Source organism: Schistocerca cancellata, chromosome 1 (assembly GCF_023864275.1).
Source record: "Schistocerca cancellata isolate TAMUIC-IGC-003103 chromosome 1, iqSchCanc2.1, whole genome shotgun sequence".
In the NCBI taxonomy this organism is placed as follows: Eukaryota; Metazoa; Arthropoda; class Insecta; order Orthoptera; family Acrididae; genus Schistocerca; species Schistocerca cancellata.
This window is the reverse complement of record NC_064626.1, coordinates 1,262,974,864-1,263,046,952: the sequence shown is the minus strand read 5'-3', so window position 1 is coordinate 1,263,046,952 and position 72,089 is coordinate 1,262,974,864.

Below are 72,089 nucleotides of genomic sequence, written 5' to 3'. Positions count from 1 at the left end.
AACGGCCGAAACCCCTCACACCACAAATCACGAGGACGGCCGGAATTAAAAGACTTTGAACGCGGATTGGTAGTTGGAGCGAAACGCATGGGCCACTTCATTTCGGAAATCGTTAGGGAATTCCGTATCCACGATCGACAGCGTCATGACTGTGGCGAGACTACCACATTTCAGGCTTACCTCTCACCACGTTCAAAGCAGTGGCTGACGGTCTTAACGACCGAGGGCTTCGCAGTTCGTAGGGCTGAGAGTAGGGTTCGCGTGTGACGCTGACCAAAAGAAGCCACGGATCCAAGTGGTCAACAATGCGCTGTGTAAGCTGGTGGTGGTTCCATAATGCTGGTGTCAGTGCTAACAGACAAGCAACACGGCGTGAAGTAAGCGTAGAAATGAATGTGGGACGTACGACGAATGTATCCGTTAGGCCAGTGCGGCGAGATTTGGTGTTAATGGGCTGTGGCAGCAGACGGCCGTCCCGAGTGCCTTTCCTAACAGCACGACATCGCCTGCAGTGGCTCTGGTGTGCTCCACACAATAATTATCTGTTGGACCCTAGACGACTGGAAAACTGTGGCCTGTTCAGATGAATCTCAATTTCAGTAAGCAAGAACTGAGGGTGGGGTTCGAGTGTGACGCTGACCCCAAGAAGCCATGGATCCAAGGGGTCAACAAGACACTCTGCAAGCTGGTGGTGGTTCCATAATACTGTGGGCTACGTTCAATACGCAAAGAAGTGGGCTACGGAAGTACCAAGGAATGACGAGATACGTTTGAAGTTCTCTAACGCTATAGATACAGCAATAAGGAATAGCGCAGTAGGCAGTACAGTTGAAGAGGAATGGACATCTCTAAAAAGGGCCATCACAGAAGTTGGGAAAGAAAACATAGGTACAAAGAAGGTAACTCCGAAGAAACCATGGGTAACAGAATAAATACTTCAGTTGATTGATGAAAGGAGGAAGTACAAACATGTTCCGGGAAAATCAGGAACACAGAAATACAAGTCGCTGAGGAATGAAATAAATAGGAAGTGCAGGGAAGCTAAGACAAAATGGCTGCAGGAAACATGTGAAGACACCGAAAAAGATATGATTGTCGGAAGGGTAGACTCAGCATACAGTAAAGTCAAAACAACCTGTGGTGACATTAAAAGCAACGGTGGTAACATTAAGAGTGCAACGGGAATTCCACTGTTAAATGCAGAGCAGAGAGCAGATGGGTAGAAAGAATACATTGAAAGCCTCTATGAGGGTGAAGATTTGTCTGATGTGATAGAAGAAGAAACAGGAGTCGATTTAGAAGAGATAGGGGATCCAGTATTGGAATTTAAAAGAGCTTTGGAGGACCTACGGTCTAATAAGGCAGAAGGGATAGATAACATTCCATCTGAATTTCTAAAATCATTGGGGGAAGTGGCAGCAAAACGACTATTCACGTTGGTGTGTAGAATATATGAGTCTGGCGATAAATTCTCTGACTTTCGGAAAAGCATCATCCACACAATTCCGAAGACGGCAAGAGCTGACAAGTTCGAGAATTATCGCACAATCAGCTTAACAGCTCATGCATCGAAGCTGCTTACAAGAATGATATACAGAAGAATGGAAAAGAAAATTGAGAATGCGCTAGGTGACGATCAGTTTGGCTTTAGGAAAAGTAAAGGGACGAGAGAGGCAATTCTGACGTTACGGCTAATAATAGAAGCAAGGCTAAAGAAAAATCAAGACACTTTCATTGGATTTGTCGATCTGGAAAAAGCGTTCGACAATATAAAATGGTGCAAGCTGTTCGAGATTCAGAAAAAAGTAGGGGTAAGCTATAGGGAGAGACGGGTCATATACAATATGTACAACAACCAAGAGGGAATAATAAGAGTGGACGATCAAGAACGAAGTGCTCGCATTAAGAAGGGTGTAAGACAAGGCTGTAGCCTTTCGCCCCTACTCTTCAATCTGTACATCGAGGAAGCAATTATGGAAATAAAAGAAAGGTTCAGGAGTGGAATTAAAATACAAGGTGAAAGGATATCAATGATACGATTCGCTGATGACATTGCTATCCTGAGTGAAAGTGAAGAGGAATTAAATGATCTGCTGAACGTAATGAACACTCTAATGAGTACACTGTATGGTTTGAGAGTAAATCGGAGAAAGACGAAGGTAATGAGAAGTAGTAGAAATGAGAACAGCGAGAAACTTAACATCAGGATTGATGGTCACGAAGTCAAAGAAGTTAAGGAATTCTGCTACCTAGGCAGTAAAATAACCAATGACGGACGGAGCAAGGAGGACATCAAAAGCAGACTCGCTATGGCAAAAAAGGCATTTCGGGCCAAGAGAAGTCTACTAATATCAAATACCGGCTTTAATTTGAGGAAGAAATTTCTGAGGATGTACGTCTGGAGTACAGCATTGTATGGTAGTGAAACATGGACTGTGGGAAAACCGGAACAGAAGAGAATCGAAGCATTTGAGATGTGGTGCTATAGACGAATGGTGAAAATAAGGTGCACTGATCAGGTAAGGAATGAGGAGGTTCTACGCAGAATCGGAGAGGAAAGGAATATGTGGAAAACACTGATAAGGAGAAGGGACTGCATGATAGGATATCTGCTAAGACATGAGGGAATGACTTCCATGGTACTAGAGGGAACTGTAGAGGGCAAAAACTGTAGAGGAAGACAGAGATTGGAATACGTCAAGCAAATAATTGAGGACATAGGTTGCAAGTGCTACTCTGAGATGAAGAAGTTAGCACAGGAGAGGAATTCGTGGCAGGCCACATCAAAGCAGTCAGTAGACTGATGACCAAAAAAAAAAAAAAAAAAGTTCTGGACGCTCGGCTGTTTGGAGTCCATTATCAGCCATTCATCGACTTAATGTTCCCAGGCAACAGCCGACCGGGATGGCCGAGCGGATATAGGCGCTACAGTCTGGAACCGCGCGACCGCTACAGTCAGAGGTTCGAATCCTCCCTCGGGTATGGATGTGTGCGATGTCCTTAGATTAGTTAGGTTTAAGTAGTTCTAAGTTCTAGGGGACTGATGACCTCAGAAGTTAAGTCCCATAGTGCTCAGAGCCATTTGAACCATATTTGTAGCAGGCAACAATGGAATTCCTATGGACGACAATGCACCATTTTACAGGGCCACAATTGTTAGCGGTTGGTTCGAAGAACATTCTGGACTGTTCGAGCGGATCACTCGGGCACCTAGATCACCCGACATGAATCCCACCGAACATTTACGGGACATAATTTAGAGGTCCGTTCGTGCACAAAATACTGCAGTGACAGCACTTTCGCAGTTAGGGACGGCTATCGATGGAGGAAGATTCAATATTTCTAATTCCAACGATTTGTTGAGTCCATTCCATGTCGAGCTGCTGAACTACGAGGGGAAAATGGAGGTTCGACACGATATTACGAGGTAACCCTTGATTTTTGCAATGTGTCTCTTGAAAAAGACAGAAAACTAACCTGAAATACAGAATTTAAAAATGTGGAAATTTGACTGTCATCGTTAGAAAGACTAACAGACGAACAGGTAAGAAAACGTCATATTCAAATTGTGAGTTGTGGTCTTCAGTCCAGAGACTGGTTTGATGAAGCTCTCCATGCTACTCTAGCCTGTGCAAGCTTCTTCATCTCCCAGTACCTACTGCAATCTACATCTTTCTGAATCTGCTTAGTGTTCATCTCTTGGTCTTCCTCTACGATTTTTACCCTCCACGCTGCCCTCCAATACTAAATTTGTGATCCCTTGATGCCTCAGAACATGTCCTACCAACCGATCCCTTCTTCTAGTCAAGTTGTGCCACAAGCTCCTCTTCTCCCCAATTCTATTCAATACCTCCTCATTAGTTACGTGATCTACCCATCTAATATTCAGCATTCTTCTGTAGCACTACACTTCGAAAGCTTCTATTCTCTTTTTGTCTAAACTGTCTATCGTCCACATTTCAGTTCCATACATGGCTACACTCTATGCAAATACTTTCATAAAAGACTTGCTGACACTTACATCTACACTCGATGTTAATAAATTTATCTTCTTCAGAAACGCTTTCCTTGCCATTGCCAGTCTACATTTTGTATCCTCTCTACTTCGACCATCATCAGTTATTTTGCTGTCCAAATAGCAAAACTCCTGTACTACTTTAAGCGTCTCATTTCCTAACCTAATTCCCGCAGCATCACCCGATTTAATTGGACTACATTCCATTATTCTCGTTTTGCTTTTGTTGGTGTTCATCTTATATCGTCCTTTCAAGACTCTGTCCATTCCGTTCTGCTGCACTTCGACGATAAATAATCCAATGTAATCCATATACACGATGCAAAGAAAACCAATTCCCGCAGCATCACCCGATTTAATTGGACTACATTCCATTATCCTCGTTTTGCTTTTGTTGGTGTTCATCTTATATCGTCCTTTCAAGACACTGTCCATTCCGTTCAGCTGCCCTTCGACGACAAATAATCCAATGTAATCCATATACACGATGCAAAGGAAACCAGATAAACGCGAGATGCTCAGAATACAGACTGCGAGATATGAAACTAACACTCACATGTTCAAAACGCACACCCCGCATAAAACGAGTGCCAAAAAGCTACGATAAGAATACTAAGTTCTCTGCTTTTTAGCCCAAACTTTCTTTGGAAAGTAGAAAGGAAGCTTTTAGATAACGTAAGCGCCTTGGACACCTGAACACATGAGTGATATCTTACTCTTGACTACCAAAGACTGTGCTGGGAGTATCATTACGCTGCTACAGTCTGCGTCGATTGGTCAGTGAGTGAGAAACCCTGTCGGCGGACAGAGGATGATTTTTCTCTGAGGTACTCTCCGGTGTAACAGAAGAGAAAAAACAGCAACAGAAAAAAGCACAGAAAATATGCCGCGAACAGCGACAATAATTCTCCAAAAACATGCCATAACATACAATAAATAAGGTAGTATGAATGTATATAAATAAAATTATATTTCAAAAAACTAACAATGAAAATGTAATGATGTGTTATTGTGGTTGTATAACTACGCTATTTTCTCCATGTTTTAGATTTAAATAACCCACTGATGATGGTGATAGATGTCGTCCACAAACAAATATAAGTTGCTGTTTTCAAACACTGAACAATGAAGCGAACTGGTAAATACAGGGTTATTACAAATGATTGAAACGATTTCACAGCTCTACAATAACTTTATTATTTGAGATAATTTCACAATGCTTTGCACACACATACGAAAACTCAAAAAGTTTTTTTTAGGCATTCACAAATGTTCGATATGTGCCCCATTAGTGATTCGGCAGACATCAAGCCGATAATCAAATTCCTCCCACACTCGGCGCAGCATGTCCCCATCAATGAGTTCGAAAGCATCGTTGATGCGAGCTCACAGTTCTGACATGTTTCTTGGTAGAGGAGGTTTAAACACTGAATCTTTCACATAACCCCACAGAAAAAAATCGCATGGGGTTAAGTCGAGAGAGCGTGGAGTCCATGACATGAATTGCTGATCATGATCTCCACCACGACCGATCCATCGGTTTTCCAATCTCCTGTGTAAGAAATGCGGAACATCATGATGAAAGTGAGGTGGAGCACCATCCTGTTGAAAGATGAAGTCGGCGCTGTCGTTCACCAGTTGTGGCATGAGCCAATTTTCCAGCATGACCAGATACACGTGTTCAACAGTTTCTTCGCTCACTGCAGACCGACCCGTTGATTTCCCCTTACAGAGGCATCCAGAAGCTTTAAATTGCGCATACAATCGCCGAATGGAGTTAGCAGTTGGTGGATCTTTGTGGAACTTCGTCCTAAAGTGTCGTTGCACTGTTATGACTGACTGATGTGAGTGCATTTCAAGCACGACATACGCTTTCTCGTCTCGTGTCGCCATTTTGTCTCACTGCGCTCTCGAGCGCTCTGGCGGCAGAAACCAGAAGTGCGGTTTCAGCCGAACAAAACTTTATGAGTTTTTCTACGTATCTGTAGTGTGTCGTGACCATATGTCAATGAATGGAGCTACAGTGAATTTATGAAATCGCTTCAATCATTTGTAATAGCCCTGTATAACAGCTGCATTCCGTTCAATAAATAATCAACCGACATATTCCAGCTGACTCACACAAGCGCCCGCGTAGAGAAGACGCACATGCAGTTAAGGCTTGAGGTAAATAAGAACATTGTCCTTGTTGCCTCTTTCCAGATGTACAATCACTCTGTAAAAGCATCTGAAAACGCATCCTCTGTATTCTGTGCTAGAAGTGGATGACTTCAATGTCTCGCCAGAAGTGGGACGACTTTAAGTACATGAAGCTACGTAACAGAGAGAAAAGGTTTATATATCCAGTTTGTTGACACACACGGTAGATGATGGCATGTCTACATAGCATCGAGTTGCCTCACGTAGTTAATCGATGTTTCCTTGAAACCGTGAAATATTTTGACTCCGCACGTAGCTAAGAACAACGATTTCTCTTGTTAGTTAGTTAGTTACGTGTTCCATTGATCAACTGCACGGAAAACCGTTATGATGTGGAACGTATCGAATGCACAATAAATGCGCACAGGAAGCAAGGTCTTATACATTTTTTTTCGTTGTTGTTGTTGTTGTTGTGGTCTTCAGTCCTGAGACTGGTTTGATGCAGCTCTCCATGCTACTCTATCCTGTGCAAGCTTCTTCATCTCCCAGTACCTACTGCAACCTACATCCTTCTGAATCTGCTTAGTGTATTCATCTCTTGGTCTCCCCCTACGATTTTTACCCTCCACGCTGCCCTCCAACACTAAATTGGGGATCCCTAGATGTCTCAGAACATGTCCTACCAACCGATCCCTTCTTCTGGTCAAGTTGTGCCACAAACTTCTCTTCTCCCCAATCCTATTCAATACTTCCTCATTAGTTATGTGATCTACCCATCTAATCTTCAGCATTCTTCTGTAGCACCACATTTCAAAAGCTTCTATTCTCTTCTTGTCCAAACTATTTAACATCCATGTTTCACTTCCATACAAGGCTACACTCCATACAAATACTTTCAGAAATGACTTCCTGACACTAAAATCTATACTCGATGTTAACAAATTTCTCTTCTTCAGAAACGCTTTCCTTGCCATTGCCAGTCTACATTTTATATCCTCTCTACTTCGACCATCATCAGTTATTTTGCTCCCTAAATAGCAAAACTCCTTTACTACTTTAAGTGTCTCATTTCCTAATCTAATACCCTCAACATCACCCGACTTAATTCGACTACATTTCATTATCCTCGTTTTGATTTTGTTGATGTTCATCTTATATCCTCCCTTCAAGACACCATCCATTCCATTCAACTGTTCTTCCAAGTCCTTTGCCTGTCTGACAGAATAACAATGTCATCGGCGAACCTCAAAGTTTTTATTTCTTCTCCATGGATTTTAATACCTACTCCAAATTTTTCTTTTGTTTCCTTTACTGCTTGCTCAATATACAGATTGAATAACATCGGAGAGAGGCTACAACCTTGTCTTACTCCCTTCCCAACCACTGCATCCCTTTCATGTCCCTCGACTCTTATAACTGCCATCTGGTTTCTGTACAAATTGTAAATAGCCTTTCGCTCCCTGTATTTTACCCCTGCCACCTTTAGAATTTGAAAGAGAGTATTCCAGTCAACATTGTCAAAAGCTTTCTCTAAGTCTACAAATGCTAGAAACGTAGGTTTGCCTTTCCTTAATCTTTCTTCTAAGATAAGTCGTAAGGTCAGTATTGCCTCACGTGTTCCAGTATTTCTACGGAATCCAAACTGATCTTCCCCGAGGTCGGCTTCTACTAGTTTTTCCATTCGTCTGTAAAGAATTCGTGTTAGTATTTTGCAGCTGTGGCTTATTAAACTGATTGTTCGGTAATTTTCACATCTGTCAACACCTGCTTTCTTTGGGACTGGAATTATTATATTCTTCTTGATGTCTGAGGGTATTTCGCCTGTTTCATACATCTTGCTCACCAGATGGTAGAGTTTTGTCAGGACTGGGTCTCCCAAGGCCGTCAGTAGTTCCAATGGAATGTTGTCTACTCCGGGGGCCTTGTTTCGACTCAGGTCTTTCAGTGCTCTGTCAAACTCTTCACGCAGTATCGTATCTCCCATTTCATCTTCATCTACATCCTCTTCCATTTCCATAATATTGTCCTCAAGTACATCGCCCTTGTATAGACCCTCTATATACTCCTTCCACCTTTCTGCTTTCCCTTCTTTGCTTAGAACTGGGTTTCCATCTGAGCTCTTGATGTTCATACAAGTGGTTCTCTTATCTCCAAAGGTCTCTTTAATTTTCCTGTAGGCAGTATCGATCTTACCACTAGTGAGATAAGCCTCTACATCCTTACATTTGTCCTCTAGCCATCCCTGCTTAGCCATTTTGCACTTCCTGTCGATCTCATTTTTGAGACGTTTGTATTCCTTTTTGCCTGCTTCATTTACTGCATTTTTATATTTTCTCCTTTCATCAATTAAATTCAATATTTCTTCTGTTACCCAAGGATTTCTACTAGCCCTCGTCTTTTTACCTACTTGATCCTCTGCTGCCTTCACTACTCCATCCCTCAAAGCTACCCATTCTTCTTCTACTGTATTTCTTTCCCCCATTCCTGTCAATTGTTCCCTTATGCTCTCCATGAAACTCTGTACAACCTCTGGTTCTTTCAATTTATCGAGGTCCCATCTCCTTAAATTCCCACCTGCCACATCTGCCCCTGGAAATGTCTTACAATTTAAAACCTGGTTCCTAAATCTCTGTCTTACCATTATATAATCTATCTGATACCTTTTAGTATCTCCAGGGTTCTTCCATGTATACAACCTTCTATCATCTATCTTCAACCAAGTGTTAGCTATGATTAAGTTGTGCTCTGTGCAAAATTCTAACAGGCGGCTTCCTCTTTCAATTTCTTAGCCCCAATCCATATTCACCTACTACGTTTCCTTCTCTCCCTTCTCCTACACTCGAATTCCAGTCACCCATGACTATTAAATTTACGTCTCCCTTCACTATCTGAATAATTTCTTTTATTTCATCATACATTTCTTCAATTTCTTCGTCATCTGCAGAGCTAGTTGGCATATAAACTTGTACTACTGTAGTAGGTGTGGGCTTCGTATCTATCTTGGCCACAATAATGCGTTCACTATGCTGTTTGTAGTAGCTTACCCGCATTCCTATTTTCCTATTCATTATTAAACCTACTCCTGCATTACCCCTATTTGATTTTGTATTTATAACTCTGTATTCACCTGACCAAAAGTCTTGTTCCTCCTGCCACCGAACTTCACTAATTCCCACTATATCTAACTTTAACCTATCCATTTCCCTTTTTAAATTTTTTAACCTACCTGCCTGATTAAGGGATCTGACATTCCACGCTCCGATCCGTAGAACGCCATTTTTCTTTCTCCTGATAAGGACATCCTCTTGAGCAGTCCCCGCCCGGAGATCCGAATGGGGGACTATTTTACCTCCGGAATATTTTACCCAAGAGGATGCCATCATCATTTAATCATACAGTAAAGCTGCATGCCCTTGGGAAAAATTACGGCCGTAGTTTCCCCTTGCTTTCAGCCGTTCGCAGTACCAGCACAGCAAGGCCGTTTTGGTTATTGTTACAAGGCCAGATCAGTCAATCATCCAGACTGTTGCCCTTGCAACTACTGAAAAGGCTGCTGCCCCTCTTCAGGAACCACACGTTTGTCTGGCCTCTCAACAGATACCCCTCCGTTGTGGCTGTACCTACGGTACGGCTATCTGTATCGCTGAGGCACGCAAGCCTCCCCACCAACGGCAAGGTCCATGGTTCATGGGGGTGTGTTATACCTAAATATTTCTATTATCTATCCCATTCCCTCAAATGGCACAAAATGCATATATTATATCTCCAGATTTATTTACTGATATTCAAGAATTCATCTATAGTATAGAAGGAATTGTCAAGGGGGTATTATTTCAATTCTTTTTTGAAACTAGTATTGCTGTCTATCAGACATCTTATTATCAAAAAGTTTTATAGCAGCATATTTTACCACTTTCTGTGCCAAAGATAGGTAAGGTAGAGGACTGTCTAGGTCTTTCTTTTTTCTGTTATTGTAATCATGAATGTCGCTGTTGATTTTAAACTGGTCCATGTTGCTGAGAAAAAATATCATTACTGAGTAAATGTACTGTGAACTAGTTGTAAGAATTCCTAACCTTTTAAACAGATGCCTACAAGATGTGCGACTATGAACTCCACATATTATTCTAACTACTTTCTTTTGAGCAGTGAATACCTTTTGCCTAAGTGTTGAGTTGCCCCAGAATATTATTCAGTATGACATCAGAGAGAGGAAGTATGCGAAGTATGTTAGCTAACTAATTTCTACATCCTCAAAATTGGCAATTATTCTGATTTCAAAAGTTGCTGAACATAGTTGCTTTAGAAGATCCAAAATATGATTTTTCCAACTAAGATTCTCATCTATAAGCACACCCAAAAACTTAGTATGCTCTACCCTGTCTACTGCCTTCTTTTGATGTGTTATGTTTATTGAAGGAATTACACTTTTTGTAGCAGAAAATTGGGTGTGATGTGTTTTTTCGAAGTTCAGAGCAAGCCCATACACAGAAAACCAATTAATAACTTTTCCAAAGACCTTATTTGCATCATTTTCTATTGGACTTTCTTTTACTGGATTAATAATTATGCTTTTATCATCAGCAAACAGTGTCAGTTCAGCCTCTTGTTTCACGTAAGAACAGAGGTCATTCACATATACCAAGAACTAGAGGGGACCCATGATCGAACTTTGTGGATCACCTAATGCAATTTCACCCCAGTAAGATGAAGTAGCAAACTCCTTTGAATAACTTGAAGCATATAAAGAGACGTTTTGCTTCCTATTCTCTCGATATGACTTAAACCACTCATATGCTTTTCCAGTTATACCATAGAATTGTAATTTCTCTAACATAATGTCATGGTTCATACAATCAAATGCTTTGGATAAGTTACAGAATATTCCTACTGGTGACATTTTACTATTTAAAGACTTTATTATGTGGACAGTGAAATTGTATATTGCTGTCTCAGTGGAACAGCATTTCTGAAATCCAAACTGTGATTTACTAAGTATCCCATTACTGCTGAGATGGCTAACCACTCCTGAGTACATTACTTTCTCAAAGATTTTCGAAAATGCTTTAAGCAAGGATACTGGCCGGTAATTATTGACATCTGTGGTTTTCCCCTTTTTGTAGAGAGCCCTGACAATGGCATATTTTAACCTGTCTGGAAAAACACCCTGAGTCAGTGATGTATTACATATGTGACTCAAAACATCAGCTGTAATTTCTCCACATTGTTTTAATAACTTCTTAGAGATGTCATCTACTCCAACAGAACATACAATTTTCAATGATTTAATAATTTTCCTTATTTCACACGAGGTTGTTAGATGAAACTTAATCTGACTAAAATTTTTCAGAACTGACTCTTCTATGTACTGCCTGGCTTTTTCTTTTGAACTATTCTCACCAATTTTTTCTCCTACACTTAAGAAGTGATTGTCAAATACATTGGCTACCTGTGTACTGTTGGTTAAGATGGTCTAATTCTATTTAACAGTAATACTACCTACCCCAGTGGATACTTTTCCTGTCTCCCTTCTAACTACATTCCATATTGAGTAGATTTTATTGCTGGAGTTGTTGATTTCTTATCTAATATACATCTTTCTTGATTTCCCTACAACTTTTCTCAGTATGTTACAATAATTTTTATAATGTAAGACTACTTCTGGATCGTTACTAGTTTTTGCTGTCTCATACAATTTTCTTTTTATTTCTTAAGACACTTTAATACCTGTAGTAATCGAAGGTTTCTTTGAAAAGTTTGTGGTGTTACATTTTGTAATTTTCTTTGGAAAACAATGTTCAAAAAGGGATATAAATTTCTCAAGAAATATGCAGCATTTATCATTAGCATTTGGCTCATTATATACATCTTCCCAGTTTACATTTCTCAAACTTTTTCTGAAGTGATCTATAGATACTGGGTTGAGCACCCTCACACTTTTACTTGATGGTTTCTGAAGTGTATGCCCTGTTAGATTTCATCATGATCAGATAATCCATTTACCACAGGGAAAGCATGTGTTTGTTGTACATCCTCTTGCTGTACAAATACATTATCTGTTAGAGTACTACTGTCCTGAGCTATACATGTAGGGAAATTGATCACTGATTCTAAGTTATATGTTGTTAACAACACTTCTAGTTCACTTTTCTTATCAGAATTGCTTAGAAAGTTAACATTGAAATCACCACAGATTAATAACTTCTTCTTTTTGTCTGACAGGCAGCATAACAGTGAGTCAAACTTTTTTATGAATAGCTCCCAATCTCCTATTGGAGAGCTGTACACTGTTGCTAATATCAACACAACATTATCTAGCTGAAGTTCACATGTACAAACCTCAAAGTGCTGATCAACACAAAACTTGCTTTGAAACGTCCCCTTAGAGAAATGATAAATGACTGTGCTTAAACTGACACACAATATTTTTAGCGCAACGCAATATGACTTTCAAAAATCCCTACAAAGAATGGCCCTGACTAACAATAACCTATACCTTTCATGAATCACTTACCTCACAAAAATGTTAGTTACTTGAACTACTGCAATACAACGAGAGCCACTACTGCCAGCTAAATAAAAGATTCTAACTACTAAAGACACTAACTAGTGATAGGCATAGTTAGCAAATGAAAGATTTTGATAGAGAACAAACAATGTATTTACCTTAACAGTGTTCAAAAGTCATAATATGTATCACTTCATGACATCCAGTCTTTCAAATTTACTGTCTCTGATGGACACACGTCCAGATTATCTGCTCTCAAAACTGCGCCATTTCTCTCCCCACATCCACCACTGCTGGCGGCTTACTTCCAACTGCGCAACGCTACGCACTGTTAACAGCCAACATCCCAACACTACAATAGCGAATATTACAACAATGCCGCCCAACCACAGACTGCACACAGCACAGCACAGCTCCGTGGCGTTACCAATATAAAAACCTAAACAACCTACTTACAGCTTACTTCAACAGTTCTGTATTTATACTCTTGTTTTATGAAAATGGTAACTCCTCCTTTATCCATTTTAGATCTGCAAGTGTAAGATGCTAAATTATACCCATTTATATTGACATTTTCCATCCCCACAGTTACATGGTGCTCAGACAGACAAAGTATATTAATCTCATTCTTATTTTTGAGATCATCTATACACACTATCAGCTCATCTACTTTATTTTTTATTCCCATGATATTTTGGTGAAGTAAGTTGATACCACCCTTAGCTTTATCCCTATTTGCTGTGCATGAAGTTTCTTTTCTTCTATTTTCCTTTGTTATTGTCTGTCTGGAATTTGGTTTAACCTACAAAACCTGTCTGCCTGGTCCCACAGGGATCACCCTTTGTGTGACTGTGGCCCCCCTTACAGTATCTGCTAATAGAAGAGCTAACTTATCTTTCTCCTTCCTATTAAGGAGCAGGCTATGTATAGTGTAACCCCACCTACCAATAGCATCAACTAGAACAACACTCATGTGAGACTTTGCCGGTGTCTGGAGCATCCCGTTCAGCTCAGTGTTAACACGCCTTACAGCAGTGTTTAACCAGGGCTGATCATGGAACTGAAAGACCTACACAAACTCCACATTCGTGTGCCCAGTTTCTACTCCTATTTTATACAGGTCACCCCTAATACTATATCTTGGATTCATAGCCAGGCTGTTTCGTGCTCCCCCAACTATAATTACCTGATCTTCCTTCTCAAAGTCCTTGCATAGCTGACCTGAGTTTTCTGTCACCTGCCTATGGCTAGCACTTGGTTTCACAAAACTTGTGACGGTGGTACTCTGTCCCTAATTTCTCCTGAAGCTGTTGGCCAACACCCCTACCATGACTGCTACCTATAAGCAGAATTCTTCTTTTCCTATTCTGGTTTGATCCCGACCTGTCTTTTGTTTTTAAGCTAGTATTTTGCTTCAACCTACATTCAACTACATCTGAATGAGGCCCCTCCTCCACTACTTCAGATAGCAAGACAAACTGATTTGCTAAGTGAATTTTAGAAGTTTTATCAATTGTTTCCCTTTTTCGCTCTTTGCTTTCTACCTTTTACCAGCACCCAGAGTCCTTCTCTTCCCTTAGCTTACATAATTAAATAGTTACAAGATTTGGAAAGAAAATGACCTCGTCAGAGAAATGTTAACACGATTCTAGAATACACGACTGAAGAATTTTCAGATGACAAACCGCAAGAGGATATTAAATATCGCAAAGAACACATGGAAGAAGAGTTGTCACTTCTCTCACAGTTTGGCGACATTTTATCTCTCGGACGAGCAGTATAACACTGACTTAGTTCTTTGTGACTAATATCTTGACAAGGCGAAACATGCAATTTTCAAGGCCTAATATGGTGTCGACGAGAAAGAACTGTCCACTTCTGCCCTGACATCGTACGCGACTGCTCCAGTCTCGCTTTTGCTTCACATCCTTAGTAAATTAAACAGCCTTCTATTAATCTCTTACCATTCTCTGGAGATAATGAGGCCTGGCCAGATTTTTGCAACAGCTCCAAAGCTGCAGCGACAGAAATTCTTCCGCATCTACCATTAATAAATACGTCTTCCTAAGGGTATATCTTGTGGGTGAGCTCAAACAACTGGCTGATTGCATAGCAGTAATTGCTTATAGTTACGAAGACACCATGCGAATTCTTCAGGCATGATATGGAAACCGAAGTTACATACTACAGGCAAAATCTGACTATTAAGAACTGCTACCCATTCGAGTTGAATGTCGTGAAACTCTTACTATGACTTTCATATAACGCAATAAACACATCAAAGCTCAGAGATCCCAGGTGAGCTTGTAATGGCCAGTTCTCGTGCCAAAATCTTGGTGCGCTTTTCCCACAGATAATTTCCGGCATTGACTAATCTAAATCAAGAGGGAGAAATTATCCGACAGAGACACACTGCGTTTAATGAAACTTTTAGGGAAAGAAGTCGATGGTGTGCTCACTGTGCGAAAAATACATAAGGAAAAGTCACTCAAGGGCTCATGTGGTCCTTCGCGTTCATTAACTCCGCCGCATCCACTCTCAACGCCAGCTCGAAGCAAAGTCTTTCGAAACACAGTACCACACGTACCATGAAGCCTTACTGCGAATTTTGCGTACATAGTGATCACTGGACGCAAGACTGCAAAGCGGTAAAGGATATTCCACAGCCCCTCAACTTACTAAGATCGAGAAATCGCTGATTTCTTTGTCTCAATCAAGGCAACACTGTCAAAGATTGTTGGAAGAAAGGAAACGCAGCCTGTACTTTCCGCGAATGGAGTCATCGACGGAGTTGATTCGAAAACAGTCTGATTGTCACACTTACAGCTGAGTGAGCAATGTCGTTACGGGACGCTCAGGTTTCACACCTTCACGCCTTCAGAGGGCACGCTTGTTTCTAAAATGGCCCTTAGGAAAAAGCCGACTTACACGTATTTTGAATGCAGGCAGCCGTCCAAGTTGATTTGCCGAAATCTCATCGACAATCTAAACTCGTCTCTGTCAGTAGATACATTCCAACCTTCTTTGACATCTATGTCTCGTATATTTGTACGTCTTAAGCAACGCAGCGTATACAAGAACGCTCATGTTAGGCTCAAAATATCCGATTGTACCCAAAAGAAACACAAATGAAAATATCCTACACTTAGAGTTGGTGGATCCCCTAAAGAGGGAGATGACATTCCAATAGAATCACTTATTGGACCGTTAGGTGCGTTATGGGGCCCCTTAGGGACATGGCTGTCAAGGTGGGGAAGAAAGCCAATCTGTATTCCGGGTGCATACAGTGCGGAGTCATTCCAGACGTGGAACGGGTCCTTCCGGGTGCCATGAAGAGCACAGTGTGTAGAAACTGCAGGTGGTGGCTCACGTAGGTACCAATCATGTGTGTCGCTTTGGATTGAAAGAGATTCTCTCTTGTTTCGAACGGATAACAGAAGCGGCAAAGGCTGCCAGTCTTGCTTGCAAGATGATAGCAGAGCTGAACATTTGCAGCATAGTCGACAGGACCTATTGCGGACCTCTGGTACAGAGCCGAGTGGAGGGCCTGAAACAGAGGCTCAGACGATTCTGCGACCGTGTGGGCTGCAGATTCCTCGACTTGCACCATAGGGTGGTTGGGTTTCGGTTTCCGCTGAATAGGTCAGGTGTCCACTGTACACAGAAGGCGGCTACACGGGTAGCAGGGGCTGTGTGGCGTGGACTGGGCGGCTTTTTAGATTAGAGGGTTTCTGGAAAGCACGAAAAGGGAATCAGTCACAATGGGTGCAGGCCGAACACAGGAAGAACGTAGATACAGAAACCATCGGTATAACAGTTGTAAACTGTAGTAGCTGTGTTGCGAAAGTACCAGAAATCCAAGCGCCAATAGAAAGCACTGATGCTCAAATCGTTATAGGCTCTGAAAGTTGGCTAAAGCTGGAGATAAATTGAGCCGAAATTTTTGCGAAGAACCTAACGGTGTTCCGGAATGATAAGCTAAACACATTTGTAGTTTATCTCGTCGCGAAATTGAAGTAGATAGTTCCTGTGAGTGAGTACCGGCAGAGGTCATTCTTGGTAAACGGAAAAAAATAAATTATTATACTTTAATAAAATAAATTATTATACTTTTACCGACCTCCTAATTGAGATAATACAATTGCTGAAAGGTTCAAAGAAAATTTTGATTTCAAACACGTACCCGACTCACACAACTGTTAACGGCGACTTTAATTTGTCCTCGATATGTTGGCGAAAATACATGTTCAATTCCGGAGGTACGCAGAAAACATCATCCAAAATTGTACTAAACACATTTTCTGAAAATTATTTCGAGCAGTTTGTTGTGTCTAGACAAGACAGCCTAGACACAATGAGAGGGAGCCGAAAGGCACGCGCTTAAACTCACGCAGGCTGGCGTGAGGTCTGAAACAGGATACGTAATGAATGCTATAAAGAAAAGTACGTAGCTTCTGGAATACTTAACTTTAATCCACATTTGTAGAACATCGCTCTTGATGATACATTAATAGAATCTCAATATCTGTACTGGTAATGGCGCCTTGCTAGGTCGTAGCAAATGTAGCTGAAGGCTATGCTAACTATCGTCTCGGCAAACCTTGCTAGGTCGTAGCAAATGTAGCTGAAGGCTATGCTAACTATCGTCTCGGCAAATGAGAGCGTAATTCTCAGTGAACCATGGCTAGCAACGTCGGCTGAACAACTGGGCTGAGCGCTAGGATCTGTCTCTCTAGACCTGCCGTGTGGCGGCGCTCGGTCTGCCATCACTGACAGTGGCGACACGCAGGTCCGTCGTATTCTAGCGGACCGCGGCCGATTTAAAAGCTACCACCTAGCAAGTGTGGTGTCTGGCGGTGACACCACACAGTTCATGAGCCCACGCGAATAGTAACGGTTGTGAAAACAGACTTGACATTTTAGGAACAAATAATCCTAAGTTAATAACGAGCATCAAAGCGGATACAGGCATTAGTGAACACAGGGTTGTCGTAGCGACATTGAGTACTGTAACCCTCAAACCTCCAAAAATAAACGAAAAATTAATCTATTCAAAAAATCAGATAAAAATTCATTTGACGCCTTTCTGAGAGACAATCTCCACTCATCCAGATTAACAATGTAAGTGTAGACCAACTGCGGCTCGATTTCAAAGAAATAGTATCGGCAGCAGTTGAGAGTTTTATACCAAATAAATTAACGAACGAAAAAATGGCTCTGAGCACTACGGGGCCCTACGGTCGCGCGGTTCCAGACTGATGCGCCTAGAACCGCTCGGCCACACCGGCCGGCTAACAAACGACAGAGATGATCCCATGGTACACTAAACGGATGAAAACGACGAAAATAACACGCAAAATTTAAACAGACCAAAATCTCCAAGATGAGCGATCTTTTACAGAAGCTCAAAATTTACCGTGGACTTCAAAGCGAGATGCTTATAATAGTTTGACAAATGTGTGTGAAATCTTAGGGACTTAACTGCTAAGGTCATCATTCCCTAAACTTACACACGACTTGATCTAAATTATACTAAGGACAAACACGCACACCCATGCCCGAGGGAGGACTCGAACCTCCGCCGGGACAAGCCGCACTGTCCCTGACTGCAGCGCCTCAGACCACTCGGCTAATCCCGCGCGGCTCTTATAATAGTTTCTACAACGAAACACTGTCTCGTAACCTGGCAGAAAATCCAAAAAGATTCTGATCATCTGTGAAGTACGCAAGAGACAAGACACGCTTTCTCTGAGCGATAGCAATGGAGATACTATCGACGACAGTGCTGCCAAAGCAGACTTACTAAACACAGCCCTCAGAAATGCCTTCACAAAAGAAGACGAAGTAAATATTCCAGAATTCGAATCAAGAACAGCTGCTAACATGAATAACATAGAAGTAGATATATTTCGAGTAGTGAAGCAACTTAAATCACTTAATAAAAGCAAGTCTTCCGGTCCAGACGGTATACCATTTGGGTTCCTTTCAGATTATGCAGATGCAATAGCTCCGCACTTAACAATGATACACAACCGATCGCTTGACGAAAGATCCGTACCCCAAGACCGGAAAGTTGGACAGGTCACACCAATATTCAAGAAATGTAATAGTAGTAATCCACTAAATTATAGGCCCTTATGATTGACATCGATATGCAGCAGGATTTTTGAACATATATTCTGTTCAAACGTTATGAATTACCTTGAAGAAAACGGTCTATTGACACACAGTCAACACGGATTTAAAAAACATCGTTATTGTGAAACACATTGAGCTATTTACTCGCACGAAGTGTTGAGTGCTATTGACATGGGATTTCAAATGGATCCGTATTTCTGGATGTCCGGAAGGCTGTTGACACAGTACCACACAAGCAGCTTGTTGTGAAATTGCGTGCTTGCGGAATATCGTCTCAGTTACGTGACTGGATTAGTGATTTCCCGTCAGAGAGGTCGCCGTTCGTACTAACTGACGGAAAGGCCTCGAGTAAAACAGATGTGATATCTGGAGTTCCCCAAGGTAGTGTTATAGGCCCTTTGCTGCTCCTTATTTCTATAAACGATTTGGGAGACAATCTGAGCAGCCGTCTTAGGTTGTTTGCAGTTGACGCTGTGGTTTATGGACTAGTAAAGTCATCAGAAGCTTAAAACAAATTGCAAAACGATTTAAAAAAAATATTTGGTGCGGAAATTAACAATCGACCCTAAATAACGAGAACTGCGAGGTCATCCACATGAGTTCTAAAGGACTCCGCTAAACTTCGGTTACACGATAAATCAGTCTAATCTAAAGGCTGTAAATTCAACTAAGTACCTAGGAATTACAATAACGAACAACTGAAATTGGAAGGAAGACACAGAAAATGTTGTGAGGAAGACAAACCAAAGAGTATGTTTTACTGGTAAGACATTTAGAAAATATTACAGGTCTACTAAAGAGACTGCTTACACTACGCTTCTCCGTCCTGTTTTAGAATACTGCTGCGCGGTGTTGGATCCTTACCAGATTGGACTGACGGAGTACGTCGAAAAAGTTCAAAGAAAGGCAGAACATTTTGTATTATCTCGAAATAGGGCAGAGAGTGTCACTGAAATGATACGATATTTGGGCGTTTTCCGCTGCGGAGGAATCTTCCCACGAAATCCCAATCACCAACTTTCTCCTCCGAATGCGAGAATATCTTTTAGCCACCGACCTACATAGGAAGCAACGATCACCATGACAAAATAAGGGGAATCAGAGCTGACGCGGAAAGATGTAGGTGTTCGTTCTTTCCGCGTCCTCTACGAGATTGGAATAATAGAGAATTGTGAAGGTAGTTCGATGAACCTCTGGCAAGCTGTTAAATGTGATTTGCAGACAATCCATGTTGATGTAGATGTAGATGTATCACTACTTCGAAATAGTAGACATCGCATCGCCAATATGCATATCTCCGTCTCTAGCATAGTTGTCCTCTAAACTCGAATGGTTCCTCAGTGGATGTTTACCAGGTGTTTTAGGTAAACACAACCGTTAATCTTAGTAATTTAATTGTTGGCGAACCGGATTATGACACTATACGTAGCTTTTGTGGCATAGAATTATTCGGAATCAGCCCCTGTCAAGAACGCTTAACGAGTGAGAAAGAATGGGCGTCACTGAAGGAGTTTTACGCAACGTACATGCTTGTGGACCAGCGGCGCGTAGTTAACCTCTTTCGAAAACTTCGCCAACTTTCACAATGCCGATAGGCATTTCTTTGCCTTACTGAAAAGACGCCTTACAGAAATGATGACCCAAAACCCGTTTACGACCATTTAATGTTAGAATACATTAAAAATAACGACGTAGAGTTGGCTCCTACAGAACAACGTGCAAATTCATTTTCTTTGCCACATCAGTTGGTCAAGGGAGAAAAACAGGGGAGTAAAAAATTGTGAATAGTCTTTGATGGCGTAACGTCTCTTAATAACACTTTAGAAATCGGGCCTAATGTGTCGCTTGAAGTGGTTTTCCTTTTGAGAATCCGACTCCTTTCGACATTCAGCCTCGCACGCAGTCCGTTTCTGCTTCCAGCTACCATCCGTGAACTAGTAGACACTTATCAGTTATAGCTCCCAGTGGCATCAGAACATGTACATGGATGACTTTGCTGCAGAAACTGATCAGAAAGCAGCCAGGTCTCGCTATATTACAAATTCGCTAATGAAGAAATCAAATGGACTCTGTCGAACTTGTGGGCGATTAAATCGCAACAACTATCTGGAATTTGGGTGGTGGAAGGACGAGACATTCATACGAAAGTCATGATTCTAGAGATGACTTGGAACTCCGAAGAAGACATATTCTCAGTGAGTCAGCGACAAGGCACTGTCAGAGATAATTACAACGAGAAGAACCTTATTGCGAGGGACAACGGGTCTTTATTACCCTCTGGGATTAATGACTTCGATATCTATCGAGCAAAAATTCTCTTTCAAGATATATGGCTGCTCGGACTGCTCCGCAACTTATCGATTGGATGGCGCAGCTCGATGCCATACCTTCATAAGCTATCTATTATTCCATGGGGGAGACAATTGTCAGATGATGATATCTCGGAGAAAGATGGTTCCTACATTCACGTTTTCTGTTAAGCATCTGAGAGAGAACATGGTGCCTTCTTATGAATCACGTTTAGCGATAGCATTTCCACACTAATGTGAAGAAAATAGGCACATCAAGAAAAGTTTTGCATCACCTTGGTTCGGAAGAGAGATCAAAAGAAGCATCATATCCGCCCTTTTTATTAATCATAAAAACTACGCTTTGCATGTTGTACCACAATATACCGAGACCTTCAGAGGCTGTGGTCCAGGTTGCTGTACACACCGGTACCTCCACCACCCTGTAGCACGTCCTCTTGCATTGATGCATGCCTGTGTTCGTCGTCGCACACAAGTTCATCAAGGTCCTGTTGGTCCAGAATGTCCTACTCGTCAACGGCGATTCATCGTAGATCCTGCAACGGAACATATTAAAGGCTTTACTTTACCGAAGTATGCGATACCCTCCAAATTCAACCAGTTTAACGAGTATTTATGATTATAGAAAAGTTATTGTGTATGTTAACAATGATTGCATAACATGTCTCCATAAACAGTCAACCCATTAAATTATACTGAATAACTGACCCACACAAAAGTTAATATCACTTGATCACTACAAATGTCATCATGTAAAAACACTAAGTTCATCTTAAATAATTAATATGAAGTACGAAAAATAGTGGCCAACTTAGGTATTTTGGATCTCCTTAAATAAAAATCACCCAGTGAAACCTATTTGTTCACTAGGAGCGTTTTCACTCAGTATTCATGTAATCAATCCTATTTTAGACGAAAACCAATGTAATTCTTAATAATTCATGTTATTTACTTATTTATGCTAATTAGAGAAGTCAATTGACAAACTTCTAAAAAACGGCATTTTTTTTACAAAGAATTGTTCTATCAAGTCAACAAATCTGTCTGTCATTTTAATAACATGTTAAATTATGTCACTCGATGCAAATTAGTAACTTTACTGCACAAATTATGATAACAGGTGTACATGTGACTTATAAACTATATCTCTTTTTAGTAGTTCAGCAGCAAGAAGGGTCGGGGGCGCAGTCGGAATGTCACTTTGGTAAAGTGTGTTTGTGTGTTATTGTTTGAGGTGGATAAACAATGCAAAGAACATGTAAAGGAAGTACTACTTTGTGTTGTGTCATGGTCTTTGGTGGACAGTGGAATTAAGATGGCCACCAAAGTAATAAATATTTGAAGTTTACATATTTGTTGCTTTCGCTCGTTCTTTATCATCATAAAGCTCATAAAAAACACGGGACCTCATGTTTTAACCCTAGACAACCAGATTTAGAGCCAGCATCAGCATCGAGACACAGCAGCGATCCAGCAAGCAGCAGCGATTACCACAATGCATTTTAATGGTGCCAACCTAACATCAAGTGCTAACAAGCTCCGTAAATGGGAGTGAAATAGTGCGATTATAGCAATTAGGAATATCTACGACTAGGCGACCATTACAATCCCTCAGAGTGGTTGATGGGTCGCGTCATGATAAGCCAGCCGCGGTGGCCGAGCGGTTCTAGGCGCTTCAGTCCGAAACTGCGTGACTGCTACGGTCGCAGGTTCGAATCCTGCCTCGGGCATAAATGTGTGTGATTTCCTTAGGTTAGTTAGGTTTAAGTAATCCTAAATTCCTCAGACGTCAGATGTTAAGTCCCATAGCGCACGCCGGCCGGAGTGGCCGAGCGGTTAAAGGCGCTACAGTCTGGAACCGCACGACCGCTACGGTCGCAGGTTCGAATCCTGCCTCGGGCATGGATGTGTGTGATGTCCTTAGGTTAGTTAGGTTTAAGTAGTTCTAAGTTCTAGGGGACTTATGACCACAGCAGTTGAGTCCCATAGTGCTCAGAGCCCATAGCGCACAGAGCCATTTGAACCATTTGAACGTCATTATAAACAGTCCTTTTCAACCTATCCCAGGAATATTCGATAGGGTTCATGTCTGTAGAACTTGCTGGCCAACTTTATCATGAAGGAAGACATTCACAATATGTGCACGATGGGGACGCGAATCGTTGTCCATGAAGACGAATGCCTCGCCAATATGCTGCTAATATGGTTGCACTATCGGTCGGTGGATGGCATTCACGTGTCGTACAGCCGTTACGTCGCCTTCCATGATCACCAGCGGCGTACGTCCGCCCCATAGCGCCATCCCAAAACAGCAGGGTACCTCCACCTTGCTGCACTCGCTGGACAGTGTGTCTAAGGCGTTCAGCCTGACCGGGTTGCCTCCAAACACGTCTCCGACGAATGTCTGGTTGAAGGCATATGCGACGCTGATCGGTAAAGAGAACGTGATGCCAATCCTGAGCGGTCCATTCGGCATGTTGTTGGGTCCATCTGTATCGCGCTGCAATGTGTCGTGGTTGCAAATATGGATCTCGTCATGGACGTCGGAAGTGAAGTTGCTCATCATGCAGCCTGTTGCGCACAGTTTGAGTCGTAACACGACGTCCTGTGGCTGCGCAAAAAGCATTATTCAACATGGTGGCATTGCTGTCAGGGTTCCTCCGAGCCATAAGTCATAGGTATCTGTCAGCCATTGCAGTAGTAGCGGCCTGAGCGAGGTATGTCATCGGCAGTTCCTGTCTTTCTGTATATCCTCCATGTCCGAACAACACCGCTTTGGTTCACTCTGAGACGCCTGGACACTTCCCTTGTTTACAGCCTTTCCTGGCACGAAGTAACAATGCGGTCGCGAGCGGTATTGACCGTCTAGGCATGGTTGAACTACAGATAACAAGAGCCACGTATTCCTTACTGGTGGAATGACAGGAACTGATCGGCTGTCGGACTCCCTTTATCTAATAGGCGCTGCCCATCTTGGTTGTTACATCTTTGGGCGGGTTTAGTGATATCTGTGAAGAGTCAAAGGGACTGCGTCTGTGATACAATATCCACAGTCAACGTCTATCTTCACGAGTTCTGGGAACCTGGGGGATGCAAAATTTTTATGATGCGTGTAATAGTTCCTCGGCTCGAACTGCTAGTAACACAGACAAGGGCCAGGGCATCACACTACTATTGCAAGGTCACAATCCCTGACCTTACCAGAGCGACACTTCGACTGATTGCTTTGTAACCCCTGAATGCACGAAGGGTTTTTCCCACCACGGATAACTTTTGTATCCAACAGCATCAGAAATACAAACACTCACCACATCTTCGTAATGGTGGCACTGTCCAGGAGGCGACAACGGTGCACATTTAATTTCAACATGTTCCGTAGCTCGGAAATAGGGATTACTAGGCGTATGGTGAAATGGAGCACCATGACTATTACAGCACCCTAATTTATGGATGAGCTGCAGTCACGCATCCATTGCACCTAAAACTTTATTGCAAGCTGGAAAGTTAGATACATCTCCTCTGACTTTCGTCATTTAGGCTCCACAATCAATCATAGACTAAAACAGTCCCAGCTCTTTCTGGAAGCTAAAACGAACAACTGCTTACGTCCTACACTTCAAAACAAAACTCCTCCAGAAAACGGACACGTACGAAGAATTCACTGCGTAAGACAGAGCATAAGCTCGTCGTTATTGGAATAAAACTGTGCAACAAGAATGTTTCTCCTCGGAAATCTTCGCTCTAACCAGAAGTCCGTCACTTCCTTGGAATTTTATTTTATTTTATTTTTTTTATTTTTTTTTTGGTCATCAGTCTACTGACTGGTTTGATGCGGCCCGCCACGAGTTCCTTTCCTGTGCTAACCTCTTCGTCTCAGAGTAGCACTTGCAACCTACGTCCTCAATTATTTGCTTGACGTATTCCAATATCTGTCTTCCTCTACAGTTTTTGCCCTCTACAGCTCCCTCTAGTACCATGGAAGTCTTTCCCTCATGTCTTAGCAGATGTCCTATCATCCTGTCCCTTCTCCTTATCAGTGTTTTCCACATATGCCTTTCCTCTCCGATTCTGCGTACAACCTCCTCATTCCTTACCTTATCAGTCCACCTAATTTTCAACATTCGTCTATAGCACCACGTCTCAAATGCTTCGATTCTCTTCTGTTCCGGTTTTTCCACAGTCCATGTTTCACTACCATGCAATGCTGTACTCCAGACGTACATCCTCAGAAATTTCTTCCTCAAATTAAGGCCGGTATTTGATACTAGTAGACTTTTCTTGGCCAGAAATGCCTTATTTGCCATAGCGAGTCTGCTTTTGATGTCCTCCTTGCTCCGACCGTTATTGGTTATTTTACTGCCTAGGTAGCAGAATTCCTTAACTTCTTTGACTTCGTGACCATCAATCCTGATGTTAAGTTTCTCGCTGTTCTCATTTCTACTACTTCTCATTACCTTCGTTTTTCTCCGATTTACTGTCAAACCATACTGTGTACTCTTTAGACTGTTCATTCCGTCCAGCAGATCATTTAATTCTTCTTCAATTTCACTTAGGATAGCAATGTCATCAGCGAATCGTATCATTGATATCCTTTCACCTTGTATTTTAATTCCACTCCTGAACCTTTCTTTTATTTCCATCATTGCTTCCTCGATGTACAGATTGAAGAGTAGGGGCGAAAGGCTACAGCCTTGTCTTACACCCTTCTTAATACGAGCACTTCGTTCTTGATCGTTCACTCTTATTATTCCCTCTTGGTTGTTGTACGTGTTGTATAAGACCCGTCTCTCCCTATAGCTTACCCCTACCTTTTTCAGAATCTCCAACAGCTTGCACCATTTTATATTGTCGAACGCTTTTTCGAGGTCGACAAATCCTATGAAAGTGTCTTGAATTGTCTTTAGCCTTGCTTCCATTATTAGCCGTAACGTCAGAATTGCCTCTCCCTTCCCTTTACTTTTCGTCTTCTTCATCTTGGACAGTTTCCAGCCACTGGCCGGGTCTGTCGGGAACACAAGCCTCTCCATCGTGTTCTGTCTTTCCACTATTCCCCCTCTTCCACCTTCGTCCAGTTCTCTCCTCTTCTCATCACACATTCCTTCACTCCCTTCACCCATCTATCTCTTGGTCTTCCTCTGGGCCTCTTCCCCTCCAGTTGCAGATCAAACATCCTCTTTGGAATTCTTCCCTCAACCATTCTCTTCATGTGTCCATACCACTGCAGTCTTGATTTTTCTACCCTGTCCTGTACTGGTTCCTCCTTTAGTCTTTCCCTCACATACACATTTCGCAATCTGTCTCGTCTTGTTACACCCAACCTGCTCCTCTGGAACTTCATTTCACTAGCCTGTATTCTACTTTTGTCGCTTTCGTGCATTACCCATGTCTCACTTCCGTATGCCAATATGGGGACAAAGTAGGTTCGATATAGAACTGCCCTGCTTTTCTGCACCTTTCATTTATTTCCATTGCGTTTCCCCCCTTACTTTCAATCACGCTTCCCAGGTACTTGAAGTTCTCTACCACTTGTAGTTTTTCCCCTCCACAAGTTATATCCACATTTGGCCTATTCTTCTTCCTTGTTGTGACGATTATTTCACTTTTCTTTGCAGAGAAATGCATTCCATATTGTGCTGCCGTTACCTCCCATGCATCTAACTGCTCTTGCACCTCCTTCTCGCAATTTCCCCATAACATCAGGTCATCGGCAAAAAGCACTGCTTTCATTTTATGATCTCCAATTGCATCTGATACTTGCTGTAGGATTTCATCCATAACAATAATAAACAATAAAGGCGAAAGTGCACTTCCCTGTCGCAGCCCATTTTCCAGCTTGAACCACGCAGTACGTTCCCTCCCCACTTTCACACAACTCTCACTTCCCTCATACATTTTTCTGACTTTTCGTGTTATCTCTTCATCTATCCCTTTTGCGTTCAGCACATCCCAGAGCTTGTCCCTACAGATACTGTCATACGCCTTCTCAATATCCAAAAAGGCCATGATTAAGTCCTTCCCGTACTCATAGTGCCTCTCCTGCAGTTGCCTTACCGCAAATATGAGGTCCGTTGTTCATCTTCCCGGTCTGAAACCGTACTGCTCCTCTTGCAGTCTACTTTCAATACTGCTTCTTATTCTCTTCTCCAGGATCTTTTCATAGATTTTTCCACAGTGGCATAGCAGGGTGATTCCTCTGTAGTTCTCACATCTCCTTTTATCCCCTTTCTTGAAGATCGGGACTATAATTCCTTTCTTCCAATTCTCAGGAATTCTGTTCTCCTTCCACACCACCCTCAGCACTCTGTATAGCCACTGGGTTCCTTCTTCTCCTGCTGCTCGTATCATATCCACTGTTACTTCGTCCCAACCTGGTGCCTTCCCCCTATCATTCTCTTTATGGCTTCTTCCACTTCATTCCAAGTTAGATCATCAATTTCCCCACTATTATAATCGTCTGCTGCCTTAGGCTCTCCATCGCTGTTAGTTACCCGCTTGGCGGCATTCAACAGATCTTCAAAGTACTCCTTCCAAATCTTTTTGAGCTCATGCATTTCCTCCACAACTCTTCTATTATTATCCATGATCCTCAGGCACTCGCTTCTGTCGTTCCTCTTATTTCTTACCATGGTGTAAAGTACTTTTTTGTTCCCTTCACTGTCCTCTTCTAACATTCTTGTCCACTTTTCCAACCACTTCTTCTTCTCCGCCCTTACTATGGTCTGTGCCGCTTTCTTGCTTTCCTTATATTTTACCCTAGCTTCCTCTGTTCGGGTCTGGAACCATTCTCTGAAGGCTTTGTTCTTTCGATGTACTGCCTCTTTACATATGTTGTTCCACCATGGGGTTTCCCTTTACTTTTCCTAAAGCCAAACTGATCGTCACCTAGCGCATTCTCAATTTTCTTTGGACATCCCGTATGAAACGCGTCAACCCATATTTAGATGGTGATTAAAACGTTGCGCATTGGATAGCTCGCACCACGTCTCCTGCAACACGGTCTTTGGCATGAGGGGGGCGTGACAAGTTCTGCCGCGAGTGAAGTTGAATCCGTTTTCTGGGAGAGGCAGTGGGTGAAGCAGCAGGAAGGTTTCAGGTCGGCGGGGAGACGGGCCGGCTGTTTGTGCTACCGCCCGTGTGACTTCCAAGTTTGTCTCGCTGAGCATCATCCGGACCCAAGCGACGCGCATCGGAGACGGTAAAGGACACATTATTTGTTTAGCTGGCCAGATCTGAAGCGCGGCGTCGGTTTGCCGTCATCCATGCGTCTGCTGGCGGCTCCATGTTCTTCCACTGTTTGTCACCGCACAGTGGGTTTGGATGCTCGGTAAGCTATTATGGTTCGTTTCTTCGGTGCTGAAAACACGTGGCAGTCGTAAAGATTGATCTTCTCCCCATTGTGAGCATGATCATTGTGAATGGTTCGCTTCCCGGGCGCGTTCGTGACCTGCTGCTTCTGTATCATACTCGGTTAAGTCCCCTGTCGTTGCTGTTCCCTGTTACTTTGTCTGATCAGGCGATCTGAGGACTGTGTTGGACGTATTAAAACGTAATAGATTCAGTTTGTTAACCGTGACAGTGTTTCGATGTGATTGTGTGTCCTAAATAACCGGGGTTTTGGACTTTGGGTTATGCAGTTTTTGACGCTCAATCTTTTCCCTAGTATCTTGTGCAATAAATCTTTAAGTCCCTTTCTTTAGTTATTTGGAGCCCGCAAGCTTATGGGTCTTATGAGGCAAATCTTGTTGCTTGTATTTTGGTGGGTTATCCTTCGAAGACAAGATTGTATATAATGTTTGTGAGCTTCATAAGCCTATAGTTCCATTTTCCTTACACCTAAGGTTTCCATCCAACACGAACGTCAAGTTTTGATCACTTCCTCCTGATTGCGTGATTTGAGGCTGAATCTCATTTGGCCACTGAACTCCTTTACAATCAATTGTAAGTGGGGGATGGTTTCCTTCACTCCGTCTTCAGGCCACAAATGGCCCATCGGGACCATCCGACCGCCGTGTCATCCTCAGTTGAGAATGCGGATAGGAGGGGCGTGTGGTCAGCACACCGCTCTCCCGGTCGTTATGATGGTTTTCTTTGACCGGAGCCGCTACTATTCGGTCGAGTAGCTCCTCATTTGGCATCACGAGGCTGAGTGCACCCCGAAAAATGGCAACAGCGCATGGCGGCTGGATGGTCACCCATCCAAGTGCCGGCTACGCCCGACAGCGCTTAACTTCGGTGATCTCACGGGAACCGGTGTACCCACTGCGGCAAGGCCGTTGCCATGGTTTCCTTGGAGGATGGTTTCCTTGTCCAATTACCTTATCACGTTTTAGCGACTTATTACAAATGTTTCGTCTACTCTGTCAAAGAGTAATTCTGTAAGTAGGCTGTTTATATTTTCTTATTGGCAACGTTACGTAGCGCTCTGTATGAAAATCACTGGCTGTGCTGTGTGCAGCCTGTGGCTAGTTTGCATTGTTGTCTGCCATTGTAGTGTTAGGCAGCGGCAGCTGGATGTGAACAGCGCGTAGCGTTGCACAGTTGGAGGTGAGCCGCCAGGAGTGGTGGATGTGGGGAGAGAGATGGCGGAGTTTTGTAATTTGTCATGAACTGCTATATATATTATGACTATTAAGGTAAATACATTGTTTGTTCTCTATTAAAATCTTTCATTTGCTAACTATCCCTATCAGTAGTTAGTGCCTTCAGTAGTTTGAATCTTTTATTTAGCTGGCAATAGTGGTGCTCGCTGTATTGCAGTAGTTAGAGTAACGAAGATTTTTGTGATGTAAGTGATTTGTGAAAGGTATAGATTAAAGTTAGTCAGGGCCATTGTTTTGTAGGGATTATTGAAAGTCAGATTGCGTTGCGCTAAAAACATTGTGTGTCAGGTTAAGCACCGTCTTGTATAAGTTGTTCTAAGGGGACGTTTCAATTCGATGGCTTAAGTTTCTACTCGTTTTACTTGAAAGTTACTTCTCTGTTCGTCAAATTGTCGTTGTATGATTGTGTCTTGGGGTTTGTTCCCACAGGCAGGAAATGAGGAGTGTGGTCAGCAGCATATCAGGCCTGTCCTAAGTAATTTCGAGGCCGTTCCTCCAGATCACATTGAGCGATACGTAGAGGTTTCATATTAAGCAGCTTTCATCGTTTTACGTTCGTTCTAATGAACTCCTTTTAAGTAAACCTGAATTATTTGTTGTATTTTAGTCAAACACATTTTAAAGATGTTTATAGCCTGCCTGTTTCGAAGACTGTTTTGTTATCATGTTATACTAGTTACAGAATACCGTCATTGGAGGCATTGTTGAGTGTTGCAACTAATCGTTGTTTTGTATCCCGCTTGGAAGTCGGCGGGTGGGTCTGCTCCTGTAAACTGAAGGGTAGGCGCCGGCCGCGGTGGCCGTGCGATTCTGGCGCTGCAGTCCGGAACCGCGGGACTGCTACGGTCGCAGGTTCGAATCCTGCCTCGGGCATGGGTGTGTGTGATGTCCTTAGGTTAGTTAGGTTTAAGTAGTTCTAAGTTCTAGGGGACTTATGACCTAAGGTGTTGAGTCCCATAGTGCTCAGAGCCATTTGAACCATTTGAACCACCTCACTCAACGCATAAAATGCAGCCACTTGACGTTGGATTTAAGGGGCCTTTGAAAACCTACTATACCCAAAAGATAGAAACGTGGTTGGCAAGTAACCCGTGTCGTGTTATAGCCCCATTATTAATAGCCAGGTTATTTGGGACAGCTTACAACCGAGTAGTAACAAAGGAAGCATCTGTGTTGCCTTCAGAAAAACAGGTCTCATCCCACGCAACAGAAACATCTTTAGGGAACATGAATTTTCAGTTCATCGCCATGCTGATGCCCTTCAAGGAAGAGATTCCAAAAACGAAAATGAAACTACTGACGGTGACGGTCAAGCCGTCAGCCCGGCAGACATCAGACCTCTCCTACACATCGCAAAACCAACTGGAGATAGTCAAGTAGGTCAAACATCGCGTCCGTGCTCTGCTGCGCTGCTACCTTCAACTCCTTATGCGAAGCAATCGCAAGAATCTAAACAGGAGAAATCAGAGACTGGAGCTAAGAAAGCAGCGAGAAAGTTATTTGGGGAGAAGAGTGGAAAATCTTCAAATCGTAGACCTAAATAAAGCAGAAGAATCGAGTAGTGACTCGGCATCCGATGACCATCTTTAGGGCAGTGGGGATTCAGACAGCAGTGATGACAATGACGGAGCGTGTCTGTTCTGTGCTGGCCGCTTTTCTGAAGACAAACACGAGAAGACATGGGCACAGTGCACGAAATGTTATCGCTGGGCTCATGAAGATTGCGGTGTCACAGAAGACTATTTTGTTTGCCCCGGATGTCGTAAATAAAAACCTAAGTAGTGTGAAATGAGTGAAAGATAACAGAAATGAATGGTTCAAATGGCTATGAGCACTACGGGACTCAACTGCTGAGGTAATGAGTACCCTAGAACTTAGAACTAGTTAAACCTAACTAACCTAAGGACATCACACACATCCACGCCCGAGGCAGGATTCGAACCTGCGACCGTAGCGGTCTCGCGGTTCCAGACTGCAGCGCCAGAACCGCGCGGCCACTTCGGCCGGCACAGAAATGAAGGAACATGTAAAAATTGTATATTCATATGTCATTATTCTGTAATAAAATAATTGAAGCAAAATATTATTGCTGTCTCATATTAGGAAACCTTGATCTCATTTCTACGAAATGCCTTGCTTGTGAAGATTTAATTACTACTCTGAAAGATTGTTTATTATTGCATACACGATAATTGTAGGATAAAATTAAATAATGCAAGATATTATTACCATCATAAAAAATACAATTGCACTTACTTTTAGGTCTTTTAAATGGGGTTACAAAAGTATTGTGTTGGCAGAAGAGCCAACACCGTGTTGCTAGAAGAGGCCGAAATGCACGCTTTTAAAGCTCACGCAGGCTGGCGTGAGGTCTGGAACAGTTATAGGAGTTGAGTCTAGTAAAAAAAGGAGGTAACTGGCAGAATACTTAACTTTAATCCACAATTGGTGAACATCTCTCTTGACTGTACATGCTTCAAAATCTCAATATTAACCGGTAATTGCGGCTTGCTAGGTCGTAGCAAATGACGTAGCTGAAGGCTATGTCAACTATCGTCTCGGCAAATGAGAGCGTATTGGTCAGTGTAGCTTCGCTAGCAAGTCGTCTGCACAACTGGGGCGAGTGCTAGGAAGTCTCTCTAGACCTGCCGTGTGGCGGCGCTCGGTCTGCAATCACTGACAGTGGCGACACGCGGGTCCGACGTATACTAATGGACCGAGGCCGATTTAAAGGCTACCACCTAGCAAGTGTGGTGTCTGGCGGTGACACCACAAAAAGTGTGTCTCATATTAGGCGCCTTTCCTCTACGCTACTTTGCACTGAAGAGCACGTAGGTGCGCAGCTGGATAGGCATCAACGCTAATAGCCGCTGGTAGTAGGACAAACTATCATTGAAGTAACAAAGGCTGTAGTGGCAAGCCCCCTATGAAGTTCAAGCTAAGTTGCATGGTTGTCGGCTCGGAATCAAATGGGTAGAATCCGGAGCGGCGCTCGTAGAGCTGCACAGCGCCGGCTAGAGGACGCTGTCGTTGGTGTCGGTGCCTTAGCGCCAACCTACGAACTTGCACCTACGCCGTGGCATCGTAGCGATCGATACCACACGTTTATAGTTTCCCTGGAGACATTGTTTTGTCGATTATCAGTAAACATTCCAAAATAGTTTTATTTTATTCAATTGTTTTCGCTTAATATGTCAAGGTTCTGTTGACCTAATTGGTAAAGTTACTTTTCCTAAGGAGTGTCAATAAAAATCTTGATGTTTTTTTTTGGTCATCAGTCTACTGACTGGTTTGATGCGGCCCGCCACGAATTCCTTTCCTGTGCTAACCTCTTCAACTCAGAGTAGCACTTGCAACCTACGTCCTCAATTATTTGCTTGACTTATTCCAATCTCTATCTTCTTCTACAGCTTTTGCCCTCTACAGCTCCCTCTAGTACCATGGAAGTCATTCCCTCGTCTTAGCAGATGACCTATCATTCTGTCCGTTCTCCTTATCAGTGTTTTCCACATATTACTTTCCTCTCCGATTCTGCGTAGAACCACCTCATTCCTTACCTTATCAGTCCACCTAATTTTCAACATTCGTCTATAGCACCAAATCTCAAATGCTTCGATTCTCCGGTTTTCCCACAGTCCATGTTTCACTACCATACAATGCTGTACTCCAGGCGTACATCCTCACAAATCTCTTCCTCAAATTAAGGCCGGTATTTGATATTAATAGACTTCTCTTGGCCAGAAATGCCTTTTTTGCCATAGCGAATCTGCTTTTGATGTCCTCCTTGCTCTGTCCGACATTGGTTATTTTACTGCCTAGGTAGCAGAATTCCTTAACGTCGTTGACTTCGTGACCACCAATCCTGATGTTAAGTTTCTCGCTGTTCTCATTTCTACTACTTCTCATTACCTTCGTCTTTCTCCGATTGCCTCTCTCGTCCCTTTACTTTTCCTAAAGCCAAACTGATCGTCACCTAGCGCATTCTCAATTTTCTTTTCCATTCTTCTGTATATTATTCTTGTAAGCAGCTTCGACGCATGAGCTGTTAAGATGATTGTGCGATAATTCTCGCACTTGTCAGCTCTTGCAGTCTTCGAAATTGCGTGGATGATGCTATTCCGAAAGTCAGATGGTATATTGCCAGACTCATATATTCTACACACCAACGTGAATAGTCGTTTTGTTGCCACATTCCCCAATGGTTTTAGAAATTCTGATGGAATGTTATCTATCCCTTCTGCCTTATTTGACCTAAGTCCTCCAAAGCTCTTTTAAATTCCGATTCTAATACTGGATCCCCTTTCTCTTCTAAATCGACTCCTGTTTCTTCTTCTATCACATCAGACAAATCTTCACCCTCATAGAGGCTTTCAATGTATTCTTTCCACCCATCTGCTCTCTGCTCTGCATTTAACAGTGGAATTCCCGTTGCACTCTTAATGTTACCACCATTGCTTTTAATGTCACCAAAGGTTGTTTTGACTTTCCTGTATGCTGAGTCTGGCCTTCCGACAATCATATCTTATTCGATGTCTTCACATTTTTCCTGCAGCCATTTCGTCTTAGCGTCCCTGCACTTCCTGTTTATTTCATTCCTCAGCGACTTGTATTTCTGTATTCCTGATTTTCCCAGAACATGTTTGTACTTCCTCCTTTCATCAATCAACTGAAGTATTTCTTCTGTTACCCATGGTTTCTTCGCAGTTACCTTCTTTGTACCTATGTTTTCCTTCCCAACTTCTGTGATGGCCCTTTTTAGAGATGTCCTTTCCTCTTCAACTGCACTGCCTACTGCGCTATTCCTTATTGCTGTATCTATAGCGTTAGAGAACTTCAAACGTATCTCGTCATTCCTTAGTACTTCCGTATCCCACTTCATTGCGTATTGATTCTTCCTGACTAATGTCTTGAACTTCAGCCTACTCTTCATCACTACTATATTGTGATCTGAGTCTATATCTGCTCCTGGGTACGCCTTACAATCCAGTATCTGATTTCGGAATCTCTGTCTGACTATGATGCAATCTAATTGAAATCCTCCCGTATCTCCCGGCCTTTTCCAAGTATACCTCCTCCTCTTGTGATTCTTGAACAGGGTATTCGCTATTACTAGCTGAAACTTGTTACAGAACTCAATTAGTCTTTCTCCTCTTTCATTACTTGTCCGAAGCCCATATTCTCCTGTAACCTTTTCTTCTACTCCTTCCCCTACAACTGCATTCCAGTCGCCCATGAATATTAGATTTTCGTCCCCCTTTACATACTGCATTACGCTTTCAATATCCTCATACACTTTCTCTATCTGTTCATCTTCAGCTTGCGACGTCGGCATGTATACCTTAGCTATCGTTGTCGGTGTTGGTCTGTTGTCGATTCTGATTAGAACAGCCCGGTCACTGAACTGTTCACAGTAACACACCCTCTGCCCTACCTTCCAATTGATAACGAATCCTACACCTGTTATACCATTTTCTGCTGCTGTTGATATTACCCGATACTCATCTGACCAGAAATCCTTGTCTTTCTTCCACTTCACTTCACTGAGCTTTTGCATATCCGTTTTCAGATTTTCTAGTTTCCCTACCACGTTCAAGCTTCTGACATTCCACGCCCCGACTCGTAGAACGTTATCCTTTCGTTGATTATTCAATCTTTTTCTCATGGTAACCTCCCCGTTGGCAGTCCCCTCCCGGAGATCCGAATGGGGGACTATTCCGGAATCTTTTGCCAATGGAGAGATCATCATGACACTTCTTCAATTACAGGCCACATGTCCTGTGGATACAATTGTTCAATTCTTATTTCCCCTGTCCTTCCTGCCGTTCCTGACTTGAGTAAACCCTTCGTGGTCCAAACAGATGCCTCTGACTCAGGGATTGCCGCCGTGTTGCTTCAGGAGCAAGATCGAGAGCGGAGACTCTTAGCCTATGCTTCTAGGTTCCTGTATGTAGCTGACAAGAAATACTCTACTTATAAGTTGGAAGGAGTGGCCGTGCTCCTCTCGCTGCAGAAATTTAAATACTGCGTCGAACACCGGGAATTCACACTGGAGACTGACAACCACGCCGTTAACTGGATTGTGGCTCTCCCGCCTAAAATCGGGCGAATTGCGAGGTGGATTGTCCGAATTTCCGCCTTCTGCTTCAACGTACACCGTAAAATATTATACAATAACGTTTTACCGGATAACTTGATTAGAATTTTCGAAGAGGAGGAGGAGAGTTCGTCGCCCCATGATGCTGAGGTGGTAGAAGGTATTGTTAATTCAGTGCTTACCGAGGTTCCGGTATTGTTTGATGACCTGGTGCAACAACAAGAGCAGGACCCCATCATGTTCATTAGGGAGCAGTTGAGAGCCGGTCAGCAAATTCCCGCTTACGAATGGCACAATGACATTCTCAGCCGCCGCGGGTGCAGGGATGAAGAGCTTAAAATCTGTCTGTCTACCGCTCTTGTTCCAGCTGTTTTCAAATATCATATTACCATAATTCTGTTGTGGAAGATCACCTGGGGCTATATAAACCCATTCACGACATCTGTGAGTCCCTAACCTTCCCGCACCCTGTATCGTGACGTTATAAGAATGGTTATTCATCGTCTGGAATGCAAGATGGCTAAGCCGAATTCCAAAAGGCGTAGGGGGTTGCTTCAGTCCACTTGGATGAAGCGTCTATTCATTGATTACGTCGGTCCTTTTCCACAGACCCGCGGTTGTGATGGTTGATGGTTTTACTCGGTCCAGCTGCTCTTCAGCAGTGGAATTACTGCCGGCCAAAGTATTAGGCATGTGAGTAAGATTTTATCTTTGTTCGGTCCTCCACAGGTCATTGTCAGCGATAATGCGCCTTGTTTCTCTTCGATGGAGTTTAAAAACGTCACAATGAAACCTTATTATCCCCTAGTTTCATACGTGGAGTGGTTAATCGTAGCCTGGAGTCCTCGCTGATGCTTTCCACTCTGACGCTTAAACTAAGTATGATATTTCCTTACCATGACTTAAAAGTGCCTTTAATGCCACCAGAGAGCTACCTGCACAGTTTCAGTCGCAACACAGCGTCCTGCGGCTGCACGGAAAGCATTATTCAACATGGTGGCGTTGCTGTCACGGTTCCTCCGCGCCATAATCCGTAGGCAGCGGTCATCCGCTGCAGTGATAGCCCTTGGGCGCCCTGAGCGAGGCATGTCATCGACAGTTCCTGTCTCTCTGTATCTCCTCCATGTCCGAACAACATCGCTTTGGTTCACTCCGAGACGCCTGGACACTTCCATTGCTGAGAGCCCTGCCTGGCAGGAAGTAACAACGCGGACGCAATCGAACAGCAGTATTGACGTCTAGGCGTGGTTGAACTACAGACAACACGAGCCGTGTACCTCCTTTCTGGTGGAATGACTGGAACTGAGGGGCTGTCGGTCCCACTCCGTCTAACAGGCGCTGCTCATGCATGGTTGTTTACAGCTTTGGACGGGTTTAGTGACATCTCTGAAGGATCAAAGGGACTGTGTCTGTGATACAATATTTACAGTCAACGTCTATCTTCTGGAGTTGTATTTTCATAAAACGTTTTATTCCGTATTTCATTGCCTTAGGTATTGAATTTCCAAAAACAGGACATGCATATGTTTTATTTCTACCATGGAAGTCAAATACAAATTGTCATATATGTACCTTCAACAATGCTTGGACAACAAAAACTTCAATCTCTATTTCACCCCCAAAGGAGTCGAAGATCCAAAAACAGTGAAACACGATTTTTTTTCTAATCGTGAAGCAGAATTTAAATTGTTTTAGATTTAGCTTTAAAGACGCTTCCATAATAAAATATCTTCGTTAAAAATGTCATCCCCCTATTTCACCTCGTTAGGGGTTCAGTTTCCAAAAACACTGAAACACCAATTTTTTACTTGTAACTAAGAAGTCAAATACCAATGTTTATAGACGTATTTTTTACTTGTAACTGAGAAATCAAATACATTGTTTGCAGATGTAGCTTTAAAAATACTTTATTAGTTCTTTAATAATGATAAATTTTCAAAAATTAAGCGTTCATCCACTGTTTCACCCACATAGGGTTAAATTCTCAAAAATGCTGAAACGCATATACTTCTGACCGGCAACCAATTTCGTAGGCCTAGCTTCAAAATTGCCTTAATAGCGATATTTTTTTTAGTAAGTCCCTCATCCCCTAGTTCATTCCCTTAGGGTAGGATTTCCGAAACGACGTCTACAGTATAAGATCCCCATCTTCTCCAAATTTCAAGTTTCTGTCTTTAGCTATTTGGGCTGTCATTCAGTCAGGACACTGCCTTTTACATATGGAGAAGATGAAATATGGTATGAAATGTATTCGTGTGTGGATGGTGATCTACAGCATGTTTTCTTGTCTGTTGTAAACAAATTTTTTTTTTAATATTTTCCTCTCCTTATCACGAGTATCCACAACGTCAGCCTGTTGTTCTGAATCTGGCAATGTTATTCAAATGGTTCAAATGGCTCTGAGCACTATGGGACTTAACATCCGTGGTCATCAGTCCCCTAGAACTTAGAACTACTTAAACCTAACTAACTTAAGGACATCATACACATCCATGCCGGAGGCAGGATTCGAACCTGCGACCGTAGCGGTCACGCGGTTCCAGACTGAAGCGCCTTTAACAGCACGGCCACACCGGCTGGCGGCAATGTTGTTGGCCCAGGGTAGTCTGATGACCTTCCAGTCACCTCCCCTTCCCGTCTACCTCCATCTGTGTGCGTCCAGTGTTATCCCATACGAAAGTGTGAGGAAGTTTTTGCAATATTCGGGAGTTGCGTCACTGGGGCCGGACGTGGTTCAAAAATGGTTCAAATGGCTCTCAGCACAATGGGACTTAACAGCTGAGGTCATCAGTTCGCTAGAAGTTAGAACTACTTAAACCCAACTAACCTAAGGACATCACACACACCCATGCCCAAGACAGGATTCAAACCTGCGACCATAGCAGCCGCGTGGTTCCGGTCTGAAGCGCCTAGAACCGCTCGGCCACCGCGGCGGGCGCGGGACGTGGTAACCAGCCCAATATTCACCTAATCGCATGTGGGAGACCACCTGAAAACCATATTCAGGCCGGCCAGCACAACGACCCATTTCGTAAATCCATCAGGCGGTTTCGATCCCAGGCCGGTACGACTGTCCCAATTTCGTAAGTAGCGTGCAGACAATACGGGCAGGTCTATGTGTTGTAAGTAAACAACAAGCAAATAACATTTTAGTTTATTAATGACATCATTCGCCAATAACAGCAACCATTGAGGGTAATATTTGTAGTAACTGTATGCAAAAACACGCAGTAGGTAGCAGAAGCATCGTGATATACAGGTTCATTGATGTTACATGACCGTCGACGGGAAGATGAGGTAATCAGATGGTGGGAAAAATAAATAATGTAAGTGACTGCAAGGAGTCTTTTTGTTTCCTATTGTTGTGAAAGAGGACTGTAGAAAATACAAAATTGTTGTATCTTTACAGAGAAATAGCATAGTTTGTATGTGCTATTCAACAATATTTACTTTTTCCAGGCGGTTCTTCACAGCTGTAGCGCAAAGGAAGTCATAATCGAAAAAAAAAATCGAAAGACTCTGAATTAAACAGTTTATTGCTTTATTGAGTTACTAGTTTCGTTCTACAAAGTCGTCATTGAATCCCAAATCATCAACTTACCATACGTATGTACAGGGTTATTACAAATGATTGAAGTGATTTCACAGCTCTACAATAACTTTAGTATTTGAGATATTTTCACAATTCTTTGCACACACATACAAAAACTCAAAAAGTTTTTTTAGGCATTCACAAATGTTCGATATGTGCTCCTTTAGTGATTCGGCAAACATCAAGCCGATAATCAAGTTTCTCCCACACTCGGCGCAGCATGTCCCCATCAATGAGTTCGAAAGCATCGTTGATGCGAGCTCGCAGTTCTGGCATGTTTCTTGGTAGAGGAGGTTTAAACACTGAATCTTCCACATAACCCCACAGAAAGAAATCGCATGGGGTTAAATCGGGAGGGCGTGGAGGCCATGACATGAATTGCTGATCATGATCTCCACCACGACCAATCCATCGGTTTTCCAATCTCCTGTTTAAGAAATGCGGAACATCATGATGGAAGTGCGGTGGAGCACCATCCTGTTGAAAGATGAAGTCGGCGCTGTCGGTCTCCAATTGTGGCATGAGCCAATTTTCCAGCATGTCCAGATACACGTGTTCAACCGTTTCTTCGCTCACTGCAGGCCGACCCGTTGATTTCCCCTTACAGAGGCATCCAGAAGCTTTAAACTGCGCATACAATCGCCGAATGGGGTTAGCAGTTGGTGGATCTTTGTTGAACTTCGTCCTGAAGTGTCGTTGCACTGTTATGACTGACTGATGTGAGTGCATTTCAAACACGACATTTGCTTTCTCGACTGCTGTCGCCATTTTGTCTCACTGCGCTCTCGAGCGCTCTGGCGGCAGAAACCTGAAGTGCGGCTTCAGCCGAACAAAACTTTATGAGTTTTTCTACGTATCTGTAGTGTGTCGTGACCATATGTCAATGAATGGAGCTACAGTGATTTTATGAAATCGCTTCAATCATTTGTAATAGTCCTGTATATTTAACCATGTTTTAAAAAATAAATTTTTTATCTCAACTATAAAATATTTTCGAATCGAAGGAAGTAAGACAACTATTTAACGTTATAATCAGACACAGAGCGCAAGCTCGGATGATGGGAGGACAGGGGAAAGGTCGGCAACGTCCATTTCGGAGGAACTAATCCGGCATCCAGACTCAAGGGATTTATAGAAACCCAGGGAAAACTGAATCTGGATATCTGGACGGGGATGTGAAATGTCGTCCCCCCGAATTTGCGTCAAATGTCTTACCATTGCCCCTCCTCCCTCAGACCCAGGTTTCATTAGATATTCAGTGACATTGATCACATCACGCATTGGAGCTGTAAAAATGTTTTTTATTCCTGACAGGTCAAAGACAGGAATTTAGATGCAGATTAGGCGTTACATGGTTCAAACCTAAGACAGAAGATGACTATCAAAAACATTACGCATTTTATGTACATTGTGGCCAGATAATTCTCTTACAGAAAGAAACTGGCAGTACCACAAACGGATTCGCCAAGCAGCTGTCCGCGTGTTTCCATAAACCAATGCATCCTGGATGTTAAATGGAGTAACAGTACGTGAAGCACCTGCAGAATGCATCTTTTCGGGAAAACACTGCTATGCATAACATATGGGGACAGTTCTCACTCTATTCGCAAGGTTATTTACAGGTGGAGGCAAATTAACGCGCCTCTGGAAGGCCTCTCCTGTATGCTGAGCTCTCTACGGCACCATATCCATCCGTTAGCCATGTATACAAATTGCCTCGTTACAAGGTGCTAACTGCCGCCAGTTTATGCCGAGGCCCACTTTCGCCAGCGTGAACTCCCCCCCCCCCCCCCCCGTGCGCTCCCAGAGTGGCGCTAAAACTGAACAATGCATGATGGAGACGACTCTTGGCGGTTGTAACACAATCAGGGTGCCACACGTACCCCAGCTGAGGTTGCAGATTCGTAAATAGCACACTCAAGTCTGGAAGAAGATTGTGTTCCTTAACATAGCGCACGAGAAGCAATTAAACATCGTTGCAAGAAAAGAATATTAGGACAGATGCAGGAAAATGAAGAAACAGGGTAAAGCGAAGATAGTCCGTGGGACACATATTAGAAAGTACGACCAGGAAAGCGACGTTTTACCTGAGAATAAAAACATACTATATAAATATGCAGAAAAAATGTTGATAAAACTAGGCAAAGGTGTCTTTCCAGATGCACATCCAAAGAAAGAGTCCTAGCAGACTGACAAAGAAGACTGCACAAATTTTATAATTAATTACTGGAAAAATATAGTGGGCTTAGAAAAGAATATGGTAATGTAGAAGAAACTGCTAGAAGTAGAAACTGTATTCGACACAGGAAAAGGAAGAAGCGGGAATATTTCTAAGGCAAAACACTTCCATAAAGTCAGAGAAGACAAAGGAAAGTAGAAGAATGTAAAGAGAAGGGTGAGCAGATGTAAGAGTCTCTAAGAACGCGTAGAGCTCTCTTAGCTCTTTAAACGTAATCCTAGGTTAGACTGAAGAGAAGTAAATAAATGTGTGTTTATTCATCTCTGAGAAAAATTATTGTTTTCCTTTCTCACTTTATTTCAAGATTATTACACCATCGTCGATGGAATTCTTTTTATTTTACTGTAAAAATTTAATACCATCACACTTAAATAACTTAATGAAATGTGTGTAACATCGTCAGTTTTCATATTACACAGCATACTTGAGTGCTTACATTTAGCAACATAGAGTATAAGGGGTGTGTGTGTGTGAGTGTGTGTGTGTGTGTTTCCATCTGTGTGTGTGGTTGGTGAGGTCACTTTAAGATAGGAAAGCGGAGACATCAAGCAAAGAAGAGGCAAAAGTGCTAGCGCTTAGGTTACCAGAGGTAAACAGAAACAGTAGAAGGCTATGAACTTGCTGACGCTCCAAATATTTTTCCCAGGTTAGGAGGTTCACTTAAGAGAATTAACTGGTAACTTCGTACACCGCCTAGATGCTGTTATAGCGTGTCACAGTAATAAAGATTTCAAACAGACACGCCTTGGCAGAGCCAGCGAGCTTGATACTTCTTCCTAACAACAGCAAAGTCAGTGGATTCATGCGGTTTAGAGTGGAATGGGAAATGAATAGAACTGGTGGAACAGCGATCCATACTCATGAGAGCTCCGAGAGCGATCCCAAGTGACGTGGAACACTGTAGCTAGTCATAAAAGGACATGCACTGACGCTTAGTTGTCATATGAACGCTGTTGCTACCAAACTTGGTGTTTGTTAATGAAAGGCCAGAAACATCCCCATCTATGGGAGGAGCGAAAGGGTCTAAATGTAACCTGGCCAGAGGTACCAGGGAGCTGCAAAGTCACCCATCAGGTAGGCGATGTCTGGTCTGTAAAGTGCTGGTTGGTTGACAGGCCAACTATATAAAGGGAGAAACACAGCGCCGCCAGAATCCTTTAAAAACCCAGGGATTTCTATTCGACCGAGTTCTCAGTCAGATCGCTGGGACGCACACTCCGTGTCGCTCGTCGCTAACGTCCGGTGAGCTCCGACAAATTCTGTTTTCCTCTACTTTACTATGCCGCTAGTGATTGCTACTTCTGTTAGTCGCCGAGAGAGGTGGCGCAGTGGTTAGACACTGGACTCGCATTCGGGAGGACGACTATTCAATCCCGCGTCCAGCCATCCTGATTTAGATTTTCCGTGATTTCCCTAAATCGCTCCAGGCAAATGCCAGGATGGTTCCTTTGAAAGGGCACGGCCGACTTCCTTCTCTATCCTTCCCTAATTCGATGAGACCGATGACCTCGCAGTCTGGTCTCCTTCCCCAAAACGACCCTTCTGTTAGTTCTCACCGCCGAGGCTCAGTGACTGATTTCTGTCGTGCGACCAGATGCATTCTTTGCTTTTCTAGTGGTTAGAATTAGCCTGCTATGTAGTGGTTGGTTTGAAGGAAACAAATAAGTTTCTTTAAACTCTTGAGTTTCCTGAGTCTCTTGCGAGTATCCTATCAAGCCCCAAAATCCGTTGCTATCGTAGGTGCTCTATGACAATTTTTGTCGCTGATTCAAGTAATCAGTCGGCCACCACAGAATGTTTGTTTTTCTGCATTTGTTCCTAACCGCTCCGAAATTACTAACCGAGCTGTAGGCCCGTTCTTCTCTCTCTCTCCTATGCGAGGATAGAACGGATATTTGAATAAAAGGAGACAATCCTAATACACCACTGCCCATAACAATTGCTACACCACGAAGATGACGTGCTACAGACGCGAAATTTAACCGACAGGAACAAGATGCTGTGACATGCAAATGATTAGCTTTTCAGAGCATTCACACAAGGACGGCGTCGGTGGTGACACCTACAACGTGCTCACATGAGGAAAGTTTCCAACCGATTTCTCATTCACAAACAGCAGTTGACCGTCGTTGCCTATTGGAACGTTGCTGTGATGCCTCGTGTAAGGAGGAGAAATGCGTACCATCACGTTTCAACCTTTGATAAAGGTCGGATTGTAGCCTATCGCGATGGCGGTTTATCGTATCGCGACATTGCTGCTCGCGTTGGTAGAGATCCAATGACTGTTAGCAAAATATGGAATCGATGGGTTCAGGAAGGTAATACGGAACGCCGTTCTGGATCCCAACGGCCTCGTATCACTAGCAGTAGAGACGACACGCATCTTATCAGCATGGCTGTAGCGCATCGTGCATCCACGTCTCGATCCCTGAGTCATCAGATGGGGACGTTTGCAAGATAACAACCATCTGCACGAACAGTTCGACGACGTTTGCAGCAGCATGGACTATCAGCTCGGAGACCATGGCTGCGGTTACACTTGACGCTGCATCACAGACAGGAGCGCCTGCGATGGTGTACTCAACTACGAACCTGGGTGCACGAATGGAAAAACGTCTTTTTTCGGATGAATTAAGGTTCTGTTCACATCATCATGATGGTAGAATCCGTGTTTGGCGATATCGCTGTGAACTCACATTGGAAGCGTGTATTCGTCATCGCCATACTGGCGTATCACCCGGCGTGATGGTATGGGGTGCCATTGGTTACACATCTCGGTCACCTCTTGCTCGCATTGACGGCACTTTGAACAGTGGACGTTACATTTCAGATGTGTTACTACCCGTGGCTCTACCCTTCATTCGATCCCTGCGGAACCCTACATTTCAGCAAGATAATGCACGACCGCATGTTGCAGGTCCTGTACGGGCCTTTCTCGATGGAGAAAATGTTCGACTGCTGCCCTGGCCAGCACATTCTCCAGGTCTCTCATCAATTGAAAACGTCTGGTCAATGGTGGCCGAGCAACTGGCTCGTAACAATACGCCAGTCACCACTCTTGATGAACTGTGGTATCGTGTTGAAGCTGCATGTGCAGCTGTACCTGTACACGCCATCCAAGCTCTGTTTGACTCAATGCCCAGGCGTATCAAGGCCGTTATTCCGGCCAGAGGTGGTTGTTCTGGGATCTATGCACCCAAATTGCGTGAAAATGTAATCACATGTCAGTTCTAGTATAAAATATTTGTCCAATGAGTACCTGTTTATCATCTGCATTTCTTCTTGGTGTATCAGTTTTAATGCCCAGTAGTGTAGTAAAGCAGAAGTATCAACAACAGGAAATAAAAATCTTGGGAAACATGATGTACTCATGAGATCATCACCTTGATGAAGAAAGCTAGATAATTAATTTTGTTTTGTTTACAGGTCCTTGTTAGAGTCGTGGTGCATACTCAAACCCTGGAATACATTAGCGTATCGCCACGCTAGATGTGTTGAAACAAGTTGACGCAGACCACTGACAGACGGAGTATGGGCAGTAATTCGTTTTCAACACTGAAGCGGAACAACGGTCCTACAATCCATTCTGAGTTGATATAAACGTACAGCGACAACGCACCATCATACGTTAGTGGTTGGATAACGTAGGGGAGACCGGGGCGGAATGAACTATCGGAGCAGAATGGTCTCGGTTGTCTGATGTAGTCTAGAGGCGCTAGTGAGCGCCCGGACTCACAAATATTTGTTTTTAGTAAGGTTGCAAGTGTTGCCGCACACTAGTTGCTTAGTATGCCTATTGTAACTTTCCTGGCCATTTCCAGCTAGGATAGGTCTGTTATATTTTTCTTTTCTTCACAACGTTTGTCACCTAAATCAACATGTTCTTATCTGTCTTTGTTTACAATGTAGTTGTGAAAAAAGATGTTCACGGTGGATACTCAATGTTTTCTCAGTAGATGTGCTGTAGGGGCGGAATGGTCTGCTGGTATAGTCGGCGTTTCATTCTTTATTTGACGGATTCAACAGCGTTATTTGCCTTTCTCATTTGTAGACGGTACATCATTACGAACGGCAATCAGAGAGACGAAACTGGTCCACAAAATACATGGAATAAACTGTTGAATCACAAAACTCGCGGAAAATACCGGTGTGTTTTAAATAAGGTGCGAAACTTGGAACTTGTCAGATATGTTAAGGCTCTGCAGAAGCGACGTTTTGGTATGATTATGGAAGATCTGTGGAGATTAGCGTATCAACTTGCAGAACCAAATGGATGCCCATACGTATTTCACAATGAAACGAAAATGGCTGCAGAAGTTGGCTCCTTGTATTCCTGGCTTGTAATCCTGACTTAAGTTTCAGGAAACTGTGCAGACAGTGGCCTCATAAATCGTGTGTTGGCACAGATATTGAGGATGATGAAGCCTAGCTTACTTGTAAGATATGTCATCCAACAAAGTAAAAAATAAAAAAAGGAGACCATTCCGCCCTGTCCACGGGGTGCAACGGGCTTAAAGACACTTGTCTAAAATGCGCGTCATTTATGACAGCGGCCGAGTTTAGGTTCGTTCTGCGCATCTGACATCACAAAACACAGTCAGCCAATGAACAGAGAACGACGTTGCCAGAGCTCGACTGCAGTGCAGAACACGGACGAGTGTCTTCAGTTTTAGAAACGTTCAGTTATAAATAAAGTAATTGAACAAAATCAATGTCTTGATAGCAGACTTTCTTTTATGGAAAGTTTGGAAAAAGCATTCTTTATACCAATTGGTTCATATTCTATTAATTAATTAAACCAAACAAGCAATAAGCCCCCTAATTCAGGCGATAGCAAGGAAAGGTGTTTGTATCATTCTCACTAACCGCTTTTTCGCAATAAAGAACAGCGGTAGTTGTTTATTTCCTACTGTACTTCGACAAAACGTGGGTAATTCATAATCATACCAACAGTGTATGTCGGTTTTTTGCGTTATGTTTTATGGTCCTCCTGGTGGGATGTTGAATGGTGAGTTGCGCTAGCATAATGGTTTAAGTGTATGGCTGCAAAACGAAAGGTTTTGAGTTCAAACCTTGATCGATGCTTAATATTTTCTTTATTTTAAAAACAATATCGAAGTGTCTTACTTCATGAATTTTATTCGTTTGAATGTAATTTTTTGAAATTTCTAGTGGCAACTAAAATCGACCATATGGTAAGTATACGCTATGGACTTTTACCTCTGCAAACTCTTCAAAATTTCGTGCAATGGTTTACTACATCTAATGCTGCACAATAACTGCGTTGAACATCGAAACAAAATTAAGTCATTTATGGGGGGAAGGTATCAGTCAAGAAGATGTGTAAAATTCAAATTTTTGTACCAAATAGTTTTCGTGAAATCGAATTATAAAGTGTGTCAAAGCAGTCGTAACACCGTGTGTCTGCACAGACGAACAGTGCAATGATGACAAAATCGCGCACATCGCGGAATGCGGGGAGCACATCTCTGTAGCAGCGAAAGGGTTAATGCGGCCATGGTGGCTTTACTTCATAAACTGCGCGCTCCCCCCTAAACGTAAGTTTGCGAACTATACTATGGCGCTGCTTCTCTTGGCGTGTACAACTGGCAACGCAGCAATCTGGTCGGGCATGCGCGAACCGCCAAGATAAAAGAATTGAACTATAGTATATTGACGTAACAGACAAAATATATTATTTTGTGTTACCTTCACTTGGAAATTTTATTAAAAATTCCTTTTAATAAACAATTCCTAATTTTTCTCTTCTTGTTTCTCATGACTGAGACCTCCAAAATTTGTTCCAAACTTCAGACGGGCCATTCTGACCCGGTCTCTTCTAGAAGTTTCAAGCCTGGTCAAAGAAATCTGAATGACTTGAGGAATGTCACTATCCTGCGCAAGATGTTTTATTTTGAAATAACCACCTTATTTCATTATTTAACGATTAATGATTCCGCTTCCTGGACATTATCAAGTGACATCACAGCAGCATGCTGGGACATATTCATATCGTATGTTCACTAGGGAACATTCACCCGAGAGTAATACCACAGCTGCTAAGAGTGCTACTCTGCTTTCATTCAAAGAGGCTCCTAATGCTGTTATCTTACCTTTGAAACAAACTACGGCTTTGTTGGACAAGCTGGATTGTTTCGAGAAAGTGCAATGTTTACAATGTGATCCACCGCATCGCAGACTCAGTGCTGACTCGACAGGAAGACTAGCAAACCTCTGAAAAAAGGTTCTGGTCGTAAGAGACTGTCAAGAATGTTGACTTTTATTGTCCTCTCCCCCACAGATCACACAGCCTTCCAAAAATACATAAGGGATTCCTCGTAGGCCTATTAACGGCAACAATGGTGCTCCGGCATGCTGTGAAACAAAATGTCTTGCTGCTTTGTTGAGCGCAGTAAAACGACATAGTGTACTAGAGTAGAGATGCTCACGAAGGAACGAATCCTAAGGAATGGCTCAGTAAACTGCAGGACCAGCGGACGACTTCTAAGGAATAGTCGTTCACCTTCGGACTCGGTCACATCACGGTGTCGTTCAATTTTTATCGTTCCTCTTTCCGGTGCAACTGATCCTCGTTTTTGTGTCTGCCTCGTTCGGTCGGTCTCGTTCACTTCCGGGAGGACACTGATTTCTCGTTGTAGCTACACCGTCGTTGTTCAAATTTAGATCGTTCTCTAAATCTCTACTGTTACACTGTCCTTCGAAATGTCGTCTCTTTTTTTCAGATAGTCACCCGTTCTTCGTTCTGGCTCAACCATTCTTGGTTCTAATTTAGATCGTACTCGAAATCTAGATTTCTACGTTACCTCGCAAAATTTAAGAACGAGGTAGATAAGTAACACAACTCGGCGGAAATGAATGAATGTGCAGGAGTATATGGTCAGTATGTTTCTGTAAATTACATGGAGTGAGTTCAGCGCGACCAGAGCGCCACATTGTGTGACCACCCAACACGAGATTGTTGAAGAAATGGGAAAATTGTGTACGTCAGTCAGGTTGCAGTTAAGGTGTACTGTGGGGTTGTTCTTCATTACAACACGTCCTGGAGACAACATCTGGATGACTTTGTACGGAGAAGAATAGTTGGGAAACTGGAAGAACGACGAAGTGTGACGAGTGTAGCCCAATGGTCTGATATTGCTCACAGCATTATTTCACGTGCTTGGGGAGCATTTCCAACCGCAGGAGATGAGCTGGTCGACTACAGTCAACTACAGCTAAACTCCAGAATGAGATTTTCACTCTGCAGCGGAGTGTGCGCTGATATGAAACTTCCTGGCAGATTAAAACTGTGTGCCCGACCGAGACTCGAACTCGGGACCTTTGCCTTTCGCGGGCAAGTGCTCTACCAACTGAGCTACCGAAGCACGACTCACGCCCGGTACTCACAGCTTTACTTCTGCCAGTACCTCATCTCCAACCTTCCAAACTTTACAGAAGCTCTTCTGCGAAACTTGCAGGAGAGCTTCTGTAAAGTTTGGAAGGTAGGAGGTGAGGTACTGGCAGAAGTAAAGCTGTGAGTACCGGGCGTGAGTCGTGCTTCGGTAGCTCAGTTGGTAGAGCACTTGCCCGCGAAAGGCAAAGGTCCCGAGTTCGAGTCTCGGTCGGGCACACAGTTTTAATCTGCCAGGAAGTTTCATACAGCTAAACTGGTTGAAATGGCTCTAAGCACTATGGGACTTAACATCTGAGGTCATCAGTCCCCTAGACGTAGAACTACTTATACCTAACTAACATAAGGACATCACACACATCCATGCCCGAGACAGGATTCGAACCTGCGACCGTAGCAGCAGCGCGGTTCAGGTCTGAAGCGCCTAGAACCGCTCGGCCACAGCGGCTGGCTCAACTACAGTAGCAAATGACCGCTACATTGTGCAGCAGACCAAAATTAACCTGCGTCAAACTGCAGGTTGTAAGGGGTCTGTAGGCCCTTACTATAAGTTTGCACTCGGCACAGGTCGATAGGGCAAATAATCGATTTTGTCGTGTGCGAGAGCGAGTGTGAGTTGAGTCAGTCCCACGTTGCGGGCCGAGCTGTGTGGAGGCGTGTTGCTAAAATGCAAGGCTTTACCGACAAAGGGAGTGGCCATCGCCGCGGTTTAACCGCTTTGTGCTAGAATAATACGGGGAAAGTGACGAAGTATAATTACGAGAGTGGTCAGTGATATTTCAGTGCCGATATTTTGGTTTCGCATCTACCGCGCCGGCATCATTTTGGATTGCAGTGTTGGATTGCAGTGATTGGATTATCGTGTGACGGTAATGAAATAATGAAGAAGCCTGTGCTGAGATTAGCCGTAATTAGATGTGTATGACGAAGGCAATGGCTGTCTCCTCCTTTTTGTGTTTTTTGAGATGAATATAGGTTCTTGATTAGTGAAACTGTGTTGGTGTTCTTCTTGTTACCAGACATTTCATTATTACAGCATTTGAGAAGGACAAACTGGGAAGTAACAACTCCGTAGCAGTCAATTCCGATTGCCAGCCCCATTAGGTACACGGTCGCATTAATTAATAATTATTGGGCTGCTATTCGATCAGATCAGATCAGGTCGAAATTATAAATCGGAGGTGTTACAAGGTACAGTTACTAACACTTTTAACCGAGCTGCAAGGATTGGAATTACATTCGTCCTTCAGTTTTGTACAACAGTGTCTTTCTTTGCGTACGCCGTTCAGCGTGACCGGCAGGTCTATGGTGATAGTTATTGAATTATATAAAACAAAGTCGTCATAACTTCTGCACGGTTTGCGTTAGGACGTTCGAACCGCATGGTTGGAAGCGAGGCATAACGGGAATTAGTAAGCGCTTTATGGTTTGGTTTAGCGACGAAGGTCACTTTCATTTGAACAGATTCGTCAATAAGCAAGTATTGGCGCATTTGGGGGCTGAGAATCCGCAATTTGTGATAGAAAAGTCTCTTCACACCCAACGGGTGATTTTGTGGAGTGCGGTGTCAAGTCACGGAATAATCGGTGCGATATTCTTTGATGTCACGGTGGCTACCGAACGGGACGTGAAGGTTTTGGAACATGGTTTCATCCGCACTGTCCACAGTGACCCTGATTTTGATAAGGTGTGGTTCATGCGAGACTGAGCTCGACCTCATCGAAGCAGGAGAGTGTTTGATGTCCTGGAGGAGTACCTTGGGGATCGCATTCTGCCTCTGGGGTACCCGGAGGCCACTGATATGGGCCACGTTTGGCCGCCATGTTCTCCCGATCTGAACACATGCGACTCTTTTTTGTGAGGCTATATTATAAAAACAAGGTTACAGCAATAATCCCAAAACCACTGCTGCGCTGAAAAGAGCCAGTCAAGTGGACATCCACAGCACTGATGTTCCAGTAGTTTAGCGGTTCATGCAGAATTTCGCTATACGTCTGCGCCACATCACCAATGACGGCAGGCATATCGAACGTGTCATAACCTAGTTACAAATATCTGTAGTGACATTAAAAGGTGAGTAAAGTGTGTGCACGCCGTAGTTTGTAAGTAATTTACGTTTTTTTCATATAGTTCAATAACTGTCACCCTGTAATTTACAAGTCTCTTAAAACTATGTGTTAAAATTAACACAAGGTGCCTCGATTCGCTGGAACTTTTTTTTCATATGTTAGTGCGTGTTTTCGAAAGCAATTTCCCCATGATTTCCACTTTAGGATTTACGAACAAAATTTATTAATGCCATTATTTAAGATTCAATATATAATTTTGAAATGAATATATGAATTAATCAGAAGAGTTCCCAATACGATTGTCACTTTTTAGTTCTGAAGCACAACTTGTAATCCTTTGAAAGGATTGATGGGCTTTCGGACATCCAAACTCCATTATAACTTAGTTCCTTAAAGCATCAGCTTCTTCGACAAAATTTCGAAAACTTCGGATCCCACTTGAGTGTGATGTGTGTATGATACTTATGAAGCAAGATTGCCTTACGAACTCCTCTGTCTCTTCGATTTCCCTTATCCTTGCAGGATCTGAGAGTCAGGGCCAAGACATCATTACCCTAAAACAGTACGAAGCAGTTCTCCAGAAACTCAATAAACGGGCGATGAAGAGTGGAAGAGTTCTGAGCTTGTTGGTACTCATGCACGTAATATCTGTGTGCCAATGACAATGACACAGCTCTAACAAAAGAGAAAAAGATTAACTTCAAACCGAGACATACTCTATCGACTCAATTATAGAGCTATGTCGTCAAAATGGTAAAAATTATCTAAATATCATTAAAAAAGAGATGATTAAGGATCTTCAGGAGGACGAAAAGAAGAATGACGTTCAATACAAGTTTCCAAACATAGCATGGGAAAGTGTCTGAGAAAACATAAAGCTTTAGATACATTCAAACATAGGTAAATCATCACGGTACAACGCTGTGAATGAGACAATGAAAGACTTTACCAGACTGTAGTTAGTGAAACAGACAAATGCCACAAATGTTACTACAATTCACAGAGTCACATATGGTGGACATATGGAAAATTGGAAATGGATTCGAAGGAATATAGCTCTCTTATGTCGAATATCTAAAGCCCAGATATGACCATGGCATTAGGTAACTCTTTACCATGGAATAAAGGACGCAACAATGCGGCTAATGGAAGACTTGGTAACTAATGTAATTAATCTTTACGAACGGGGAAATTTCATTGACTGCAAGTTTTAAGTTAAATATCTAACAATAGTATTACAAGCTAAAACCCTCGTGACCAGGAGAGGAACACTGCTGTGTGGTGTGAAATAGGATGGAGGTTTCGAGTAAGTAAACTGAAAATTAAGAAGAATGGCAAATTTAAGAAATATGTGTATTTTAAATTTCCTTTTCTTTTAAATATTTGTTTTATTCATTTCAGATATTCGTACAAATAAAATAAGAGAATATGAACTGTTTCAAACTGACAGCTGTTGATGAAAACCATGCGGCCGAACATGCAGAAAGATGTAAGATAGGACGTAACAAAGACAACTCTCTGTATGGACAAAGGCTACCTATACAGCTAGAGTCAACAGCCTACAAAATGTAGCCTCTCCCAAAGACATCCTAGCATTTGATGGCAATCTAGATTGATCAACCGGAAAACTCATCAATTTAAGGAGCAGAGTAAAAAGAAAGAAGTGTCTAAAACAAAATGGAAGCACCTTCGAGACCATACAGATCTGTGAGTCTGGAGAGAGCACAAATTATCCAGCACTTTTTTCCCTGCCTGTTTGCTTCTGACAGTATGTACATTGGAAGATCTTCACCTCGCCAAAGACAATACTGTCGACCTTCCAGATTTCTGACTGAAAAATATAAATATCATTTCCAGAGTAATTAACATCAAAATCAATGTTATTTAATCTCTCTGACACTTGTTAAATTTATAACTGCGGTTGTTACACCTTGTATTTTCATAAAATATGGTCTTTATGGCTGTTATATGTAAAATGTATTAAATAAATGTATTTTAAAAACGTCTTTAAGCCATACAGTCACCAGTTGCAATGTCAGTAATTTCAACTTCCTTTCTTTCTTTTTAATTCCATACAGACTAATGAATGGAAATTTTCATAAATATTGAATAGCATTGTTTTAACGAAAGTGAACTATTTTTTTTTTATTTTTACTTATTAGTTGCACCGAAATAAATTAACATTTATTACCATACAGTATTACGTAATTAAGTAAATGTTTCTGATATTTTAGATAATTCTGAAATCGTCTTTTCTGCACTTGCGTCCCTCGCTTTGATTCGTTACTTGAGCTTAGGCCTGATGTTGAATTAACCAACGTATTTCGACATGTGTTCACTTCCCTTGATTTTTATTCAAAAACGAATTATATGAACATATGGGCGCAGCTGCGATGGATAGCCCTTCTTTCACCTGTTATTGTCAATGTGTTTAAGGAAGATTTCGAGGAATGCATCCTGCAGTCAGAAATATTGAAACCTGCCTGATATTTTATTCAGACATATACTCTTGTTCTTTGGCTTCATGGAAGTGAAAACATCTAAATTCATTGTACCCAAATATTCATTCTCAGTACAGATGATGGAAAAGAATGGCAGCCTTTCTTTCCTTGGTATGGTGGTCAGAAGGAAAGGTGATATTGTGTTGGGATTGAAACACGTATGTAACATAGCAGCGATGGTGAGGCACGTTAAAATCTTTGACCAGAGAGCCTATTTTCGTGGTTAGTCTGCGCTTGACCGCGCGAGTGTTGCAAGCAGTTCGGCAGTAGTCGTAGAGCAGTACGGTTGTAGTTGTCATGTAGTTCAGTTCAGTAGTGGTCTGGTCCTGTCACGGTCGCGAGCGGGACGCAGTCGGGGAGCGCCGACATGGCATTCTGGTCAAGATGCTGAATGAGGTATATTGTTAATTAAGGTAATCATCAGATAATGTAAAGTTTATTTATTGTAATTAATTTCCAACAAGTGCCACAATAATAATTTTGATGTCAAAAGCAACTTTACAAAAAAAATTTATTTAATTGAATTAACGATTTCATTCCACTTCCCTTAAAGACAAATTTCAGTTAAATTACAAAAAAAAGGAATATTATTTGCAATGCAGTTCCTCCAAGCTGTGCGCAACAATAAGAGCAGAAATTTGTCCAGCAGTTACAATGAGGTAAGAATTTAATTCTGATTTTTGTACAGGGCCAAAGACCGATATTTCGGTTTAATTGAAATTTCATTATCACTGAGATTTTCTTATCACTGAATCGACTTTCATTTTTTTTGCGGAAGCTTACACCAGAGTCAGATTGCTAATTTTTGTTTAATTGTCATTGCCAGTAAATTTATTTGCTGGGAGATTACGTTAGGTTGTATTCTTGTTAACATTCAAATTATTGTCCGGTCAACATATTTGTGGGAAGGTTTCACTTGGCTCCATTTCTATATAATATTGTCTTGTAAATTTTTGTGGGGAGGTTACACTTGGCGACCCTGCCAGGATCGTATTTCGTTGAGAGTCTTTTGAACAACAGTCAGATATCTGCTCTTATTTGCTTAGATATAATTAGGATTTGGCGCAACGCTTTTACTAATCTTGTGACTTTCTTTCTACAGGTCAACGGCAATTCGTTGCTCTATTGTATTAGTGTGTTGCTTTTGCATTTGTGTTTATTGTTTTGTGAATAATTGTGACTACTGTAAAAATGCCGCGAAAGACTGTGAATAGTGTATCGCGAGGTATTATGAATGAATTTACCGACTTAAACGACTTTACCGATAGGACATGTGACACGCAGTGTAATGATGACAATCCTGCGTTCACTAACAATCAATGCGTTCCAACCACTAATGATGACTTTTATCTTAATGATGAACAAACGAACTCAATTGTCTCTTCTGTTAATTTGACGACAATTGATGACGCTGGACGATCTATAGTAATGAGCGCTGCTCAGCTTAACACACCCGATTTAGAAAATTCAAGTAACGTACAGACAAATGTTTCGAATGAAAATGGTCAGTGTACTGAAAGTAGGACGGATCTATCTAATTCCGAAATAATGACTGACAGTGTACGTTCGACTGACAAATCTTATTGTAAATTACAGAATGACCAAATGGTCACGCAAAACGCGACACTTGCAAATACACCGTCAAACGGTACAGAGAAAGGAGTAGATAATGTTACATTGGGTCAAATTATGGCGATATTGATACAAAATAGCGAAGATAACAAACAATTTAAAGAAAATTTTAAACAACAGAACGAAAAACAAGACAAGTTTAATGAAAAATTAGACAACAATTCCAGACAGTTAAATGAAAAATTAGACAACAATTCCAGACAGTTAAGTGAACAAATTAGAGCCGTTGCCGCGCAGTGTCATGACACTAAGGAACAGTTGCGCGAGGAAATTGAGGCTTGTTCAAGAAAAAGTAGCGAAGAAATTAGGTCTGTTGCTCAGGAATTAAGGGAAATGCAAACAGCTGCAACAGAAATACTTAGAGACGAAATTAGTACGGTCGCTAAACAATGCTCTGATAAGGCTACACAATTACGCGACGAGTTTAAAGCAATGACGGTAGAACTTTCGCGCACAATGGATTCAAAGATAGACGCGAAATTCGAACAACAGAATACTCAGATTGACGAACGCTTTAATCTTCACATACAAAACAGTGATACGCGTTTCCGCAAATTTATTCAGGATCAAAATAAAGTCAAACGTCAGGTCATGGAAACAATCACTGCACAAAGACAAGAAGACAAACGTAAAATGTTCGCGAAAGCGAAGACGTATGTAGACAATAATATTACTACAGTGTCCGACAAAATTAATACCATAGAACAGTTGAACGCGGAATTACGTGACGAAATTTCCAATCTTAAATCAAAAACAGATACACACACAGTAGATATTCAAACAGTGACAGACAGATTCGAACAATTAGAACTAACGCAGGATTGCGATGTCATCAAAGCTGATGTTAGAAAACTGAGCGAAACTACGCGTAAGTTGCAGAAACAGATTAATGCGTCCGATTCTAAAACCGATGATCAGGCAAAAATACTGACTGAAAAATATGATGAATTAGCCAGTCGTATTGATGCTATTGAAAGTAGTAATGACAATAAATCAGACGATACTACACCGATTTCATTTAACCAAACACCTGAATTTCAAAATTTACAGCAGACAATTAATGAGATCGATTCGTCTAATAACACGTTGCGTAGAAAATTGTCGAGTTTACAACAAGAGGTAACAGAGATGAAAAACACTTCAGTTAATAACATACCACAACAGACGCCACTTTATGAACATTTGTCAGACTCGCGCAACGCGTATAATTTGGGTAATCTACAGAGAGTACGGGACTTAGATTCCGAACAACCACAGTTCAACAGATTCTCTTACAATCCTGAACCTGTTCCATCACATAGAGACGATAAATTTGATTACAAACATTTTCTGTCAGTGAGAAAATTTAAAGTGTTTAAGAATGACAGAACACAGATTCACCCACTAGATTGGATACAACAATTTAGCTTTGCTTTTCCACCGACTTGGCCCGTTACGCATAAACTTGAATTTATTTGCAGTTTTTTGGAAGGTGAACCGGCAACTCGTATGAGACCGATCGCGAGACAATGCTATTCGGTTGAAGAATTTCAGAATGCTTTTCTATCAGCGTATTGGTCGAAGACGACACAGCGCGGAATTAAAGATCAACTAATTAGCTTACCGAATTATGAGAACTCAAACTTTCCCAGTGTCACTCAATTTTTTGAACACATGGTGCAACAAAACCAGTACCTAAGTGAACCGTACAGTGAATCAGCACTTATTCAATTATGCATCTCTAAATTACCAAGGTCATTAAGAGTGTCACTTCTGACGGGTCAACAAAAAGAAAATATTTCGGTGTTCAGGGATCTGTTGCAGCTGTTAGAAGTGCAGCAATCTGATTATTCTTTTGTAAACAAAAACTTTTCGTATAATAACCAAGGTCAACAAACTTACAGTAATTATGATCAGGGACGTAATTTCAATAGGAAAAGTAACAGACGCTTTAGGAACGACAACTACCAGAACTTAGATCACAGACAAAATTCAGATTATCAATATCGTCAAAATTTTCAGCAACAGGAAGCACATTTTGGTAACAACAGACGTTTTCCACCACAACAGCATGAAAGTCAGCCGGTTGGAATACATCACCAACAATGTAATGCACAAGGTCAACCAGGCTTTAATGTTCCACCGCGTGCACGTATAGTCCCAGATCCAACAAATAGTAACGCACGACAGCAAGGAAACAACTACGTACAAAGAAGACAATATTTCAATTCCTATCGCAATGCACCGTATAGGAATGACTATCACGACAGACGTAAAAACGATGAGCACAATTATCAGCGTACATATAATAACAGTCGGTCTTACCAGCAACAAAGTAATCAACAAGAACATATTCTCATGAATGAACCCGACAGTAGGTACCATCCAGAGCGTAACACGTCTGGAAGAAGTAATAGAACTGTTCAAATAGTAGAAATGCCACAGAATGCTCCTAATAATAATAACACGTCAGACAGAATCTGACTAGATAATGTACAGGACGCATCTTCCAATAACACAAGCACTACGTTTGACACGCAAAATGTTGTTCACGAAAATGTAATTACTTTTGACGATATCAGAGACACCCTCTTGCAGGAAAGACCATTTGTTCAGAAAACTATTTCACATCCTGTCATCGAAATTAGAATTGGTTCATCGAAATTCTCAGCAGTAATTGATTCTGGGTCACCTATATCAGTAATAAATGAGGAGACTTTTAACGAGTGCAACAAAGAGAATACTTATCCGACATTACCTTTAGGCAAAACAAAAGTGAAAGGAGCAGTATCGAGTAAAGGAGTAGACGTTAAATCACAGACGCATTTATCACTTTGTATTGGAGGTCATACTTTCCACTCTAATTTTTGGATTGTTCCTTTATTGACAACAGATGTAATTTTAGGTACGAATTTTCTGGTACAACACGATGCAGTCATCGATTTTCAAAATTCTTGTTTAATGTTAAAAGATGAAAATGTACAATTGGCTTTAGAATTTCAGCACTCTTTATCTGCGGAAGAACAAACAATTAACCGCACAGAGGTCATTTCCGCAACACGTGACATGGACTGTGGTCCCACATTGTTCACGGATACGTACGTACACAACGATAATACTCCAGACGAAGCTGACTACGACGTAATGCAAATGATTTCCGATAAAGTTAGACAAAGCAGTGCAACTACAGACGACGAACGAACGCACTTACACGAAATTCTTTTACAGCAAGCTCCAGTTTTCGACAACATTCCTGGTACTATGTCCGGTTTTATGTATGAATTTCAAGTGAAACAGCACGACACATTTAAAGCAAAGCATTATCCTATTCCGTATATTCACAGAGAACAAGTTAAAAAAGAATTGCAGGATATGCTTGATCAAGGAATTATAGAACCAGCAGTTAGTCCGTACATAAACCCGCTACATATTGTTAAGAAAAAAGATGGCTCACTTCGCCTCGTACTTGATTCACGTCACATTAATGACATTATTATTAATGAAACAGATCGACCACAGACATTAGAGGAACTTTTACAGAAATTTCACGGTACTGCTATTTATTCTACATTAGATCTGAAATCGGGATTTTGGCAAATTCAGCTTCATCCGAATTGCAGAAAATATACAGCTTTTCTCTGTTTTGGCGACTGTTATCAATTTTGTAAATTACCATTCGGCTTAACTATTTCTTCTGCAGCTTTTATTCGCGGTTTGAACACAATACTTCCGACAGAACTTAAAGACAGAATCACGACGTACGTAGACGACATTCTTATTGCAGAAGCTAACTGGTCTGAACACAATATGATTCTCGAACATCTGTTACAAACTTTTCATGCGCAAGGACTCACAGTTAACCTCAGTAAATCGCATTTTGGCAAAACTTCTATAAAATTTCTTGGACACGTAATTTCAGCAGAAGGCATTGCGCCTGATCCGAAAAAACTTCAAGCTCTACGTGACATTACTGTTCCTACGACAAAGAAACAATTACGCAGCTTTTTGGGCTTAATTAACTTTTTTCGTAAATTTATTCATCACTCCGCTTTAGACACACCCAGGTTATGCCAATTAACAGGTAAAAACAGTATTTGGTCTTGGGATAAGCAAGCACATTCTGAATTTGTGAAACTGAGAGAAGCCTTGTTGAATGCTCCACTTTTATCGCACCCAGATCTTACCAAAAATTTTTCCATTGCCACCGACAGTTCCAACACAGCTTTAGGCGTACATATTTTTCAGGAAATTGAAGAAGATGGTTCTACAGTAATTAAAAACATCGCATTTGCAAGCCGCATTCTGTCACCTGCTGAACGAAATTATTCCGTTACTGAACATGAAACATTATGTGTTGTTTGGGCTTTTACGAGATTTCGGCACTTTCTTTATGGAAGACACACTACAGTTTACACAGACCACAGAGCGATACAATTTTTACTTTCAGCTAAATTCACTCACGACAGGTTAAGCAGATGGAAACTTTACTTGCAGGAATTTAATTTCACAATTGTTCACATTCCCGGCACACAAAATGTTGTAGCAGACGCATTATCCCGTTCTCTTTGCAACAATCAGCAAGACATCGCAACCAACTTCTGTAAAGCAAATTTCAGCGTAATGTACATCCAACAAGTTGCATTTGAAAATTTTATTTCGTCGTCATTACAGGACATAGCAAAAGAGCAAAGTAAAGACAACGTGTGGAAAGAAATTAAACGGCTTTGGCAAGATAAGAATAATGTTACGATTAGAAACCATTACACTGTACGCAATGACATTTTGTTTCGCCGCTCTCACCCTGACAGCAACAATTGGTTATTATGTATTCCTGACGAACTGGTTAACAAATTAATCTGGTACACTCATTTAAGTTACGCACATTACGGAGCAAGAAAATGTTTTCTTATACTGAGACAGAACTGTTATTTTAACAACATGGAGAAACGTATACGACGAGTTTTAGCGTCTTGTAAAATTTGCCAGAAAGCTAAATCAGACACCACTTCACATATTCCTCCTTTATATCCCATTGTACCTGTTAAATTAAGACACATGGCCGCAGTAGATATTTTTGGTCCGATTCCGAGAACTAACAGAGGTTTTTGCTACATCTTTGTCGCTGTTGAGCTCACTTCAAAATTTGTTACTTTCACTCCGTTACGCAAAGCTACTGCTAAAACTGTTTCAAAAGTATTTGTAAAACATTTTCTATTTCATGTAGGGCATGTGATGAAAGTAATTTCCGACAATGGACCACAGTTGCGATCTGCAATATGGACACGTATGTTACGAGCTAGAAACATTTCTCCGATCTATATATCCAAGTACCATGCTTCTTCGAATCCTTGTGAACGATTAATGAAAGAAATCGGTAAACTGTGTAGAATTTACTGCCATAAAAGAAATATTGATTGGGACACACACATACACTCATTCCAGGATGTAATTAACTCCATTCCAAATGAATCCACTATGCTATCTCCGTCTGTTATACTGAAAAACGTTGAACCACCAAACAAAATTAAAGAATTAATAAACTTTCCTAGATATCATAGACTACGACACCGTGAAATAATTGACATTGCACTGAACAACATCAAACGTGCCGCAGAGCGCCGGAGAAGACAGCAAAAACAGGTTTGTACACGCCGAGACTTTCACGTTGGACAGAAGATATTAGTACGTACACACTATTTATCCAGCAGAATAAAAGGTAAGTGGAGTAAATTTGAACTTCTATACGCAGGTCCATATCGGATTCGCAGCATTCCTCACCCCAATGTTGTACACGTCGAAACTTTGAGAACGAGAAAAAGTAAAGGCAATCACCACGTCTCCAACATCAAACCCTTTATTCAATGAACATACTTTATGATTTATCGCACAGTAATGCCATTTCCTAATTTTTTTATGATCACGTATGCAATTATACTCACATGACACTTACTGATGATTATCGTATTTTGTCTTGGCAAGTGCCTGGCAAGGTAAGGTTAGCAGGTTGCTTTTTTGTCGTTACACATCAGACCGTGCACATTTTTCATTTTTTTATGTATGTATGATTATTTTCCTGTTTTGCTTGTATGCACTGTGAAATAGTTAAGGTATAACACACCAGTTGACTTTGACACTTTTTTTGCCCTATGATATTTCAACATCGTGACTATTTTACAATTTTTTTTTTTTTTTGCTGCTGCATTGTGATATTCCGTGTACATTTTTTGCCTTTGAACACTGTCTATGCTTTTGACATATTACGTTTTCTTTTATGTTATGCTGTATGCTTAATTCTGTTACCGTTAATCAGTAATTATTTAGTGGGTATATGATTTGAATGCAAGACATTAATCTTTGTTCATCATTTTCAGAAAGAAATAACGTGTAAAGGAAATAAATTAAACAGAAATGGGAATTTCAACTACGGAATAGACGAAAGAGGATACAAAAACCTTATGAAGAAGAGTAAATGGATGAGAATTAACAAGCATTAACAAGAATATACTGTACACATCGCAGAATAGCAGTCTTAACTAATTTTTTCTTTCAGAATACGAAGCGATTGATGCATGCTGTCAGACAGAACTACACATCTTAGTTTTAGTGATGAAATATGATAGAGATACGGAATAATTGTATAATGAATAATTAAGTGATTTTTTGCAGATGATAATGAATACTGATGAATAATGATGAAGAATATGCTATTATGAATAATGAAGTTTTTCTTTACAGGTGATGATAATAATGAAGTTATGATAATATGGATAATGAAGTGATTGATAATGAAGTTTTTTTCTTTACAGATGAGGATAATGTTGAAGTTATGTATTTATGCTACGTAGTTGTTTAAGTATTTGTTGCAGTTTGTTTTGACAGCAGGTGTTATATTGCATAGTAGGATGACGGAAAGTTTTGGAAAGGACAGCTATGGAACACATTTTATACACATTTCACTACCTGTTAATTCGAAGTTCACTACTTTTCAGCATAGTGTGCGTTTCTTCTTTCAGGTCAATAATCCATTTTGTATTTTTTCCAGGAGAAGCTTTTCATGATACTAAACATGTTACATATTATACCTGTTCTAGTACTTGCATTTTTATTTTTTACCCATTTATGTTTATCATTTATAAATGTGATCACATATACTGCCTTGTTTCATAACCTTGCTACAGCTGACTCATGACGAATGACGTTACACATTTTTGATTTACAGGAACAACCCAGTACCAATTTTTTTTCTTTCTTTTTTTCTCTTCTTGCTTTCTCTTATAATTACCAAAAGCAATGCTTTGCTAGCACAAAAAAAAATGTATTACCAGTCCCGAATAATGACTTAAGAGATTTCTGAGTAATACTGATTATTAATGCTATGACTGTAATTAGCTGATTTTTAATAATGATTTCATAATGATATGAATAATACTGAATGATGAACAATGTTTTATTCTATTCAATACTTGAAGGCCACTGAGTGCCAATAATTAATGTCACTCAATGAATTATGTTATTAATTATGCCATTAATTAGCTCTTGTTTTCAATGTTGATACTTTGTAACTGGAAAAGAATATGATTCCTACTATATTGAAATGACAAATGATTAACTATGCTTTATAATTGGGAAAGAATGTGATTGTTTAATAATGCTTTGTAATTAGGAAAAGGCTAATGATTAATACTATATTGGAATGACAAATAATTAATTAACTATGCTATACTTTGAAACTGGAAAAGAATATGATTGTTTCATAATGCTTTGTAATTAGGAGAAGGCTAATGATTCTTAATTATGCTTTGTAACTGGAAAAGAATGTGATTGTTTAATAATGCTTTGTAATTAGGAAAAGGCTAAAGATTATTACTATATTGGAATGACAAATAATTAATTAATGATGCCATACTTTGTAACTGGAAAAGAATGCGATTGTTTCATAATGCTTTGTAATTAGAAGAAGGCTAATGATTATTACTATTGGAATGACCAATGATTAATTAACTATGGTATACTTTGTAACTGGAAAAGAATGCGATTATTTAATAATGCTTTGTAACTAGGAAAAGAAGGATACTGATTCTATGTAAAACAATTAATGAACATTTTTCTGTAATACTACATACTTGGTACAGAAATGTTCAATCACTGGGCTATGAATGCCGCAAACTACTAATGAAGACTGTAATTGTCAATATTATGTGACTTAATGTCCTTCACCTCATGAACTAACTACACTGAATTACTCCAATGTCCATTTGTCCTGTCTATCCTAGTGATCATGGAGCACTATCTTTGGTTTTGCACTAATTCTACGTTGGTGTGCCTTGTAAGAGCGTGGTGTTGACACGACATGCTGTCCACCACCGTGAGCGATGAAGACGTTATTACAGTCCCACTGTTTGGTGTACCTAATGTACTGCCAAAATGAAAACATGGAACATTACTACGACAGTTCAGTGTCTTGACTACACTGATAGATTCTGTTGGGAAAAGTAGATTCTGTTGGGAAAAGAACTTCAAATTGTGTCACTTGGTGTTGTACTTCTGTGGAAAGATATGGACTTTCAGAACAGCTGTGTGCAATCTAAAGTGCTACAACCATGATGCAATCCTTCCCTTTCCTATCCTAATTCTTGTCACATAGTGAAAATCATTTTTTTTTTTGCTAACATTATTTATGTTCATGGGTTATACATTTTTTTGATTCGCTGAACTCCAGTGCGAGTACACTTATGTCACTTGTCGATATGATTTTTGCCATTATGTTTATTTATTGCAAAAATGCCTAAGACATTTTTTCGATTTGTTCTCAAGTACAGTATGTGCACTCTTGTCTTTTATATTGTATATACATTTTTTTTATTATTTTATTTTAATGATATGTTCTGAACTACAGTGCATGTGCACTTATGTTGTGTGTTAAAATGTTTTCTACTGAACTTCACTGCCTGTGCATTTTCAATATGATTTGTACTCATTCTGTATATTCAATACTTCAGTACGTATGCACTTATGTCATTTGTTACTAATTGTATATACATTTCGTAAATTGCTAATATGTTCTCAACTCCAGTGCGAGTACACTCATGTCACTTATCAACACGATTTTCTGCCATTCTGTTTATTTGTTCTGAAAATGCTAAAGAATTTTTTCAGTGCGTGTGCACTTTGCTATCTGTCAAATAATTTGTATATACAGTTTTCTGATTTACTACTATGTTTTGTATTCACATCCTGTCTTTGTCTGATATATTTTGTACTCGGTGCATGTGCACAACATTTAATTTATGTACTAAAATTGAATATTCTGTAAATTGTACAAATTTCTTGCGATGGCAAGTACAAATGACTCACCATCGCTGCCAAATTTTTGCCCCCCCAGTGGAGGGTTATGAAACACGTATGTAACATAGCAGCGATGGTGAGGCACGTTAAAATCTTTGACCAGAGAGCCTATTTTCGTGGTTAGTCTGCGCTTGACCGCGCGAGTGTTGCAAGCAGTTCGGCAGTAGTCGTAGAGCAGTACGGTTGTAGTTGTCATGTAGTTCAGTTCAGTAGTGGTCTGGTCCTGTCACGGTCGCGAGCGGGACGCAGTCGGGGAGCGCCGACATGGCATTCTGGTCAAGATGCTGAATGAGGTATATTTTTAATTAAGGTAATCATCAGATAATGTAAAGTTTATTTATTGTAATTAATTTCCAACAAGTGCCACAATAATAATTTTGATGTCAAAAGCAACTTTACAAAAAAATTTTATTTAATTGAATTAACGATCTCATTCCACTTCCCTTAAAGACAAATTTCAGTTAAATTACAAAAAAAAAAGGAATATTATTTGCAATGCAGTTCCTCCAAGCTGTGCGCACAATAAGAGCAGAAATTTGACCAGCAGTTACAATGAGGTAAGAATTTAATTCTGATTTTTGTACAGGGCCAAAGACCGATATTTCGGTTTAATTGAAATTTCATTATCACTGAGATTTTCTTATCACTGAATCGACTTTCATTTTTTTTGCGGAAGCTTACACCAGAGTCAGATTGCTAATTTTTGTTTAATTGTCATTGTCAGTAAATTTATTTGCTGGGAGATTACGTTAGGTTGTATTCTTGTTAACATTCAAATTATTGTCCGGTCAACATATTTGTGGGAAGGTTTCACTTGGCTCCATTTCTATATAATATTGTCTTGTAAATTTTTGTGGGGAGGTTACATGATATGCCGTTTAAAGGAAATCAACTCACACTGATTTGTATCTTGAGACTGATATCAGCGTGAAGGAGTACTTCGCATCTTGGTTCATATGGACCACATCACCTCCAACTTTGAGAGTTTTTCAACTGAGTTATCTCGTATCAAAGTCACCTTCCACCAGAATGGCTATAGCGAAAGACAGACTAGGCGAGCGTTGCGCTTTCGACAAATTTTGTATAGGGTGAGTGATAAAAATATCAAGGTGGCACCTATGTCCATGACTTTTTCGTCTTCCGCAGGTAGAATTTTCAGCACGATTGATCGTATTCCGCGGAAACACGGTGTGAAATGGATCTTTCTATCTCCATTAAAAATTATCATTGATGAATGATGTCAGCCTGAGTAAGTCGGGGGCCTACCGTATCCCTCGAAATTGTGGCATGTCGCACGTCGGTTAGACCATCAGGACTGTGGAAGACCAATTTATTGATCGCAAGTGAAACACAGTTTACAGAAGTTCAGCGAATTTGCTATTGCAGATTATTGACATGGTATACCAATCGTCTCATAAAGGAAGGGAAAAAAAAGACCACAGAGATTCTGGCGTCCACATCCAGGTATGATGGTATTAAGAAATCAATTTAAATTAAATTAGAAAGTGCCCTTATAAATAGAGGCTTAAATCCTGCTTGGAATCCTGCTCTCACTCTGGTCAGTCACCAATGGGGCAAAGTTAATGCTGCTTGCTGGCACACTGGTAATTGATATTCATAAGCGATAACTTCTGAACTTGATCACGAGTGATTATGCGACGTTGCTACATGTTTATGGTATGTATGTTGTCCGTATGCTTATTTCGTATTATGCTTCTCGGTGAACACAGCACTGTAGTAGGTTTCAAGTTTCCTAGCACAGCACCCTCTCGTTGGGTTTTTGCCTTGAAAATGTCTGCGTGGCTGCTGCCGACAAATTGGCCGCCGTCAAAGACGTCAGCAGTAAGGCTGCTTGAAGCCCGCCCGGTTACCCAATCGGTCAAACGCACGGCTTTCTGGAGTGGGAAGGAGCACCTGGTCCCCGGCACGAATCCGCCCGGCGGACTTATGTCGAGGTCCGGTGAGGCAGCCAGTCTGTGGATGGTTTTTAGGCGGTTTTCCATCTGCCTCGGCGAATGCGGGCTGGTTCCCCTTATTCCGCCTCAGCTACACTACGTCGGCGATTCTCCACGTATCCGTACACTATCATTACTCTACCATGCAAACATAGGGGTTACACCCGTCTGGCGTAAGACATTTCCTGGGGGGTCCACTGGGGCCCGAACAGCACAATAACCCTGGGTTCGGTGTGGGGCGGCGGCGAGGTGAAGTGGACTGCGGTAGACGTTATGCGGTTGTGGACCACTGCGGCTGCGGCGGGGACGGAGCCTCCCCGTCGTTTCTAGGTCCCCGGTTAACATACAATACGTACAAGGCTGTTTGAACAGTTCCTCCAATACTTCTTAACGATATTCCATTACAGTGTGCCATATGCGGCAGTGTTGCCTAGGTTGGCACTATCAGGCCTAAGTCAGACGTTGGCTATACTTCCTGGTGCCGTGTGGTCTGCTCTCTCCGGCGGCTGCGGAGTACTTCTATCGGCTGCGGAGTACTTCTATGGCCGCAGTGGAGACAGGTCAGTGCTCAGTCACTCGGCACACGCAGACAAGAGAAAGGGCAATTTCTCGCTCGCTCTCGAGGAACCTTTCTGCAAGTTGTGGAAGCGGTTTGTTTATGGTGCCGGCCGCACTCACTGAGCGATCAAAAGCCTGATACTGTAGCGTCTGAAGTCGACGTAGACTCTGCTTGCTTACTACAGTGACTGTAGTGTGTCGATTCTAGTGGGACACACCGAGTGAATTCTGGCTGTGATACATGTAGGCTTCAGACTGACACAGTGACTGAGATCTGGTGTGGATACATCGCCATTTTCTAGTTACCACTCACATTGTGCCCCGACGGTAGCTATTTAAATTGTGTTCGCAGATTCGGCCATACATAGCGTTCATGTGGTTCTGTACAGCGACAGACTTCTTATGAGCGTATGTTGCCAGTTGTCTGATTAGCATAAACTGTTCCTATGAATGTGTTTCAGTAGCTGACGTTCACTAAAACCACACACTACTTAAAAGATACATCAGACCCACAGTTTTGAACATATGGAAATGATTCATATGGAATTAACACATTTACTGTTAAGTTCCTTGAAGTATATATATATATATATATATATATATATATATATATATATATATATATATATAATGTTCTTACAGAATTTAAAAATTTTATTTAAAAAAATAACATATGTACTTTTTTCTCAGAAATTATTAAAGAGATTTCAACGAAATTTCCTCTGTTTAATATATATGCATATAGCAAGTTTCTCTCAAGAGAATTTTTGAATTTATGGAATAGGAGAGTTTTAATAATTTTTAATTATAATTCTGTAAGTGTATATATAGTTAATGCAAAATTCCAAGCCCTTTGCCCCATACCTGAGCTTACACTCAGAATTTCAAAATTTACTCTTGAGACAACATTTTTTGGGTCCATAGAAACAAGTGTACAGAATTTCAAAATTCTAGCCTTCTTAGATTTTGACAGAAAGGTGCATAAACATTAAGAAATAGAATTTTCGGGAAATGCAATTTAAAGTTCAACATAACGTTTGTTTTCTTATGTCAACTCTTCAGAAGGCCCAGATTTATACTCTCTTCGGATTCCTTGTTGTTTGCTTCTTTCCTTTACCAGGTCCTCAACTGTTTTTTTCAGCTGAGAGGAGCTATAAATTTATTATTGTCGGCCATAATGGCTACGTTTCTGAACCGTGACTGTGTGGGATAATTACTTATTTGCAGTTTCTCCTACCAGTCTCTTTTTATTTGTTTCATGTTTAATCTAATATAATACAAGGCGTTTAGAATATGATCTGTCCATCATCAGGCGTTTATACATACTTACATACAGAGAAATTTTACTTAAAAATAAATTGGTTAAGTACGACATAGAAGCTGTGATGACATGCGTCACCAGCAGAAGACTTCACTCATATTGACTCCTGGGCATCCACTGCCACCCTCCCTCCGCCTCCCAAATGCCACACCAGCGACTACAGAAACGAACAATGGACAAAAAGTTCTAGGTTAATTTGGTTTAAGACAATTTATTTTTAATTAACCTTTTCTGTATGTGTGTAAACACTTGATGATGAACAGAACATGTTCGCAACTCATTGTGTTATGTTAGATTAAACATAAAACAAGTAAAAAAGGGACTGGTAGCAGAAATTACCAATATAATAATTGACTATAAATTTTTCTCAGTATGTCATTAATGAAATTTCCTACCTTAAGGCTCATTCTCTCAAACAACTTCACCTTCCTTACATTCTAACCCTTAAATAAAAGAATAGCATCCTAAGTTGCAATTCTCACAACTGTAACAGACGAAAATATGGTTTTAGAGCATTGTTTCCATACCAGTGAATTTAGAGGCTCATTTGCATTCTGAGTTTTGCCAAGAACACACTTCTTTAGAAGTTTAGAAATCACAGCCTTCTGGATGCGTCCCATGCAAGTTTTCTTGAAAATAATCCACAGAATCGTTGTTCATCCAGCTAGTATTGAAGCGTAACTTAAAAATGGGTTTATCGGAGAAAGATCGTATCACACATTTCATTATTTTTCGGGTACTTAGGATGCGATTTCATCATTGAGATTTTGAGAATTTATTGTCCGCGTGTTCCTCTACTAAATAATATATAAACTGAAAACTGACATTTTCGATCAATTACATGAACATCCCCCATTAATGTTATTTTGTAGGGATGAGTGCATGTTATTGATGAACAACTGACTTTTTACACTTGTAGATACTGCAATTATACCGTCTGGCTGCGCTATGATGCCCTGGTTTCCAGTTTCTAATACTGAGTTATTTCAGAGTAGTATGACATGGAGCGGAATGGTGTTTATACGCTAAAGTGCATGTTATGACAGAATAACTGTTTGGGATCTAGCGGACTATGCCAGGGAAATTCTATGTAAATTCAGGTTTGGTACGGATCTGTTTCTAAATTGCTAAACTGAGCACTTACTTTCCTAAATACCATTACATTTTAGTGGAATTTAGAGTAATTTACTTGTCATTTTAGGGAATTCGATTAGAGAATGTTTTTGGAAAAATTTCATTTTTCAACCTGAGTAAAAATTGGAAGCAGTTGTTCCACTGTTGTTACACTTATGCTTAATTTCTTATGACAGTAAATGCTTTAGAATTTTGTAGAGTCAGAGTGTTTAAAACATCTCCCTGTCCTCTGCTTTTAGTTATTACGACAGGTTTATGTTCAAGTAAAGTTGCACTTTTTTGTTGATCTTGACTCAAGGCATTAACAAATGAATAAGTGTGTAAATGTTAATATGAACTCAATAAACCGAATCCACCTCTTCCTCTTCACCAAAACCAGCAGGATAAAGAGTTTTAAAAAATACGGTAAATGTCCTCAGCATAATCTTGGATGAGTATCTAAACTGGGAACAGCAGTCTGTCGCAGCGTGCAGGAAATCTTTCTGTTGGCCAAATGCAATCCAAATATTTAGAAAAATATTTTCGTTTCAAATCAAACAGAATTTAGTCCAATCTTTATATCCTCTGAATCCCTACAAGTTTGATGTAGTTCAGCACGCAAAAAATATGGAAAAATACAGACGACTCAAACTAGGTATGAATGCTTGCTTAAGATTTGTCAGTAACTTTCGGTTTACGCTTTCATGAGTTGTTCCTATTCGCAGACTGGATGCAGTCGGATAAATGACTGATTTTCACATGCTTTGTTTGATCTGCAGTATCTTAGACAAAGGTGTCCTCAGTACTTCTTCCAACACAAAAAATACTTGTCACAACACCATAACTACATAACCAGATCGGATAGGTCCAGCATCTTGGCTGTACCCTTCCGCTACACTAAACCTATATCCATCAGCTTCCCCGTTTCAGTCATACGACTGTGAAAGAAACTGCCTTGTGACCCACATAATGTCCAAAACCGCACTGCTTTCAAGAAGAGATTAAATCGTTTATCTGTTCGCATTGTTTTAGCTTTCTTCTCAGAATATCCAGCCGTTTAAACCTGTCCAACGAGGAACCAATATCTTTGTCGCATTGCAAACTATCCGTGGTTTTCTAATGTTGTTTCTGCTCTTCTTTCATCTCATTTTCTAAGTTTACCACAAAATTTTTCGCTCTTCCTCTGACCACTCAACGTCTCCACACTGATTCCTTCTGTATCGTTGCCGAATGTTTCTGTTGGTGCTATTAGTCACTTCCGACAAGAACATAATAAGGAATTGGTTAATGATAATACGATATTTCTTGAATTCCAGATAATTATTATTATTATTATAGAGAGTGATTCAAAAAGAATACCACAACGTTAGGAATTTAAAACTCTGCAATGACAAAAGGCAGAGCTAAGCACTATCTGTCGGCGAATTAAGGTAGCTATAAAGTGTCATTTAGTTGTACATTTGTTCGCTTGAGGCGCTGTTGACTAGACGTCAGCGTCAGTTGATGCTAAGATGGCGACCGCTCAACAGAAAGCTTTTTGTGTTATTGAGTACGGCAGAAGTGAATCGACGACAGTTGTTCAGCGTGCATTTCGAACGAAGTATGGTGTTAAACCTCCTGATAGGTGGTGTATTAAACTTTGGTATAAACAGTTTACAGAGAATGGGTGTTTGTACAAAGGGAAAAGTTCTGGACGGCCGAGAACGAGTGATGAAAATGTAGCACGCATCCAGCAAGCATTTGTTTGCAGCCCAGGAAAATCGACTCGCAGAGCTAGCAGAGAGCTGCAAATTCCACAATCAACTGTATGGAGAGTCCTACGAAAAAGGTTAGTTATGAAACCTTATCGTCTGAAATTGGTTCAAGCACTGTCTGCAGCTGATAAGATTAAAAGAATCGATTTCTGTGATTTTATCCTTGCTCAAATGGAAACAGATGAATCTTTCGTTTCAAAGATTGTGTTTAGTGATGAAGCAACTATCCACACTAACGGGAAAGTCAACCGTCATAATGTCTGTATATGGGGCACTGAGAATCCGCGGGAAACAACTCAGTATGAACGTGACTCGCCTAAGGTGAACGTTTTCTGTGCCATTTCAGCCAATAAAGTTTTTGGTCCCTTTTTCTTCGAAGGTGCTACTGTAACTGGACTACAGTATCTGGAGATGTTAGAGAATTGGCTGTTCCCTCAGCTCGAACAAGAAGCACAACAATTCATATTTCAGCAGGCTGGAGCGCCACCACATTGGCACTTATCTGTCCGTAACTACCTGAACGTCAACTACCCGAGGCGATGGGTCGGCCGCCAGGCAGCCCGTGACAGAGCACTTCATCACTGGTCTCCAAGAAGCCCTGATCTTACCCCCTGCGATTTTTTCTTGTGGGGGTATGTTAAGGATATGGTGTTTCGGCCACCTCTCCCAGCCACCATTGATGATTTGAAACGAGAAATAACAGCAGCTATCCAAACTGTTACGCCTGATATGCTACAGAGTGTGTGGATCGAGTTGGAGTATCGGGCTGATATTGCTCGAGTGTCTGGAGGGGGCCATATTGAACATCTCTGAACTT